This window comes from Haemaphysalis longicornis, unplaced genomic scaffold (genome assembly GCF_048455015.1).
Source record: "Haemaphysalis longicornis isolate Haplotype H1 unplaced genomic scaffold, Haemaphysalis longicornis Haplotype H1 scaffold_6, whole genome shotgun sequence".
NCBI classification, from domain to species: Eukaryota; Metazoa; Arthropoda; class Arachnida; order Ixodida; family Ixodidae; genus Haemaphysalis; species Haemaphysalis longicornis.
In genome coordinates, this window is record NW_027526407.1 from 5598012 (window position 1) to 5669908 (window position 71897).

General features: G+C 44.9%; 1 protein-coding gene across 1 annotated transcript; it reads left to right on the forward strand.

Moving 5' to 3' along the window:
• The first annotated feature begins 13595 nt into the window (after positions 1-13595).
• Positions 13596-41897, forward strand: LOC144141760 (arylsulfatase B-like). The gene is made up of 8 exons (XM_077673262.1): positions 13596-13696; positions 19374-19533; positions 23064-23176; positions 28049-28159; positions 31578-31703; positions 31994-32117; positions 40253-40546; positions 41887-41897. The coding sequence occupies exons 1-8, from the start codon at positions 13634-13636 to the stop codon at positions 41895-41897; spliced, it is 1002 nt and encodes a 333-aa protein (XP_077529388.1). The 5' UTR covers positions 13596-13633.
• The last annotated feature ends 30000 nt before the right edge of the window (positions 41898-71897 follow it).

Genomic DNA, 71897 nt, shown 5'->3' on the forward strand with positions numbered 1-71897 from the left:
ACAATTTCGCACTATTGCGAGAGCCAACCCATGACGTCATTCCGGGCATAAATGTCTTTCGTGACTCTGGTGCGACGGTCGATTGCGCTGCGGCCGAGCTTACTGTAAGCATCCTCCTCTTTTCTGCACTTGTTGAAGAGCCATAAAGCAGCGAAAACTCTCTTTGTGCATCTGAAGACATGGTCGTCCCTGCTTGGTCTTTTTCAGTTGCTCCACTAAATGCTCTGACAGTTGGCGCCCGTCCGTTTGATGCTGTGGTGAATCCAATCGCTCTAAACTGTGGCAAAAAAGACCTTTTGGTGTCACGTTCTGTTATGTCCTTGGAACGATGAAGCAGGTAGTAGTGCGCGCTCAACTTTTCATCCCAAAGGATCGGGCTACCGCAAGGAATGAAGCATACTACGTATGAAGAGACAGAGACCGGTTTAGTTGCAGCCTTAAGCCAAAACGAAGATACCTCTGCTGACGTTTGTATGCCGGACTCTAAGTTGGTTTTATGATTGACAAGTCCCGCTCATCAGTATTGATTGATGTCCTCTCAAACACGTTTATATATTTTTATTGGCACAAGATGATTCCCGAACTAGAGTTCCGCCCTCCCGCACTCGTCACAATAGAGGCACTGGACCAGCAACCCCAAGTAGACAGTAACCTTAGCGGATGGCGCCATAAAAGAACCAAGTTGCCATTAACCAGCTTAAGAGAATGTTATATAAAGGTGTAATACGGGAGTCGTTAAGCCCGTGGGCAGCGCCAGTGATTCCTGTGCAGAAGAAGGACGGCTCCTGCAGATTTTGTATCGACTACCGGCGTTTGAACTCCCTTAAAAAAAAGATGTCTAGCCGCTACCCATATTTGACGATGCGGTGGCCTGCCTTAATTCAGCATCTTCTGTCTCTTCCGTAGACAAAAATCTGGTTATTGGCAGATCTCAATAGGCCCAAAGCAAAGCGAAAAAACCGCATTTGTTACTTCGGATGGTATTTTTGAATTCAACATGATGCCTTTCAGCCTCTGCAACGCTCCAGTGTCATTTGAACGATTCTTGGACACGGTTCTGTGAGGCTTAAAGTGAAAAATTTGTCGTTTTTGCCTTGACGACATAGTGGTACTCAAAAGAACATTTCACTAGCATAATACACACCTAGTGACCTTTCTCCAATGGATAAAAACCGCTGGACGTATGCCTAATTAAAAAAAATGCCGTTGCGGTTAACGTGAGTCGCTGGTTTCGGGACACCTTGTCGGCAAGGATGGTGTCAGACCGGACAACCAAGAAATTGCAGCTGTCAGGAGGTTTAGGCAATCCAAATGTGTGTGAGAACTACGTACGTAATTGGGACTTTGCGCGTACGTCAGTCGCTAATCTGGCGTCTCGCTTTTGCCATGTCAGCGAGACGCTGACCTGGTGTCTCTTCTGACTGGCCTATTGCACAACATCGTCACCTTTACATTGACACCCCAATCCGAAGCCGTGTTCTGACAGTTGAAAATTCTTTTGACGTCGGGACCCATCCTTCGCCACTATGATCTTTGCGCTCCTTCCGAAATACATGCAGACGCTAGTGGCATATGACCTGGTGCCGTACTGATGCAGGGGCACGACAACGCAGATCATGTTATCGCTTACGCCAGCTGCTGTCTAAGCAATGCTGAGCGTAATTATACAGTAACCGCGAAAGAAAGCTTTGATGTGGTTTTGAAATAACCAAACTTCGTTTCTACTTATATGGCCACCCTTTTCGAATCGTAACCGATCATCACACGCTCTGCTGGCTGCTTGACCTCCATTACCCGAATGGTCGACTCGTAAGATGGGCGCTCAGACGTTACCCGTACGATATTATCGTAACTTACAAAAGTGGCCGTCGGCACGTGGATGCTTATTGCTTTTCGATACTTGCTGTTGCGCAAATTAACTGTGCGGCAGAAAATTGTGACGAAAATAGCAGCTGTGGTCCTGACGTTCCCAAACCCAAAGACTTCCCGTACGGAGCAGCGAAAGGACCCGAGCCATCAGCCACTTCTCGCGGCTGTTCATCACTCTGGTGGTGCACCCTTCACTACTTTTTTCACGAAGGGCTGCTTTATAAGAACAATTACAAGTCTTGGGGCGCACAATATCTTCTGGGCATACCAACGGGTGTACGGGCATCAGTATTCAGCAGCATGCATGATGAGTCTACTTCGGGTGACATGGGTGTCATACGAACTCTGCACCACGCCCATGAGCAATTCTTCTTGCCAAAATGCGCCACGAAGTCCAGCCCTACGTGTCAAGCTGTCTTCAGCAACAGAGCTACAAGCGTCCTACAAGCATTTCACTTAATCAGCTGCAGCCGATACCGCCTTCCAGATTTCCATTCGTGCAAGTCGGCATTGATCTTATCGGTCCATGTCAATGCTGCTCGACCTGCCATCGCTATGTCATCGCTTGCGTCGAGCAGCTCACGCACTACAAAAAAACGGCATGTTTAGCAGGAGCAATGGCAGTGAATGTTTCATTGTTCCTTCTTCGCGGTGTCGTCTTGGGACATCGAGCTCCCAGAGTGAATATTAGTCACCACGGTCGCTAATTCGTCACCGACGTTATGGATGAGTTGCTGCGGCTTTGTTTGTCCACTATTATTATTCGACGCCGTATCCTCCTCAAACGAATTGCTTGACAGAGTGTACGAACAGGGCTCTTAAAAATATGATCTCAATGTGCGTTGATTCTAGCCACAAAAGATGGGTTGATAATTTACCCATCATCAGGAACGCCTACAACACGGCAAAGCACGAAACCACAGGTTACAGCCACTTCCTTTTGATGTATGCGAGTATGCCTCGGAGCTTCCCGGACACAATTTTCTGCTTCTATTTTGATCACGACTCTTTTAGATGCGACTGCATCTCATTCACTCGCCTTGTCCCTGCATCCGGCGTCGGCGTTGTTGTCGGCGTCCGCCCCTCCCCCATTCTCCTCGCCGCGTGAGCTACGCTCTCCACCGCTCACCCCCTCTCCTCTCCGATAGCGAACACTCCCTCGCGAGGGGCATTGGATTAGATTCGATTGGATTGGCTTGGATTGGATTGGCTTGACTTGGCTTGGCTTGGATTGAATTGGATTGGATTTGGATTTGGATTGGATTGAAATAAAGTTGATTGTTTTGGGTTGTGTTGCGTCATGCCGCGGCAGACGCACTGGTGCCGGCGCGTCCCCTCACCGTTATGCGCGCTATAAAACGCGGTGCCTGCGCCGCTACACTCCATCGTTCCAGCTCTGTTCCTCCGCTGCCCAACGCTGTAACGTGAACCCCCTATGCGTCGCATCTACACAGGGGTTCCCGCGAGGGGAGGTGGGAGTTTTGTTGCTCGTATGCTGTGTCTGGCAGAAGAAGCCCGTCTTATTGCTCGAATAAAAACCCTGGCTTTCCAGAGGGACTCAAAACGGCTCTGCGACGGTTTGCATAGTACAGTCTCATACGCCAAATGCAAATTGGTTTTTTGTGGGCAACAGTACGCAAACCACACCTGTACAGCAAGTTTCTGTCCCATTACACGGGCCCATACGTCGTCACCGATCGCTTGAGTGACGTCACTTAAGTTATCTCTCGTGAAACGACATCTGGACGCAGGTCTTTCAAAACCGAACTCGCCTACGTCGCCTGTTTGAAGACATTTTACACACGCCCTTAACTGTGAGTCGCCCGAGTCGCTTCGTCTGCGACTAGGGGAAATGTCACGTCGGGAAGTAGTGGAACGTAATTCAGAATCAATCCCCATGAAGGGATACATGTAAAATGGTGCTAGATAGCTGATGATGAGACAGAAGTACATGCTCGCTCGCACTGCACGAACGCCAAGTGGCCGCCTGCTTCAACTGGCTAGATCTCGTCTCTTCCTTTGAATACACCCTTCCGCCCCGTAAATATATTTATATATATGCATATATATATAAATATATATATATATATATATACATATATATAATAAATATATATATATATATATATATATATATATATATATATATATATATATATATATATATATATATATATATATATATATATATATATATATATATATATATATATATATATATATATATATTTATATATAGAAATGACGGGCAGCACGTTGACGAAGTAGGGCTAGTTCTGAAGTCTGGAACGCCAAAGGAGGCGTAGGGGTGTTGTTAGGCCCTTTTTTTTGAGGTTAGTGAAGTTAACATGTTTCAACATACGCAAGAAAGAGATAAAGAAAACCAAGCGCCCAGAGTGGTGCCCGAACCCACGCGTTTCGATTTGATCTCGAATGCCTTACCAGTTCGGCTATCTGGCCGACTGTGTTCTCCATCACTTTCTGGGCTATTTATATTTACTCGAACTGTATCTGACGCTTGAGGGTGGTAGCCAGTGCCACTCTGACTACACGGGGAGAAGGGGACCATGTTTTCAACCCTTGGGGCATGACTCGAACGTCTACAGCCTGTCATGAGCGGGTAACTGGCAGGAAAACCTCCTTTGCTACCTTGGCATCAAGGCTAGCTGAAACGAGACCCTCGCTTTGCTTTCGCGGAACAATATGATTAGGAAAATGAGGGGCGGCTCGTACGACGAAATACAGAAAGATAGATTAGCAGTCTACAACGCCAAAGCAGGCATAGGGGGTTTTATGTAGAAATGCATTATAGTCGGGGGTTGTCGTGCGTCCCTTGGCCGGCGTGCGCAGCGCGTCTGATGATGATTGTGACATGATGCCCCTAGGGATTGGCCAACCAAACAATCCATCACGAGATAGCTTCGCGTTCAACCACCATCGTCATCTTCCCGTAGGGGAACCGCTGAAGAAGACGGAGAAGAAGACAAAGCTGCGAAGAGGAGGGCTGCGTGAGTTTTGGCTACCGTTATCCTTCTCGGCCGGCGCATCTTCCCGATCTGAACCCGGTCGAAGAGCGGCTCATCGCGCCTCGACTCCCTTTCATGAGCATCAGGCGGCTGACTTGAGGCAACGGCACTTTGGAATCAAGTGACAGGCGGTGAACGTGCCCATCGACGTATCGAAGCTTGTGCGGTGCTTTCCTCCCATGGTACCCGAGGACGTTGCGTTCGACGTTCGCATTTCTGCATCCTCACAATCCCCCTCGGGGAGGTGCGGGGCAATTTTTTAGGCTCTTTTTAATACATTAGTGAAGTTAACATTTTTTAAATATACGTAAGAACGAAATAAAGAAAGAAAGAAAGAAAGAAAGAAAGAAAGAAAAAAAGAAAGAAAGAGAGAAAAACACGCGCTCAGAGTGGGCATCGAACCCACGCCTTTCGATTTGATTTTGAATACCTTACCAATTCTGCTATCTGGGGTACTGAATTCTCCTTCACTTTTTGGGGTATTTATGTTTACTACAACTGTATCTCACGCTTGAGGGTAATAGCCAGCGCTACTCTGACTCCACAGGGAGAAGGGAACCTTCTTTTCAACCCCCGAGGCGGGACTCCCACGTCTACAGCCTGTCATGAGTGGGTAACTGGGTTCTTTCTTACGTGTATTTAAAAAATGGTAACTTCACTATCCGTAGCAAAAAAAGCCTCACAACTCCCCAATTCCTCCCTTAGCGTTGTAGACCTCCGTACTATCTTGTTCCATTTCGTCAGCGAGCCCCTCATTTTCCTTATATTATTCTGGGAAAGCCAAGCAAGGTTCTCGGTTCTGGCAGCCTTGATGTCAAGGTAGCACAAGAGAGTTTCCCACCAGTTACCCTGGCCATGATCCGCCGATACCGGACCAAGCTGCGAGGCGAGACCAGCCGTCAATGTAACGCCGTTCCCCCGCCCAGAACTACGTCACATCTCCGAGGCCTTCGGACGCTTCACCATGACGTCGGCGGGAACTGCTGTTCGGGGTCGGTGCTCACCACGACAATCATGATCATCCGTGGCGGGAGGCACTTTTATGATATATTCCGTATCATCTTTATTTCTCGCCACCATCTTCCATGTACTGCGTCCTCGACAGGGAGTGTCGCTTGCAAGCGGGGGCCACGTCACGAGACGACGATGAAGGCGGCAGTGGCGCGTAGGTTTGTGATCCTAGCCTCTGACGAAAACGAAGCCCAGGGAGTGGCGCATACTCTGTGATGACCGCCATTTTCATAGTGTCAATTAATTTCTCCTCATATACCATGGTTCGTCTCATATCTGTCTTGCCCCAACATACCAGAACATATATATATATAAACAGAAAATAAGGGTTGGCAGCCATGAAAACCTCGGAAAGCAAAGGGGGGAATTCGGTAGGTCTTAGAAACAGATGAAGAATTTTTTGAGTCAGAAATAAAGTGGTGAAAAAATGCCCACCGATTGGTATCCAAACCCACGCCCTCCAGAAAACCGGTCTGGTACTATGCCCACTACGCTACTGGCCGGGCCCGTGACTCGAGTCACGGCCTGGGGGTTAAAAAGAAGGTCCCCTTCAACCTGAGTAGTCCTAGTTGCGCTGGCTACCACCCCCAAGTGAAGGAAACAAAAAATACGTTAACATAAATACCGCAGAAAGTGGTGCGGACACAGCCATGCCGGTAGCGTAGTGGTCATCCTACCACACCGGTTTTCTGGAGGGCGTGGGTTCCGATCCCACCCTGCGTGCATTTTTTTCACCACTTTCTTTCTGAATCAAAAAATTCTTCATCTATTTCTATGACCTACCGCATTCCCCCCTTTGCTTTCCGAGGTTTTCTTGACTGCTAACCCTTATTCTGTCTATGCATATTTAAAAGTATTGTTATAGTGTGTTAGAAGCCAAAGAGCGAAATGATAGTACATAACCCCAAGCAATCCGCACATGTGCTAGGGCTCAGCTGAGTAGAATAAAAGTTTCGTGCTTGGTCCAACACGGTGCTCTCTTCCCTCTACAAACGTGTGGGAAATAACCTTCATTTTCACTAATTCCTCTCTGTTACATGTTGGTGGTTGTTGCCCGACATCGCTTCCCTCTCGTATTTGCTCGCCAATCCTCCAGGCTTCGTGAACCTTCATCACGTGTCTCCGTAGCGGGCGTCATATTCATCCTGCCATCATGGCTCCGCCCAGTGTGTCGGCGACTCCGCTGGTCGTCTTTACTGAGCCCCGCGAGCCTGGTTTCTTCACAGGCCCCTAAATGTCGACGTCGATGATTGGACCTGCACTACGAGCGGATCAGCACCCACCACGTTGGGACCCCACTATCATGCTCGCCCAGCTTCCTAACTGCTTTAGAGGTACGACCCTCACATGGTATGAGATCACTGAAGCCACCCTCTTAAACTAAGACGTTTGCAAAGCCAAGCTTTAGGTAGAGTTTGGCAAACCTGTCGCCCGTCAGCAACGTGCAAAAAGTGAACTTTCCTCTCCTGCTTAAACGTCGACCCAGCCGTACATCTCCTACATCGACGACGTTCTGCCTCTGTGTCGTAAGGTCGATGCCAGCATGACCGAGCAGGACAAAGTCGGGCATGTTCTCAAGAGAATGCAATACGACGCTTTTCACTTGCTGCTTTTCCAGGACTGCACCATAGCCGATGCTATCCTGAAAGAATGCCGCCGCTTCAAGAGAGCGAAGAGCCGGCGCACCACGCAGCAATTCGAACGGCTACTCACCTCCTCCACCAAGATTATGCAGAGAGGAATACGTGAAAATGAACGCTTATTTCTCAGACGTATTATCAGGAAAGCGAGCACCGTGGCAGGATGAATATGACGCATCCCCTTCTACAGGCATCTGAATCGCGTGTCTCACGCTGAACTGGACGTCATTCAACCCGAAATTGAGAGGGTACTCTCGAAGAATATTGTCGAGCCTTTGTGCATCCCCTGAGCCTCACCAATAGGGCTGGTAAAAAAGAAAGACAGCATTAGGCGATTTTTTGCTGATTACCGGCATCTGAATTATAGTACAAAAAAATCGTCTACCCCCTACCCAGTATTTACGATGCTCTCAACTCGTTACACGGGGCTAAATATTTCTCTTCTCTTGACTTTCGATCTGGCTACTGGCAGATAGCTGCTGATGAGAAGGACTGAGAGAAGACCGCTTTCTTCACACCGCACGACATTTACCAGGTCAAAGTAATGCCGTTCGGCCTATGCAGTGCTCCCGCAGTGTTCGAGCTAATGATACTCGTTTCTGCGCGGTTTCAAATGGTGAACATGCTTATGCTACCTTGGCGATGTAGTATTATGTTTACCCTCTTTTGAAACGCATCTTCAGCACCTTTGAGATATCCGCAAATTATTTCGACGTGCGGGGCTCCAGTTGAATTTAAAAAAATATCGCCTTCGCCGCCATCAGATAACCATCCTTGGCCATCTTGTTTGCAGTAATTGGGTTTAACCCGACCCTGACAAATTGCGCGCAGTCAAGTAATTCCCTGAGCCTTGCTCATCCAAGGACGCCCGCAGTTTTCTTGGCCTATGCTCTTACTTCTGGTGCTTTATATGGGATTTTTCGACATTGCAGGCCCTGTGACAGACCTTCTTAAAAATTATGCTGAGTTCAATTAGGGCGTATTTAAAGCAGAAGCGTTTGCTAAAATGATATCCACTCACCACTTCACCTATCTCGGCCCAATTCGATCCCACTGCCGCCACCGAAGTATACACTGACTCTAGCGGACATGGCATTGGCGGTATCTTCGCTCAGCGACACGATGATAGAGACCGTGTTATTGCACACCCCAGCCGCCTCTTGACATCCGCTGAACAGAACTACTCAATCATTGAGTGGGAGTGCTTGGCACTGGTGTGACCTGTAGCAAAATTTCGCCCGTATCATTATGGAGGCCCCTTTTTGTTGATAACCCACCACCACGTGCTCTGCTGGCTTTCTTCTTTGAAAGATCCAACAGGGCGCCTAGATCACTGGGCGGTGCGTCTGCAGGAGTATTCATACACAATAGTTTATAAGACCGGCCGCTAGCATCGAGACGCCGAGTGCCTGTCTCGTTACCCGGTTGACAACCGTGACCCTGCTGTTTCGAGAAACTCAAGTAGTGGGCTCGTAATAACGGATTTGTTACGCCTTCGGGACGACAAGCGCCGCAATCCATCCCCGGGCGCAATTATGAACCGTTCGAACTCTGCCTTCCATGACCCTTCACTTGGCCTTTTTAACTGACGCAATGGGGTCCTCTATCGCTACAACATCCGCCCCGAGGGTCCAGAGTTGCTTTCGGTCCTCCCTAAACATGTGCGCGTGGACGTTCTCCAGCAACTCCATGACTTGCCCACTGCAGGCCACCTCGGAATTTCTCGCACCTACGACCGTGTACGTCGTCGCTACTTCTGGTAAGGCCTTTATGGGTCTGTACGGTGTTATGTAGCATCTTGCGACCTCTGCCAACGCCGTAAAAATCGTACGACATCCCCAGCAGACCTGTTCCAGCCAGTAGATATGCCCACCGAACCATGTTTTTGATTAGGCGTCGATCTCCTACGTCCTTTCCCAATATCCGCTTCTCCCCACGTGTGGTTCGCGGTCGCCACGGATTCCGCCACACGTTACGGCAGTACACGCTCTGCCCACTAGCTGTGCTTTGACGTTGCCGGTTTTCTTCTCAAAAAACGTCATCCTTCATCATGCCACTCCTCGCCAGCTCCTTACTGATCGGGGCCACTATTTCTTGTCTCGCATTGCTGCTGATATTCTTCGTGCTTTCTCAACGCAACACAAGATCTTGACTTCTTACCATCCCCAGACGAATGATCTCACTGAGGCACTCAACACAACACTTACCAACATGCTCTCAATGTATGTCTCCGATGACCATCGTGATTGACATGTAGCATTACCGTACGTCTTATTTGCGTACAATTCGCCCCGTCACGACACTGCTGGATATTCTCCCTTTTACGTGCTCTACTGTCGCGAGCCCGCTTTCCCACTGGAAACTATCTTGCAACCTTCAGTTCCAACTTCCCAATATGCCCGAGCCGCAGTTGACCATGCCGACCATGCTCGACAAGTCGCCCGCTATCGCCTCTGCTCGTGGCACTTTTCCCAAAAGGCGCTTTTCGATTCCCGGCATCGAGACCTCCAGTTCTCACCTGCGACACTTGTTCTTCTGTGGTTGCCGCGTGGGGCTCTCTTAGAAACTGTTTTTCAGTTACTAGGGAATCTACCTTGTGATCCGTCAAGTGGCCCCAGTCACATACAAAATCTCTCCAGCCGCCCTACGTCAACTTACCACCTTGGCGCAGGCAAAACAGACATTTTCCACGTTTCTCGCCTCAAGCCATACCATCGCCTTTCGCAACATCGCCGTTGGAAGCAACGAGACGGCGCTTTTGCCGCGGGGGTTATAGTACAGTGTGTCAGCAGCTAAAGAACGAAATGTTAGTACATACCCAAAAATTGCGGACATGTTCTTGGGGCTGAGCTGAGCAGAAGAGGCTCGTGCTAGGTCCAACACGGCGCTCACTTCCTTGTACATACGTGTGTTAAATGCACCCTCATTTTCACGTATTCTTCTTCGTCACAATATATATACGTTATAAATGTAGTGCCACTTCTTCCATCCGCACCAAAAAAAAACATCTATTCCATCTTTTTCCAAATGCAAAAAAAAACCGAGCCTAACCGAGGCAACTCTACAAATACACCAGGATCTTTGTTCGTAGTGCTTCTTCATCGAAACAAATTTGATTGTACCTGAACAGTATTTATCGCACCCTGAAAAGAACTTTCAAGTCAGGAAGCCACGGCTACATGACAACCATAGTAGCGGTATAAATATGCGGAAAAAGTTGTAAAACCGGTCGCCGCCCTTATCACTGAGAAGACACTTCAGGTTGCATTCCCGCTGGGCAGGCTGTTTCCAACAAATCTTTTGCGAAACAACAAAAGGCGTTAGACTTTTTTGTTGCGAATAAAACGAAAAATTCCCTAGATGTTTTCAAACCACGATCACCTAAAGAAACATCTTCATTTGGGCAAAACACGAGTGTTGATATGAACTACACGCAGGGCTGTAGGGTCAATGTGCTGATTGTACCTTGGGTCCAGGAAACCGCGAGCGAATAAAACTTTATGGAGTTGTGGAAAATTGTTAGGCGCTGCAATAGACAGGGGGCAATCTTCAAAATGAAGCATAGAGGTACTTTGTGTCGCAGTCCTGTAGTTAGCTTAAATTTTTTTTCTGGCTGCTCAAGCTCTATTTCATGTAACTTCAATACCATTTTTTTTTTCTCTTTTAATTCCTCCTTCTTCACTTCCCTTGAGTAGGGTAGCCAATCGAACTGTAACCTGGCTAGCCTCCCTGCCTTCCATGCACTGTAATATTCTTCCTATTATGATACACACTTTTGTAATTTAAACGGCAACAGAAAATCCGAAGAATGCGACAGGGCCTTAAAGGGACACTGAAGTGATTTGTAAACATTGCGGGATTACTAGCGCAAATTGTAGTTCGGAGTCCGTAGGCATTGTTTCGACCACTCTGGCCGCGTTTACGCGAATTTATTTAGTAGAAAAATCAATTCGAAAATGCTTTCCTCCTCTCTTTACGCTCGCCCATTTTTTGTGGCGTTTTCGTGTGACGTCAGCAGGAGATGAGCTGGAAAATGGCTGCGCTATTGCACGGTTCGCCGACCAGCCGACCTACCGATCAAGTCAGTCGGCCCAGCGTTTCGTCCGCCGGCCGCCGACGGATCGTCGCTATTCGCTCGCTCAATTGAAACTAAGCCACAACACCTTTGTGAATGAAAGAATGTGCCTTTCCTTACTTTGTTAGTTTGTACACTATGTCAAACTCAGAGTCCGGGTCGCTCCAAAGAAGCGCTGCACAAGTGCACATGCGACGCTTCGCTGACTTTACGCTAGTAGGAAACTCTAAGGCCAATTGAAGGCGGGAGAAGAGTCAGCGAAGTCAATATAGGTACTAAGAAAATAAAATCACATGAAACGTTTCCCGTACAGCGCAAAACTAGGGAGCAGGAAGCACTTTTTGCGCTGGGTAAACAAGCACAGCGGTCAGCAGCACGACCGCACATCTGCGAACGCTTTTCCGTCAAAGAAATGCATTTGCTAGACGTGAGATATTGTGGAAGTTTGTGGGACACTTACTGCAGGAGTGATATACAACAAATAGTCACATAAAGTACTTAAAATGCTTACAATAATTAAAAGTGTAAACTGGTCACACATTATAAACCTTATATATCCAAACTGGCCAGCGCCGGCTCGTGGGCTAGCGGTCTAAGGCACTGGAATTAGTTTTGAAAGTCGCAAGTTCGAATCTCCGAGGGTACATGTATTTTTTTTTGTAAGTTGATTTTTTCGTATGCGGCCTATCTTTTCTGAACTGAGTTCACCATTTTTGGGCCGTAACGTTCACTGCTCCACGAGCGAGATCGCAGAACGCGCGCATACTGACAATGACGCGCTAGCGAGGTCTCGTAGGCGTGCTGTTGCCACAAGCACCGACTGCTTGCGGGCAGTGGGCCCACGCCTGAATCAGCACACCCTTGGCCTGGTGCGAACTAGCTTTTTACGAGCAGACATGAGTGAGGCAAGCTCCGAATATGCGAGAAAAGCGCATGGCATTTGAGAGTCTGCGGTGACGCGGAGGGCGTTCATCCACTGCTTAGGCCTCGTCTAGTGATTTCTACGATTCCAAGCCGCCCTGGGAGGTTTATCTTAGACATTTGACAGCCGACAACATGGCAGAAGCGCGGTACGGCGATGATTGCAAAATCGAGAATGCCCATCCAACAATGCCATCAGATGTCAAGCATGTTGTTTTACAGAACCGAAACCGAAACCGAAACTTTTGATTGCTAACCTTGGGCATCGTCCAATCACGGTGCCCCCCCGCTCCTGACGTCACTGCCTTTAGTTGGTGCGGCCGCCACCAACCGCGCATAGTAGTTTTTCTTCTTTCGCGCTTTGTAAAATAATTACCGATTTGTCAAACGGATAAACGATGAATAGTGTATTAACTTGAGCCAGTCTACACAGTGCAAGCGAAAACGGGAGCTTGACAAATTCACTTCAGTGTCCCTTTAAAAATCTATGAAGCGAATACATTTATCATTTCAGTGTAAATAAATCCAACAAACCACGATATTTTACTTTAGCCCCTGATTTGTACTATACTCTAGCTCCCTTCTGCAATTCAACACGAAGTAATTTTTGTTTTGCTGCACACTTTAGGTTTTATAATAACCTTTAAAGAAGAAACTTTTTACCACGCCTTTCAATAAAAACAGTGCAGATGAAGTGTGAAAATGATTATACTGATTCTTCGGGGAAACTTCATTTGTATTACAACTCGGCAAGACGGACCTCGCAAATTGCAAAGTGCTTCGTAGTAATTTGTCAACGGCACATGCTTGTTCACGCAATCAACTATTCACTGTGACTGATAATACAGTTTAGCACTTTCGTGCCCCAACAGATAAATTTCAGCTATAACGCCGATTACATCCCGGTGCAGAGTAATAAGTCTTTGTATGAGGACGTTCATGTTTCGACTTTGATAGGTTCGGTTTAGTCTCCCTGGGTATTCTTTCTCGTGCGTTTAATGAGTACAATCGTTCCTGTTAATTGTTTTCTTTGTGTTGTATTCGAACAGATGATACCTATATCCTTATTGCCGCTGCTTTTTGCGGCATGTATGGGGACTTCTTGGCCCAACAAGCTGCCACCTAACATAATCATCATCTTTGCGGACGACTTGGTGTGTACTGTGCATTTTTATCTCTTTTTTGTTCGGCGAGCTTCACTTATTGCAAAAACGTACTTATTGTATGAGTGAATTTGCTGAATCAGTTTTTAAAATGAAGCTCTTTTAGATTTTTTTTATTTATACCGGACCTCCAACTACTGAAGCTCAAGAAACGTCGGCTGGTTGAATCTAAAGAAATACGTTCCAAGCTGCTTTGTACAATAAGGTACTTGAATTGCAACTTGAGTTTACTTTCATTTTTTTCACAAGATACCTCACCACACGTGTATTTTCAAAACGGACAGTATTTGAATTGAAACATAACCCTCCCGGAAAGCAACATTTTCCTTATCGGTGTACCGCAGATACAACTGTATTGTGTTGTCTGTATTATAACCTGTCTTACAAGCACAAAGAGGACTATACTCGCCAAATAGTACAAAATAAAAATGGTGTCTCTGGATTTCGTTTCAGTTACACCTGTAAATCTTTCAAGACATTGCTGAGTTTTGGAGTACAATCAAAAGCCAGTTTGATGTCTCAGCAGCAATAGAATTGGGCAAAATCGTAAGAACAAAATTTCGCCTTTTTGCTATTTGGGCGTCTAAATATTTTAGCACTCTATTTCAATCGTACGCCGTGATAAGAAGAGACAGCCTAATAAATATATATCACAGCTAAGAGCAAATCCAAGTTCAGGATGAACTTGGATTTGCTCTTGGATTTGCCAATACAGGAAACGTGGTGTGAAGACTTGTTCACCCAGAAGCGCTTTAGCGGTCAGGGCGAGCAACTGGCACGCAACCTTGCGTTGACGATGCATTCCGGGTAGCGCTCGTTTGTTACTGTCGTCGTCTTGGCTCCAGCGCCTCACTACAAGCGTTCATTCACAACCAAGTCCTTGTCATAAAATTCTACCTTTGAATTTACAAGATTATTATAACGTTTGTGGAGATACACACCGTAAAATTAGGCTTGAATATCATATGTAAATATATTTTGCTTCGATTTCAGTCATTTGACCACGTGCCCTACGAAGTTTGTGTTCTAAAGTCGAAATTTATCTTTGTAGATATTTCCTTGGGTGAGAATTCAAAGCATGATTAACTCCTTGTGTTTAAATGTTGTGACACTAATTTTACATGCACCCCACCACAAGTATATTAAAAATAGCTTAAACATCCTTTAAATAATGTGTAATTTAATGAATCTAAGTAAAAACAAGTTGAATGTTTTTTCAACAGTGCAAGTAATGAACAATTCTAGAAGAAAAATATTAGCCATTGTAGATCTCCTCGCGTAAATAAAAAAACGAGCTGTAGTGAACACCTTCGTTTTGAAAAATAATACGAACATTACTTGAAATCCATGGATCTGGCATTTTGGTTGGGGGCAGAGATCATGTCTCTCATTCCTCGTGAGACTGCCAGGATTCCTTTTCCCACAATTTGGGACATCTCATAGCGAAATCATTACGCTTTCGCCAGTTGTTTTATGCAACATTTTCTGGCATAAACCTATTCAACCAAGGAGCTTGATAGTTTAATGTCCAAGAATATGTACACATGCACTTTCGCACAAATCAATTTTGTCACAAACGAATTGGTTACGGAACCCCCCCCCCCCAAGTTTTTTTTTACTTGTGGTTATTTTTATTTGTTTCGCATGCAAGCAAAACAGGCTTCGCATTTAAATGCTCTTTTAAAAAATAAACCTTCATAGAATATTGACCCGCATTTTTCGCCTTTGTCGATATTGTTCTAGAAATTTAGGCATATCTGCAAAACGCCTTTCTCGTAGTTTGAACTCTTTCAACCGAGCAGTGTAAACTGGGCTTTGATGACTCGGTCACTCAGTCGGGCGGTTGTTTGTTCGGTCAATCATCGGTCAATTTGTCAAGATGTCTAGAGCCTAAATTTTTTAACCCTATTTATGTTGGCTTGAATCGCTTGGGTGCCCCATCCCAAAAGGACAAAAGTTCTTCAACCTACGTATGGTTTTGCTTACATAAAGTAAGAGAAAATACGCGAGAAAATTATATTTCTCGTTTTTTGACTTCGTGGCTACCATTATAACATTAGCGAGTACAAAGAAAACGTTTTCACTTATCAATATTTGACCCTAACAAACCAAGTACGTTTTCTTGGCTCCTACATGGCATCAATTAAAGCGAGCGACGTTACCTGATCAGAAAATTGGAACAGAAAAACAGGCGGATGATTTTGGATTCTGTTGAAAGAGTTTTCTAAACAACTAACAACAAAACACACGTAAAAGGGCGTAAACAGCCGTAAAAAATTGATAACGCCATTGAACCACAGTAAACAAAGGAAATAGCTGAGACCCTCTAACTAATGCATTTCTGTACATAAACGTAGGGACATGATGCATGATGACAAATACGATAACATTTTAAATGCACCAAGAGCGAGCAAACATCACGCGCAAACAGTCACATGGCTGTGCTGCAAAATATGGAGGTGTAATCGTGTAATTGAATTAGTTTAAATATTAACTGTGCTACCAGAAACATATACTGGTAGTAAAACAAATCTGTATTGTCAGGTAGATGAATAGAGAGATAACCTTCAGAGTCACATAAAAAATTCAGCCGCGTTCAGGGTACAGTACAAGATGGTTAGTTTGAACTCGACGGGGACCATAAAATTGCTCGAATTAAGCCGAGTTTGAATTAGCGGGCGGGCGCTAGAATGAATGGGCATCGCACCACACTGTGCGGGCCGAACACAAAAAAGCCACCTCTGTACTCAGTATGGCGAACAGACGCTACTACACGTTTATGGAAGGTAATTTATAAATAATAATCATGAAACTCGAACAGTGAACGAAAATATTTCCTCATTCAGTTATACGTAGGAAGCAGGGACTAATATGCATTAATGTGAGCAGCGAGCCGTAATGTCACAATAATTACGCCGTTTTTTCTTGTAAACGTGATAATTGCGTGACAGGGTTTATTTTCATAAATTTGCAACACTTTGTAATCAGTCTTGGCTGACGTATTCTTCAGGGAGCGATGGAAACCAGGCGATTCTAGTTCGAGTAATTGTTCTGGAAACACGCACGTTTGAATTATCGGGAGTTTTCTCCCATTGAGGTATAAAGGATTTTAACGGGACAAAGACGTCCATTCAAATTATCTGTAATTTCCCATTACCCGACTTAGAATTAACGAGCTTTAACGTATAAGAATTCCGAAAGAGGACTGTGCATCAGAGAACCTGGAAATACATGTTGCTCGGCCGGCGTACTAAGTAGGTAGTATTTAGCGTACGAATAGGACTGTCTGCAATGAGAGGAAATAGGACAAGTTTTCTTTATGTTGATGGGCATCAGCCATTATTCGCACCATGTTGGAACCAACGAAGGATAAGACTGTAGGGCGGCAGTGCCATTAGAATTTTGAAGAGGGCGATAAATGACACAATCCTCGGCGAATAGACGAAGTTTAGAAGATATGTTATTGGGGAGGTCATTATATAGATGAAGAATAGTAGAGGGTCTAGAAGAGTGCTTTGAGGTACGCCGGAGGTAGCAGGGTGTAGGACGGAGCTATAGTTATTAGGGCAAACGAACTGCTGACGGTTTGTCAATTATTCACATATACAATAAAAACAACATCTATTTGGGGTTAAGACATGAAAGCTTCAGACATAATCTGTTATGGAAAACTTTGGGGAAATTATGGGCATCTGTGTAAGTGTTGCTGTTGGAGGGCCAATAGAAATGAAGAGAAGGAAGGCGAAGTTGGAGTTTCGGCTCGACTAGACTTGCGCCATCAGCCTTACTCTGTGCCTGTATTTACGGTGTCTCTTCTAAATATAACTTTCTTCTAACAACCTACCTCGCGGTTGCCGCGTGAAAATATCAAAGAAATGTGATTTTACTTGGTGGCGGAGCCCCAAGTGGAATGATCGCAGCTAGCATGACGCCCTTCTACGAACACCTTGCTCGGTCGCAAAGAAGCGTGTACAAGACACCTCAAAATAAATGACCAGCCGCGCGTCGTGATCACACATTTCACAGAAACGTAGGCCCCACTTTTAAAAGCTCTCGAAGATGTGCACATTCACGCAGTCCACTGACGTTGCAGCCACATACCCACTTTGGGTGTATTTCTTTTGTGCCCCTTGTACCGAAAAACAAGTGTTTTAGACAGCTTCTGGTTGCTCCAGTGATAGGAAGAATTAAAGAAGCTTAAAGCACCGGTTTCCAACTTGAAGACGGTTCGACAGCCAGCACATTTTCATTAGGGAGTCACTTCACGTGCTTCCGTTTGATGATAAAAAAAGAGTTAGATGTGATGTAAACAAAGTAAAATTTCTTTCGAAATTTCAATAGAACAACTAAGTGTTATCAATATTCATAAAAAGATAAAACACTTCTTAACGGGGCATCATCAAGGCTGGTGAAATAAAATTGTGAATAAAATTGAGATAATATTTCCAAATTTGAAGAATCATCAAAACTAAAAAGAGTTGTATTTTCTCTGATGAAGGCGAGCCCGGAATTGTGGAACGGGCCTGCTAATCAATTTAAATATTCGTAATTATATTGCCGTGTCGTTGCGAAGGAAATTCGTTGTGTAAGAAACTAAACTAATACGATTATAATGCCACTCGTCTAGTTCAGAAAAAAAAACCAAGAGACCTATTGTAGGAGACTTAACATCATACCTTCTTTTCGTGAACGCCTGAAATGACGCGGAGAGCAAAAAAATACCCCAAGTATTTTGATCGAAATCCAAAGAAATCGTACAAAGAGATTTGAGGTAGGCGTAAACGGCATATAGCATTTTTATTATCATAAACAGCTACACCTGGGAGTGTTACTTGACGTCGGTTCCTAAAAAATATTACTCTTTTTTTTTTGTCTGGATTTAGGCAACGTAATCTTTATACGAAACTGATGAATCATAACATAGGTCACGGAGCAAATTTCACATATGCAACCATAACGCCCTATCCACGCTAGAAAAGAGAGTACAAAGTTATTGGAATCAGTTGAATTTTTGTGCTCTTGGGGTTGTGTTGCATGTTATATTTCTTCTTTGGGTGCAGAAATTTCAAGTAGTGTTATCTGCAATAAATAGATAAGTTTACAGCAGTTCTGAAATTATACTTTTTGTGCATGTTTCTTTTTCGATAATGTTTAAAGTCCAGCAGGGGCAAGACAGATCAAACCAGAACTTCACCGTCATTGAGTTTTACCATTTGCTGCACGTAATCACTTCGGTCAGGTTCACTGCGTTCTGGCGATCTGAAAGGTGCAAAGAAATCACTCGTTATCCTTTATTTGAAAAAAAAACGTCAATCAAACTTTTTGCAAATTTCTACCCTAACAGTGTTTGGTTATTCTAGAGCAAATATTGTGAGTAAGAAGGCATAAATTCTGTTAAAGGCAGAAAGGAACCAAACCGGTTTGTTGCGAAAAATTATCCTGGAAATACTTGCTTCGAAGGCTGTAAATATATACAGGATGCGTGAACCGATGTTCTTCGGTATCTCCGAATCATCGCCGCTGCATAAAGTATGCCAAAATGCGCCTGTTTTCTTCACACTTTAGAGCGGGCGAATTGACAAAAAAAAAATTTCGAAAAGTGGAGGCAGCCACTAACAATGGCATTATGCATAAAAATTTAAAAAGCTTTTTTGGCGGTATCCGCTAGGGTTGGGACGATGTAAGCTTTCATGGATCAGCACAAATACCTACCTCAAACCTGGACGCCTTGGCTGCTGACGGGATCATCTTGAACAACCACTACGCACTCCCAGCTTGTACGCCATCACGCTCAGCCTTTTTGACGGGCCGGTACCCTATTCACACCGGTAAGTACTTAGGGGACTTTTACTGTTTAACAAATTTTACGTACTGCACCACTTCCCACCACCTTGCCGCATAGTTTTATTTTATGACAAGTAATCACGTGTTGTCCATGAACGATTGTTCCTGTATTATTCCGTTACTCATTGATGTGATAATTCGCAAAAAAAATTAAGATAGCCTGGGGTTCGGTGATAAAGGAACCTTAAGTTGCTGTTTAAACTTCTTACTGCGCCGTGTAGAAAAACGAAAATTTGGCAAATCCAACATATCTGTGAAGTAACACTTTCTATGTGGCAAAAACGTTTCGATGTGGCCCTGGATGCAGAAAAGTACTCATTGTAGATACTGTTGTTCAAAGTCCGTGCCTTGGTAGGAGGTGAAGATACTGCCAGGTGGGAAATTTGAAAGAAAATTGGCCAGTGGCTCCAAAGTGCGGGCGTACCTTGACGCAGCTTAGTAGGCTTTGTTGACGCCAGCTGAGAAAGTTCGGGGCAGTGGAACTACGTAACGTAATCTATACGGCCAATATAGAGCCGCCGAACTACGAAATAGTCAAATCCGAGCAGGGGTGCGTTCCTATTATTGGTGTGCGAAGAGCATGCACGCGTGCACCTTTTAAGCCCTTGTGTTTCTAATGAATACCTTCATAACAATGAATTCCTTAACAATACCTTAATTCATAATGAATACCTTCTTCTGTAAACGGGAGAGCCGGAAGCTGACGTGAAGGAGCCCGAGTGGGGACCAGAAAAATAAAATAGACTTCATTATATGCCATAACCCTGGTGTCGTTAAGGATGTGGAAGTGATCGAAAGGGTAAAGTGTAGTGACTACCGTATGGTAAGATCTCGAATTAGGCTAGCTTTGAGGAGAGACCGTAACAAGCTAGTACGAAATAAGCCGAAAAATGATTTCATTAAGACAGCACGTTGAAGAATTCAGGAATCCCGCTGCAGAAATGATATTCAGCTCTTATCGAGGAAGCCGAGCTTACGGTGCAGGAAGCCAGCGACAACCTTAGACGCATTGTCATGGAGTTTCCACTAGAATTCTGGGGCACGATGGCTACACAGGATACTGGTAACCTTTCCAAGGAGACAAAAGATCTACTTAGGAAACGGCAAACCAAGAAAATCTCCACTCCAGCCCACAGAATAAGACTAGCAGAGCTTTCCAAGTTAATCAAAAGGCGGAAGACAGCCGACATACGGCAGTTTAATATGAAGAGAATCGAATGCGCTGTAAAGAATGGAGGTAGCCTGAAAGCAGTGAAGAGGCGTATTGGCGTGGGGAATGTATGCACAAAGCGTTTACAATAACTAAACGCTTTGTGGTGTCCCACACGTGTCAGTCACAAGCATGAGCAGTTTTTTTTTGAAGAACGCAGCCTCCTTTTCTGACAAGGCTATCGATGTCACTCTGAGACATTCGAAATCTCCTAGTTGCAAAACAGCTCCCTTCAATATCTCACGGATTAGCTGATGAGAATCATGAAACCATGTGACGGGATGTTGAGACGACGCCTCACTCCCATGGTATTCACTGCCGTGAGTTCACAGGTTTTCATGAGTTCTTTTCTGTGGGCTATTCTGATGTTCACCATGCCTTGAGTTGAGGCACGGCGCCGTCTGTGCTACATATAATCGTCGACACGCCAATAGATCATGGTACACAATGCCGCCATCACTTTCGATGTACTTGTATTACCCAATTTTGCAGCAAGTCTTTTTTTCCTTAACATCTGTCTCTGCAAAGCCTCGCGAGCTTTTCTCCTGCGGACATGACAACCCGAACGTCAGGTTTCGGCAATATGTTCATTAGACTATGTGTGATGCCATGCACATACGCTATAACCACCCCCTTACGGTGCTCATTGCGGTCTTCAGCCCTGGTTTCAGGCCCCTTCAGTGCAGAGTTCTTGAAGAAGAAATACATTCAGTTGGAAGTAACGCTTGTCTTTGTCTTCTGGTTCATGTTTTCTTGCGCGCTTATGACGAACGGTGCAAGCCCCAGAATGGAAGTCCCGTTTTATGACAAGGCGCGGCTTGGTGTGCCTTTTGTCAAAGTCCTGATCATCAAAAATGTACTCATATTCAGGTTACAGATAATTGCTAACGCCAACGATTCTCCTCAATGCGAAACATGAGCGCGCCGCCTACTGAAGCCTTCTCGGCGTTGGCGCGTAGCTAGTGCGTCTCAGGTAGTGATCGTGTCACGCACCAGGGGGCGCGCAGTACTCTGGCGTTATCTCGTACCTCGTCGCCGCGGGGACCATATATTGCGTAGTTGCGGCATACCGCCCTCGCCCTCACATTCGCTAAACTTTCATTCTCCGCTGTCCACCTCGCTCTATTTCGGTGGCCTCTTTGTTCTCTAGTGTTCTAGTAACACGTCACCGGCTGAGAGCACGTCTCGCACGGACCCATTTATTCTCACCGTAAAAACAAGGCCTACGGCGGTGGACGACGTAAAAGCACAGGAGAGGGGTCTTGAGAGCTGCTCTCATAAACGCCTTTTCTGCCAGTTCGTAGGAGCTTCCCTGCCTTGTCTCATAGGGGTTGCTTTCGACGTTCTAGATACTGCTAATATACGTTCGATAAGCGCGTATTACACGTATCCGTGACAAGGAGGCCTACGACGAAAGACGACGCAAAATTTCAAGAGACAGGTCGTCAGCGCTGCGCTCATAAACACCTTTTCTGCAAAACGTTGGCAGCTTCCCTCCTCGTCCCACAGCTGTTTTATTCAACAGTTCCAATTCTGCAAAGAGACGTAATTAGGCGCATACGACATCACTCTCCCGGGTCGATTGAGCAAAAACTATAAATACATCGATTGAGAAACTGGCCTCATTAGGTCACACTGTCTAATACGGAAACGTAAAAAGAAATCTAGTGTTCTTTTTCTGGCCTGGTACTTCATGTACTGATAAGGAATGTTCTCATTTCTCCACACCTTGTACCGTTTCGTGTTCGAAAGCGTATCTGTCTCGAATACTGCATGTGAACTAATGAATGGCTTGGCAGAACCTTCAGACTTTACTGCGAGTTTGAACCTTTGCATAGAACGACTGAAATTCTTCTGCACAGTGCGCCAGATCGCTTTTAGGCTTTGGTCTCCTTCAATAGCAATACACGCGGTCTTTTAAGTGAACGCGTCCCTATACCTGTAGTTGAAGTAGCAGTGACCAGTAACCGTCACCAGTAGCAGTGACCAATGTTATTTTTTGTTCATAATTACCCTTTGGAGCCTCTTTATGTTGAAACTTTGCAAAAGGCGTTTACAGGTAAGAAGAAGTAATCACTGTAAAGCTTCTTTACCTGATATTTGGCATACTTTTGGTACAATTTTCCGTCACTTCTAATGTGTACACCATAAGTTTGTGTTGCGTCAAAATAGAGTAATGTCATTTAAAACGCTTTGCCGAATTTTAAAGAGAATATGACCGTAAAATTGCAACAATTGCAGTAATGCTACAAAAATTGTCAGTTCGTTTTTATGGCAGTATTTGTATGGCCTTTTAAATTGCAGGAATGCAGCAAGCCGTAATCCTACCGGCAGAGCCCTGGGGCTTACCTCAGGAAATGAAGATTATGCCTGAGTTCTTTAGGGACCTCGGATACGAAACACATTTGGTTGGCAAGGTGAGCAGAATTTACAACATCGAAAAGAATTTTGAAGATGTGAAAATATTTTCTATGTTCAATAAATCGTTATTTGTCAGCGATGGCTCTACTGATGCCTTTCCAAACTTGTTGTTCTGGTCTTTTTGTTTCAGTCACTTGGATATTCGGAATGTTGAATACTTCGGTGATGGTAGTTGAATTCTTCTCGAAATCGCAACGTTTAAAATCTATAAATAGTACCTTGGAAGTTTCCTAGACTTCTCTTATGACGTTTATTTTTACCTCTGCAATTATTACTAATAATTGGTTTGTTCTCTGCCACTACTACTGTAGAAAAGCATCTACGAAAGCTAATTAACACCACCAAATCTGTTAAGGCCAGCTACAAACTAATCTAGCTCGCATCGGCTCCCATAATTCCAAAGGGGTCACCTATTTATGGGTAGCGCTCCCAAATGTAAAAACTTCAGGGAATTTCAAACGCACTTCGCCAATGGCGCAAGAAACGGTTGAATATTCCCTCGGCTGTGTACTCTTTCGCGGTGATGTTTAAAGGCATCACTTGTTTCCGCAGGAAAAACCGTTTTCAGAGTATGTTAGCTAGTATAGCTTGACGTATGAACGAGTTTTAAAATGTAAAAAGCGCGCTCCTATTTTATATTTTTTTCTCCCTACCACACTCTGACCGCGCAAAAACAAATATATTTTTCTGAGGCCCCCTCACGCGTCAAAATCACCGGCGGAAAAAATGTCGATTGACACACCACATACAGAACCTTTGCTACGTGAAGGAAAAACTGAATGTCGAATAAAATAGTATAAAACAGCGTTTAATAGGATTTAAAATACAATTCTCGTAAAGGTTCATGTACTTCCACTGAGTCTCCCAAAAAATTCGAATAACGAGGCGAAGAAAATTAGCATACTTCTGGATGTCAAAAAATGGATGTACGAAAATCTAAGCCTCCACCTTGAGTCTTTAGGCGGTAACCACATGCACACGCCTGCGCGCTAGATTTTATGCGCTCGCGCGTTCACGCGCTAAGTGACACCGGCCGGAGACGGCGCGCCTGGCGAAGCGCGTCGCGTTCTCGAACATATTTCCTTTGCCAGATATTTCGCCTGCTCTACTGCACGCCCAACGGCCGGCACCAATCAGTGCTACAGCTCGACGCTCTTGCGTTTGCCGGGCCGAGCGGTCCGCGGCGGCCGAGGGTGAATCCCCTGGTGGCCGCAGTCGACAACGTCGCTGCTTCGAAGTTCCCGTCTCCTCGTTGTGATAAATCGGCGCAGCTGCTTTGTTAAAAGCAAAGGTTTACTGGGTGTATGCGCTTCCTCCGTGTCGCACCAGCAAAATACACCATCGGCGAATAACAACGCCGGCGAACAAATTTCGTCGCCCATCAGCCGTAGGCAAACATGACTTTCCGCCGTCGTGTGCGCCTGGCGACGCGGCGATGCTGTTGTGTTTAGTCCGAAGCTGGCGTTAAAGGTAATGTGCCTCTGCTGTAAGTCGAAAAGCCGACGTTTTTGCGTGTTACGATAACAGTGTAACAGAGTTGGGAGCTGTACAGTTAGGCCATATCGACAAGGCGGTCCCGTCAGGCGCGGGGCTGAGCATGATCACGCGCCTTCGTCGCCTCCATGTGGCTGTGGGCCCTCGCCCTTGTCAAGTGCTTGGGCGCGTAGACACGAGAACGCGTGTGAAATCAAGCGCGCGGCCACGTGCGTGGGGTACCGCTTTAGAGGTGATGTTTCTTACTCTGCATGGGGATCGTGGGGAAGTAAAGGACAGCCTTTTTGATAGAAACCCGTGGTTTTCGACGGACACCCAAAAGTAGACTGAAAAATAATATTAGCTATTCAAGCAATACTTCACGTGCAATAAAGGCGACGTGCATAAAAGGCCACAGGCAGACCGCAAACTGCAAAATTAGAGCAAAAGATCCGCCAAAACTATAGAAGGCATTTTAAAAATCACATGTTTTACGCAGTCTACAGTCCTGCCTATTTTCAGCATAGATGAGCCTCACTTTAACATCAACCACCGAAGAATATTTACACAAATTTAACAGCGCTCCACTAATTCCTTTCTGCAACTTTTTGGTTGAGTTTTAGGTTGCGAACAGGTGGCGAATTAAGTAAATGTTAAATCAGGCTAAAATTTAGTTTTTTGCGTCACTTAAGTCTGCTAATGCGCTTGGAGGGCAAATATTTCCATATTTGTCAGCGTACTAGTAATGCTAAATTGTGTTTGTTCTAATTTGTTGTATTTGTTTTCACGTGAAATCACGCAAATTAATTCGGCAGCTTTCGTTAGTGCTACACCATGTTTGGCGGTCGTGGTCACTTTCGTTTGTATCTTTTTGAGCTGAATATTTGAGGAGGGATACGGCGACATATGGCAAAGCTTCTCCAGGAAAATATATCTGGGCCGCTGGATTGTACCTGTCCCACTCACGTGCAGTCACTTTTTCTTGCCAGAGTGCTCCAGTAATCTACCATTTCTTCTTTTGCTGGCAACGGGGTGGAATTGTTTAGATGTAATGCCCTGGGCTGCAAATGTGGCAAGCAGGCGCCAAATCTAATGCGAGGTCAAAGCCGGTGTTATTAGCTGCTAACAGCGGCAGCATCTGTCTGTATCGGAAAACTAACACAACAACGGCAGTTTTACTTTAAGGGAGATACTTAGGTCGGTGAGTAAAGCACGTTGTTGGGCTAGTTGGTGTTCCATGATAACAATAAAACTGCGCAAAAGGACGGGACGGAAGAAGAGGACAACAAAGAGGACAACAAGAGGACAACTGCGCCTGGTTTGTTGTCCTCTTCTTCCGTCCCGTCCTTTTGCGCAGTTTTATTCTTAGGTCGGTCTTCTTAAAATTTATTTTCCGTGCACTCTTGCAGGACCGTCCATTCTCCACGACCTGCACAGACACTGCCACACGTTTTCAAGAACACTGGCGAGAAGTTTTGCTTGGGGTATTTGGTCCTGGATGAAAGAAAACAGCGCAGTTTAACTTTATAAAAAAAAAGAAAGAAGCACATTAGCTGTTCGGACGAGATTTTGTTTTGGGGCATACACTAATTTTCTAGTGATTGAAAATGTCCAGTGTCCACAACACCCTAATGGGCTCCTAGGATTGATTGGTAATTCTGGTACCAAAGTGGCCTGAACTTCATTGTGTTCTATTGGGCTGTACTTAGTACTCTAAGTTCTGCTCTCACGAAGCCTCGTGCGAATGGCCTGTTTATAAAGCAGAAAACCTGTTTACACAGAGATCTGCATGGGGTAAAGGTTGTGGTTCCCACCTCACCTCAGCATTTCGTTTGCACCTTCATTTCAGCCTAAGGTTATGAGCGATGAAAATGTACTGGCTACTCTGGCCATCAGCTGGTGATCAAATTTTTTTTTAAAAGCTAACAAAGGGATTTATTCTTTCCAAAGAATTCACGGCTTTCGAAATAGAGTCGACAAAGCTCATGACTTTTGAATATGAAATTCCGCGTAAAAAAGAAACCGGCCACTTTGTTGTGATTGCACGTCTGTGTATGCTTAATAAAGAAGTAGAACACAAAGTTGAATTTCCCAAAGGATCCCTAAACAACCATCAGTATTTGATGCTCAGTTCCAGAATTGTAATTACCCGCTGCGGTGGCCTATTGGCTCAGGTGCTGTGCTGCTGAGCTCAATGACACCGGTTAAATTCCCTGCCGTGGCGTCCGCTTCTGTGAAGGAAGCGTAAAGCGAAAACACCCGTGTGTACAAGATTTTGGCGCACAACAAAGATACCAATTAGAGGTAGAAATACATTCGGAGTCCTCCACTGCGCCGCGCCTCATCGCCTAAATAGCGTCGGCGCGTTAAACCTGATAATCAATCAATCAATGCAGGAGTGCAATTGGGTATTTGGAATTACTCCAGAGCGCCAAGCACGACATGTCATCACCATTCTAATGGGTATTCACTGGCCCGTCGTTGTGGTTTTTTAGACTTGTCCTTGCGAAGCCCCGAAAAAGTCGTAGCGCTTTAATCATATACTCCAGCCATGGTATCGCGGCTAGCGGACTACGTTCAAAACGGCTACGGAAGGCCGGCCAAATTCTGCTGTCAATCACGCCAAAAGCATCACATGCAAAGGCGGTAAACGTAGGAAAGCACAATTACATAAGGAGCGCGGTCACTGTACCGTCCACCCAAAACGACACAGTGAGCTGGAGAGGAAGCAAAAGCGATGGCAAATGGAAGCGTACTGCTTACCTACTCCCATAAACAAGTCCTTTCAGTTAAGTCTTTGCCTACGAGCAGCCACAATTTGGTTATGTGGGAACTCAGCCGCAAATACGTTTAGGTAACTCCGAATATTTCGAAACTTTCTGAAAGAATTCTACGACTTCCGTACCTGCCCTGATATAACCATGCAGGTAGAACCACTTAAATTCAATTGCTTCCTGTTGTTGTTTATTGCGTGAATGATATTAGTGTGTCTTCAGCACGTCCCATCACTATAATATTACGCTGATTCTTAATATTGCAACACGGCTGAATGTGTGATAATTTGTCGCATATTTTTTCGGAGTAGTTAAAAATACGCCGAACCACAATTGTCACCCGCACCTATTGTTCGCAGTATGGTAGATGTGAAGTCGAAAACAACGCGTCTAACATTTTAAATTCTGATGCTAGGGAATGCGGAACTCCTTGCTTTATTTCAGGTTCTACACAGTCTGTTCAAATACAACTTGTAATGGGCCGATATGACATAAAAATTCTATAAAAGCACGAAAGTAATGCGGTTTGTCGCGGTTGCATAAAAATCATTTTGCTCCTCCGTCCCTTCCTCCCCTACTGTTTACGTGAACTGCCAAACTGCAAGTTTATTTTGTTTCTAGTGGCACTTGGGAAACTTTGCGAAGGAATATACACCAACATACCGAGGGTTTGACACCTTTTATGGATTTTATGGCGCCGAGGTGGACTACCGCTCTCATACTTTCACAATGGTATGATCTTTCTTATTACTATATAAAGACGGTTGCTCTCTAACATCAAACCTAATGGCATGAATAATGCGTATAAGGTATTTTGCAAAGAGTGTTCAAATAAGATATGTAACAAACTCCCGCCGCGATGGCTCAGTAGATATGGCGTTGGGTTGTTTAACCCTAGGACGCGGGTTCGATTCCCAGCGGTGGTGGCGGCTGCTTTCCTGATTGAGGCGAAAAGCAAAAACCAGGTGCGTTAGAGATATCGGTGCATGTTAAAGATCCCCAGGTGGTCAAAATCATTCCGCAGCCTTTCAGTACGGCGCACACCATCACCTGTGTAGCGTCGGCGCGTTAAACACCTAATGAACCAATCAGTATGTAAGCAAACCCATAGACTGGTGTATTGTGTGTATTCTGTGTTGTGACGGACTAATCAGGCAATCAGAAAAACCGGTATTTGAGATGCCAACTTACACTCACTATTTGGTACGTCTTTGAGAGCTGATATATGTCTATTTTTGATAAAGTTGAAAAAGGCAGAGGCAAAAAATGGTTACAAGATATATTTTTCCAGGCGTTACGTGTGCCAGACGAGATGTGAATGGGTGTTGAAACAAAAACGTTATTTTGCAAAAAACAATATATTGCAAAATGTATTTGGTAGCAACGTTCTTGGGAGTTTATTATCCTTGATTAAGTTTGTTGCGGCTGCATTCCGGAGTTTTTTTGCTGCTTTTGAATATTTCTTTCAAATCTCATGTAAGTTTAAACAAGATTGACGCGCGCCTCTTCTCCCTGTTTACTATAAAATGTGCCACTTTTACAAAAAACAAAACACGGCCGGTGGTCGAAAACGCTCGCTGGTACCAAATACAGAATTTTTTTGCGCTTAGTGTGTTCCAGCAACGGCCGTTTTCTTGGGAAGGCATTACACGTATGCGGAAACTGCAAAACAGCGTGCATCTAGAGACTGGGCTGCCTACATCTTTTGTGGGGAGGTTAATTATTCCATGCGCTCCACTACGACAAGCACAATAGCAACGGTGTACTTCGCCACGTAAAACGCAAACACTCATTTCTATACTCACGTTGCCTTCCTTCTTCTGCTATAAGAATAACACAAGTTGAAAAAATATCTCTGAGGTTCTCCGATACTCGGGAAATAATTGTTAAGCTCAACAGTTTTCGCTAATACATTTATTTTCTCCGAAAATTGCATTCCTAATAAGCGTTTTGTTGTTTGGTGTTCTGAAACTATATAAATAAAAAGTCTGGACAAATACCTGCCAGACAGTTAACAACAAAAAGCAGTGAAAACCGTGTCGCGATTTGGCCTTTTGAATCATGTCTTCAGGAATAAAGCCTTTGTTGTCGCCAGATGCTGGTCTTTTAGCGCTTATCCTTCCGCTTTTAAAGTATTTATCCTTCGCATGATGTGCTTTCGCCGTGTGTCTTATTACAAACGTGAGTTTGCAATACCAATTGCGCTCTAGTGGCTACATAATTATAAAAAAAGAGATTAAAGAACTAATTTTAAAATGTGCACGCTTGGGTGTTGTATACTTCCCTTAGTTTAAATGTTGTTGAAAACTGCATGAAAGTACGTCTTTTCTCAAAGACTTGGAAATCTTCAATTCAACTGAGTTAATTAGGTGACAAGCAGCGTGTAGTTTTACAAGCTAAGAAGACCTTTAAAATAAAGATCGCCTTAGTTGATGGTTTCTTTAATATTTCTTCTGCACAAATATCAATCCACGTTTATTTTATTTTTTTTTACGTTTTGAGCGCGCAATATTGCCGCAAAGTTTACTTGGGTGACCACTGTGTTTTTATTTGTTTTTTTTATTTGTTCTGTTGGGAAATTTAGGATGCAAGTTTTACATTAGCGTGAACACAAAGCTACATATTTGACGCATTCTCACACTTTTTTGAAATAAAAAGTCAAGCAATAGATCGTTTTGTCACATTGCAATTGCTGCCACACAAAACCGCGTGCTTCTATAAACACCTACTTTGAGAAAAAGAATTCGCAGTTTAACAAATTGGCATAAGGCACCAAAAAAATGTGCTGTCCATAAAGGCAACAAGAAAAGTCCACCCCAAATCTCTCCATAATATATCTTGCGTATATGTGTAAACGAGCCCATGACAGTATTTCGGCGAAACATGCAATGGGCTCCACAAGAATAAAAACACTTACCTGTTGACTTAACCGGTAAGCCAGCTTGTCCATTTACGTTTGGTTAAATTTGATCATAACGGTTGATTTGAGTTTTTGGTTTGGTCCGTTTTGTTGGAACTTTCCATGGCGACGAAGACAAAACAGCTCAACAGACGCTTAGGCGAAGAAGAATAGGACGACTAGGAAAGGCTTCAAGATGGCTGCATGGAAGACGGTTCCCTGAACATAGTGCAAATATGTCTGGCTTCCCCAGACAAAGGCTTCCTCTCTTTTTTCCTTCGACATTCTCCCACTTGGTGTTCGGGATGCGACAAGACGAGGTGAACCATGCAGCGGAATTCAATTCTCCGACTGCAAAGCTTGCCCGAAAGCAAGGGGGGGTGTCTAGGCAGCGGAAACAGCTCCGGATTGTTCTGAAAAGCCTTCTTGCCTCTAATCGGACGCTCGTCACCGAAATAACACCATGTGTGGAGCAAGCCAAGGACGTCGAGGCCGCTGTTTGGTCAGCCAAAGTCCAGCACAACGAAGACCGACTTTCTAGAACCAGTGAAAAGCTGCAAGCCCTAGCTTAAGGAACCAGAATTGATGGTCATCACGTCGATCCTCTGGAGTCTGTACAGCTAGCTTACAAAATTATTGGCTCCCTACAACAAGAATTTTACGAATTAAAGCGAGACGCTCTTCAGGGGAGTCCGCGGATGAAAGAAGACCAACAGCTGCCAAAAATGAAGCCTGAGCTCATCCCGCATGGTGACCGGCGCGATATCTTATTGGTGCATCGATGACGACTATAAATGTTAAACACATTTAATTGAAATCATGGAAGTAGCTGGATAGTACCATGAGTACCGCTTGAAAGAAGCTTTTTTTGCGCACATCACGATCAACACAAATTTAGTAGTTGGGCTATAATTAAGGCAAACTAAACCAAAAACAAATACGCCCACATACAAACCACTGGGAAATAACGAAACGTCTTTGTGCTAATGATGATGACAAAAGGAGCGAATCAATATAATGGCAACAACACGTAGTCTGATAAGAAAATTATCTCCACGCCCTGTGTGGATGGGATAAGCGAGTATACACAGTACAACAGAAGTAGCGTGGTAATTTAAAACAATGTAGGCAAAACTGACGATGTCAGTTTTGGTTACAAAGGCGTTACGATGCCCATCAATTCGGTTACATTAAATACATTTAGCATTTCTGGTATAGTTCATATATTTATTGTGCTTTTGGTGTTCCCAGTACAATAAAACGGGGCTGGACTTCTGGGATGGCACAGAACCTATAAGAAATGAGACCGGGCATTATTCTACAACATTGCTCACTAATCGAGCAATTAACCTGATCGAAACTCGCAACAAAGAAAAGGTAAGCTCTGCTTTAAATCTTGAGGTGAAATGGCATGATTCACGTTGGTAAAGGGCTAATAAGATTACCGAGAACGTTTGAGGGTTTCATGCAGCAAAGGCCTGCGTTTTTTCGTGATAAATACAAAATTGATCAAAACTTTCACGTCGGGGAAACTGTATATGGTAGCCTTGTTAACTGTCTGTATATTACAGTTAGTATTTCGGCTTCTTTCAGTATTTTGCGGCGTGTCAAAAATTTCGGTTTGTTTTCGTTATTTTACAAAGTTTGCTGTTGCTTCTTTTTTTTAGCCTTTCTTCCTTTATTTGGGTCACCAAGCACCTCACGCAGGCTCCGACATTCCTCTTGACGCTCCAGCGGAGAACATTGGAAAGTTTCCGTATATTGGAGAAGAGAACCGTACGATATATGCAGGTAAAATCATAAAGCCACTGCACCGGTTGCGCTGACTTCATTGTCTGGGCGAATGAAGCACAGGGAATGCACCAACCCCTCGCTTTTACGCGTTCTTTTTTGGATACTTCTAAGATAAATAACCCCGAAAATGACCTAAAATTCGCAACAATTCTAACAAATACCCAAATTACGAGTCGAAAGATGCAAACGAAGACGGCTCAAAAGGGGTTTTCGATACGATTATATACACCATTGACATACGCGTGGCCAAGATGATTTGGGGCATGTACCTGAAAAAACGGGGTACGCGCACGTGGAAATATTTCTGGTGAAGCATAATATTTATTAGTATCTAAAGCAACCTGATAAAACGGTTCTGAATACGTCTATCTTGAATACCTCTTCATAAAATTGGATTGGTAGTAGGTGGGTGTAAGGGTGAATGGAAAATACAACAGTAACCTTAGATTTGGTGATGACGTTGCCTGGCAAGTTAACTGGTGTGGTGAATTCCAAAGCATCATTAGCACACTAGACAAGCAGAGTAGAATCGTGGGCCTGAAAGTATTATGCAACAAAATAAAGTAATGCTCAAATGACTCTGGAGAGCACGGCGGTTTGAGATCGATCGCGAGGCAGTTGAAGTGGGTAAGCGATTATGTTTACTTAGCCAAGTTGTGACATCGGATCCCAGAAATGAAGCAGAGATGTTTAGAAGAATAAAAATGGGATGGAATGCATTCGGCAAGCATTCTGAGATCGTTGTCCATGAGCGGGAAAGTGTATGAGATTGGCATCTTACCTGAACTCCCATACGGGGCGGAAACTTCGAGGCTCATTGAAAGGTCTCAACTTACATTTTTGGACTTTTCGAAGAGCAATCAAATGGAATATGATAGGTGTAGCGTTAGGGGACAAAAAAAAGCCCAGTGCTCAGGAAGCACAGACTTGTGAATGACATATTAGTAGAAATTAGAAAGAAATGAGCGTGAGCAGGGCATGTTGTGCGAAGGCCAAGTAACCGTTTGTCATAAAGGATACCAGAGTGGATTCCTAGGTAAATCGAACATGGCAGGAAGGGGCACAAAGTAGGATTGGCGGATGATATTATAACTGTGTGGAGAAAAATTTGTCGCAGTTAGCACAGGATTAGGATAAGTGTAGAATAATGCGAGAGGCATGTACCCTGCAAATAACTTAGACAGGCTGGTGATGATGAAGAATATGATAAAAAACTGTCAGCACTCATTTTATATAAAATAGCAACATAACTTAATATGGACTCGCCTCTCACCAGCAATTACAGAGTGTCTATCTTATTTTGGTAAAGCAATTGGTACTATCAAATAAATTCTCTTCAAGCTCTACCAATGCTGCCCCCTCGGGAGAAAAATAATGATTGAAACGATTTGAACTTCGCCGGGAACGCCAGCATTTAAAAAGTATAGGCCATGTATAAAATAAAATAAAGCAAGATTGCGCCTCATAGGTCACTAGTTCCACTTGAAACCACCCCAGCTTCAACAAACAGGAGTTAAACAGATGTGTCACATGTCAGCTAAAAGGGGGTTGCATATCTATTAGGATAAGGTGTATCTAAAAATGGTTATTCCTGCGACTATATTATACGATTACCAGATGATTGTAAAAAATGCCAACGTAACTCCAGTATATAAAAGCGGAGATAAAACAAAAAAGTGTAACTACAGGCCTATTTCTCTGACAAGCTTGTGCTGCAAGACATTCGAACATATCATTTACACAAACTTAATGAATCATCTGCAAAGTAACAACTTCTTTTCCCCATTGCAACACGGTTTCAGGGCGGGTTTTTTGTGCGATACACGATTGGTCGAGTTTACGCACGACATTGCAGCTTCTATTACCTCAGGCCTTCAGGTTGACTGTATATTTCTGGATTTCCAGAAGGCATTTGATTCCGTGTCACATGTGTTGTTGTTGCAAAAGCTTCGTCGTCTAGGTATACCTGATGCCCTTCTCATGTGGATCGAAGCGTACCTTTCTGAAAGACAGCAGTGCATGATTCTTGACGGTGTGTGCTCATCAAGCGTCGGTTTATTGTCAGGAGTGCCGCAAGGGTCAGTTTGGGGGCCCCTGCTTTTTCTTATTTTTATAAATGATATCTCTGACAATCTCTCTAGCCGTGTTCGATTGTACGCTGACGATTGCTGCATTTACAATAACATAACCTCTGAAGCGGACACCGTTCAATTGCAGAATGACTTGAACTCTATAGTTTCTTGCTGTGATTCATAGAGAATGACATTAAATGTGTCGAAGTGCAAATTGGTGAGGTTTACAAACAAAAAACAGCCTTGGATTTCAAATTACGTCATGGCCGGGGCTACCTTACCGGTTGCATCAGAATATAAATATCTAGGGATCACTTTTTCTTCAAACGTGTCTTGGAACGCTCATATTAATTACTTAACATTAAAGGCTAGTCGCGTGCTAAAATTTTTGAGGCACAATTTTAGACAGGCACCAACTAAGTTGAAAGAAACACTATACATATCCAATGTGCGTCCCATATTGGAATATGCTTGCAGTGTCTGGGACCCCTCAACAAAATCAAGTATAGAAGCCCTAGAGGGTGTACAGGCACGAGCAGCACGCTTTGTGGGAAGCAATTATAACTTCACCGTAAGATCAGCTGACATTCGCTGAGGATTACAATGGCCTCTGTTAACTGACCGGCGAAAATACCCACGACTGTCCCTATTTTACAGCATATTCATGAACAGAACAGGCATCGACAAGGTTCAGTATATAAGACCACCTACCTATGTGTTACCCCGTACTGACCATTCTTTAAAACTGCGTGAATACGCGTCCAGGATCAACGCATTCAAATACGCCTTTTTTCCAAGAACCACGCACGACTGTAACGGCTTGCCAGAGGAAATTGTCTCTGCGCCTACCTCATCTTTTGTTAGAAATTTGCACAATTTTTTGTTGAACTAATCCCTACTGTACATTTCTGATGCGTTCCGTACTAATTGCTTTTTATTTTATTTTATTGCCCTGTGTAACCGATAGCACTTTTCTTTTTTTGCGTTTTTGCTTTGTATTTGCAATGTGATGCCTTATTTATGACAGTGTAAGTCAACACTTTGTTGTGTCAACCATACAGCCTTTTACCCGCAACCATTTTTGTTATATTGACTGTACTGTATTCCTTTCTTGTTTTCCCCCCTACAATAATGCCCGTGAGGGCTATGTAGGTACCTGCATAAATAAATAAATAAATACATTGGAACAGATTTAAAGATTAGGGTTTGGCTAGGCATTTGCTGCTCCATATCCAAACTGTGTGGAATGTTTGCTCCCTGCAGTGATCCACTGCTTTCCATTCTACACAATACAGTTCCAAGTGATCGGAATAATAAGAGAGCAAAGTGCAGTAAGTCTACATGTTTGAAACACGATCGTAAAAATAAAAGGAGCGTGAATAACGAAGCACACGATAGAAAAATGATCAGTTGCGCTGGCTAACAACCTTATGTGTTTTCTTGTTTGGGGCACGAACGTATACAAGGTAGGCAAACCGAGACAATGAAAACGCAGCATTAACGACCACCAGCAAGAACATGTGAAACTGCCGAAAATCCCTTCCGGCAGCCATTTTACTCCCACCTTCATATATAGAGTTTCTGTCCGATATTTAGCAAAAATCAGCGGCGTAGCTCACGTGTGCCAAGTGATGCAAGGAACAGTACCCGAAGCGCAGCTTGCTAAATGAACGAAACGGTAAGTTAAATATTGATTATGGTGGACGCCCACTACTCTCGATACAGCAGTTTCCGAAGCTGTCGTTGAATGGGACGAGTCTATTCTCCCTTACAATTTTTTGACGCTGTTCTCTTTCATCATACTTCTCCCGACACCTAGGTCAGCGATGTTCTTTTTATTGACCCGTTAAAGCCTTCAGCTTTGCGCGCCCCTACTCATGTTTCGGATTTAACTCATTAGCCAGCCGAACGACATCTGCAGTTAGGTCCGACGCATTTTTCAGCTTTCGCCGCTAGCACCGCGCAGAAAACTTCCGCACAGATATACCAGCGTCCTCGCTTCGTACCTTTCTCGCAATATGGCTTAACTGAAGCACTGGGCCAGCTATTTGTGAAACTGAGAGACAACCGAGAAAGCGTGGCGGTGCCTTTTCAAACAATCAGGTATTCAAGTGGTTAGGGACGTGAAGACTGGAGGGTAGCGGGGTTGCTGCTGCGGGAATGCACCACGCGGTAACACTTCAAGATGAAATTGCCATGCTGGACAAAATTTGGTGGTCAAAGCCAGCCAGGTTTTCGCAATGGAGAACCCTAATAAATTGGCGATTTCAAGCGCGCTGTTGCCATATTAGCTGTTCTTTTCTTTCCTTATTTACATGTGAATTCCAGTTGCCATACACTGGAGCTTTGACCGAGCTTTCAGCATGTTACGTAGCATCTATGACGCTGCTGGCGCTCTAAACTACGGAGATGCTGACGGCGGAATTAATGAAATGCTGAATCCAAACAGCGTTTCCTGCTCTGGAGTAAGCTGCCGGTGGTTGCGGTGTTTCATTGTACGTCTATACGATCGACACTACGGCAAGGCTTATCCTTGTGAAGACAAGTGCTTGGCATCGTAATATGTCACACTGGCTTAGCTGAGTTTGTTTATATAACGCATAGTTTCCAAGATATGAATAACACTTGAAAGCGCAAACCGTCTGCTGAAGGCGAAAACGCTACACGCGTGACCGCTGAAAGTATCGGCCTGTAACTGCCGCCAATTAGCGCGCACATAATAGCACACATCAGAACACGTAAACGTTGTTCGCGAGCCGGAATATTGCTGAAAATCAGTTTAAAAATTCGGAAAGCGGATGATGGTGCGGTGAAAAATTGCGCTTGGGATCGTCGCAGGCGCGGATCCATAAAGCGACGACGGAAATACTACGCTACGCGGCCTCGTAGGGACGTAATCGCCGCTCCTGAGCCGCATGCAATAAACGCAAACGGATCGCTAGTTGTTGGTTGAAAACACCAAATATTGTCGTGCGCACGCTTATTCCGTTTTGGGCTCCCTGACTGGTTTCCAAACGCTTGCTTCCAGTATGCTTCAACGGACGTGCTGTCGCCAGCACTGCCGGCACGAGAAGCAGTGCCGCGCGGCTAGTAGTGCACGGAGCATGGGCGCCGGCTGTTAAATCACGCATGACGTAACGACGACCCGAGCCAATAGCCGCGTGCATCTCCGAGAGCGGAGATGAGATGCTGACAAGCCTAACTCTCTTTGCCTTATCGGAGTTTATCAGCCTGTAGCATTCGTGGCGTTATAAGGCACGAGAAAGAGCGAAACCACGGCGATATATAGCTTGAAAACCCGTTTTAGGGCTCCTTTAAAAAGCCAGGATCAAACGTCGTTCTCGAGAGCGAATGGGATCCACGTTTCCCGAGGCTTTTCTTATTACGCTCTATAGCGGTGAATGTAGCCCCGTTCCTCGCGTCACGATAAAATTATTACGTATTGTTTATTTGATTAGTGGTTTTTGTTATCTTATAATGGCGCAATTTAGTATTTTATTCCCACAGATACATTCTCCTCCTTCTCTGTCCTCGTTTTGAAAGCGTGCACTTTCTCGAACGTGTAAAACTTTGGCGCCTGGAAGGCATTTTTTTTAGTTTATGTGTATGCCCCACGTCACACTGTTTTTCTTCCTACGAGTGAGCGAACAATGGAATTCAGCAATGTCTGTAAAGATTTAACATGGCACCACACGATTAGTACCAAAGTGGCCGGCGCCCTAATAAAACAGGCAAACGTTTAAGCCTACTTAGACCTAGTGTGAAAGTAGCTAAAACAGCATAGCTGTGGTTCTCTGTACCGGCTAGAAATTCAACAGGCGCGCTCCACACAACGGCAGAGCCGCTGCAGCGCAAATTCTGCGGTTCGCTCAATGAATGACAAGCTAACCGAAAGTGACGGGAGTCTCCCTCTGCTACGGGACAGCCTGTGCGTGACCACTGCGTCCTCTATAGATGGGTGTCGACGCCGCCTCGCAGGCGGTTCCCAGACCGCCCCGTATAGGCAACCGCCGCGTCTGGGAACTTTCTCCTACCCCTGCGTGTCGCACGTCTCTGGATAGATTAAGAAAAAGGCACCACCAACAATAGTTCCGTTGTTAAAAGCTCGGTTTAGTTTATGTGGGAGTTTAAAATCTGTCTCCGGAGCAAGAGCCCGGTGCATCACCACTGCGCAAACTTGTCAAGCTGTGAGCTGTGGAAAAGAACTAACTGCATTCTTGCCGCGTGAAAGGTAGATCTGACTGCACGTGGGTAGAGAAGCGCTTAGCCTTTGGGAAGCTGCGCGGGAAATGAACCACTGTGCCTGTCGGAGTAATTTATGTCAAAAAAAGGAACGAAACGTAGAAACAGAAGCAAACACAAAGTACAAGCAAAGGAGCAGAGCCTTGGGTAATCACTCAGCTTTGCAATTGCCTATGCATAGGGAGGCGCATGTGCGCAAAGACTTTATTTCATATCACTAGATTTGGCGGCGGAATTCAAATGGGAAATAATAATTTTTATCATAATTTTAATGCAATATTCTCCGTGTCGGTGGCTGAAAGCAGAGCGTAAGATATTCGAAATACCAGAAGAATTACGTGTGTTAATGAGGAAAAGAATTGACCCGGTCTATAAACCTTTATTCCTCGACACTCTTTTAAGGCAACCAACTAATGCACGAATAAAAAATACGGGTAGTATTTTATTGAAATTGAGAACAGGAGCAAGTCCCTGGCAACGACACAACCTACAACTCCTGGTATGGCGGAATATTGTTACGAAGCCAGAGGTGACGCAGCTGGCTTGAAAGAAAAACAAGTTTACTGGAGCGAACTTGTGCTCCCCTAAAAACTCAAGAAATACACAGGCTGCGAAGCAGCCGCCAACAAAGTGACATCCGGAAGCGAGTGTCGGCGAATCAATTGCCACGACGTTTGCTCTCCTGGCATTTATTTTTCGGCACGGGTTTTTCTATAACCGTCTACTTGCATCAAGAACACTGTAGATAAAAGAAGACTATTCTAGGCTGGAGGGGTTAGGGCGATAACATGCTCTATATCAAATGAAATAAACCGTGTGGCATCAGAAAGAAGAATTTAACATAGGGTTCACTAGGGTGACAGATAAGCCAACCCGGGAAGCCAGGCGGTAAACGCAACATCATAGATAAGCACATACAATGCATGGTTTGCGGCAATATAAACTGCTTTGGTGACTGCGAGAAATGATAAGGATGAGGCGGAGTACAAAAGAGGCAGAGAAGTACAACCGTATGAGCATAAAAGAAGAAGGAAAATCAACTAAGAAGATAGCCACACTCCTAGTGATTGGGACATGAATTCTTGCACTGAACCTTTCCTTAATACTATCTTCAGCAAAAACATTAAATTAACGTCATCTCGCTTTATTCCTGAGCAACAGAACCCTCGATATGTTTGTCAACCCTAAACCTACTGTCTTCAAACTTCAAATGGTGAATGCATGCAAAAGAAGTACGGGTAATTCGTATATAATGGTATAAATAACTTGTAACTCTTCAAAGCAGTTGTTGACTCACTATTTACAAGCTTACCGTATACAACAACGTTGAATAAACGCAGATATAAATATCTTTGACTTCAATGGAATCGGCTCTTCATCAAAAAAGCAATAGTAAATAGGGCAAATGTTATGGCTCACCCTTGTGTTGTGTTCTTAGAGAGATTAAAAAAATGTTTTTCAAAGATGAATTGTATTCCGACTTGCCTACCCTCGTGTTTTCGCCTGGGTAAATGCTTTATTATAGGCATGCAGTCTGTGGCCTTTCGTAATAATATAAGCATGCAGTCTGTGACTAGGCCTTCCTGTATACTTCGAGTCAACAAATGTCGCGGGTACGTCAAGCTGTGGCGACTATTTGTAAAGCAAAATGGAACAGGGTGGTATTACATCGACAGCCCGCTTTTCTTGTAGACGGCCCCAAGTATATTTTAAGTAGATTGCAAGGGGCTTGGAGATTGTCCTTTTGTAGTGTGCATTTGAGTACTCAAAAAAGTGTTCAACCGATGTACGTTTGTTTACTCCTGTTCCACACCGCAGGCATGGTCGATGCGCTCGATGAGTCTGTGGGAGCTGTTGTGGAAGCTCTTCACAAGGAAAAAATTCTCAAAAACTCGATTATAGTTTTCTGTGGTGACAATGGCGGCCAACCCTTCGGACCTCACTCAAACCGCGGTTTCAACTGGCCACTTCGTGGTGCCAAAGGCGGCCTCTGGGAAGGATCCACTCGGGTTTCCACGTTTCTCTGGTCGCCAATGCTAGCAAAAAGGAGGAGGGTGTCTCAACAGATGATGCACGTAATTGACTGGCTTCCTACGCTTTACCATGCCGCTGGTAAGCATTGCACTTTTGGAACGGTGAATAGTTTACTTAGTCACAGCAAAATACTGGCCAATCTCAACAATTATTATTCACATGTTATGACAAATACACTGGCTAATCTGTGAAGAATGCAAATTATTTTCCGGTAAAACTTTTTTTCTGACAACGTGAATGTTGTGGTCGATTGAGGGCTTCTACTGCGTTTTTCTTACTAGATGCTGCGTCTGAAGACAAAAGGCCACGAACATTTTCGAACTTCAGAGTTTTTGTCACGCAATTTGTACATACTGGCGTCGTGTTTTAATGCTGTTTATACTGCAGAAGATGTGTTACGCCAGTTGTACATAAGATATTTTTAATTTCCAATACGGACTGGTTGACAAATGGCCTAGGTAATACCTCCCATCTAAGGTAAAGAAAAGACACAAAGCTGCTCACGCGATGTTCTTGGCGCGTAGAAAATACAAAACTCCCAGTATTCAAAAAGAAAACTCAAAAATAAAATACAAAACTCCCAACAAAACGTCAAGAATGCGCTTTTTCTTTTTTTTTTCTTTTTTCTAATCTATGTACTTTTTCTGCAGCGATACGTAGGAAGGACACAAGTATAAATGGAGACGTGGCTCCACAGCGGCTATGTGCGCCCCGTCAACGCACACCGAATGGGTGCCCACAGCTGTTAGTCACACGCGCGCCGACGCACCGGTGATGTGGGGCAAGATAAGGGTGCCGCAGAGAAACTAGCGGTACTACTTACGGTGTGGGACCCGCCGGGATGGCTAAGTGGCTAAGGCTTTGTGCTGTTGAGCACAAGAACGCGGGTTTGATTCCTGGCCATGGAGGCCGCTTTTCTGATGGTGGCGAAAAGCAAAAACGCTCCTGTACAAGAGATTTCGGCGCACTTAAAGATCCCGAGCTGATCGAAAATATTCAGGAGCCCTCCACTACAGCGCGCCTCGCCACCTGCGTTGCGTCGGCGTGTTAAACCCTACGATCAATCACTTACGGCGTGGGAGCAGAGGGGCTACACCATAGATACCTTTTCAAGTACCGACGCTCCGAAATATTCCTGTTCTTCTAAAAAAGTACACGCGCGAATATACCTCCTGGAAACTTGACTATACCAAAATTAGTTCTTGTGACCCGGAGTCTACTGCTCCGGCGATCTAAAAATGCGATTGCACAGGTATATCATAACGAGGAAACGACAATTTGCATATCGAGATTCCGAAATTGTGAAAAAAAAAGAATTTTGAAATGGGACTCTCCAAAATTTATAGAGATTGTATATAGCATTGTTCAATTATTTCCCCAGTAAAGAGTTTGCGCAACCCGTTTTTTCATCTTTGCAGAAACAAATTAGAGTGAAGAAGTAATAAAAACTCCAATAAATTCAACATAAGACGAAGAGGTTCGAGAAGCACGTCGTGGTGACGTGTCTAGAATGAGCTGCGCGAATTTTCAAAATTTTCACAAGAAATCTCCTATGTAGGTTCCAATGGTTTCGCACTCCTCTTGTATAAATTTCCAGACCCCCTTTCACCAATGTTTAACATTCTAGCCACTGTAGTTTCACAGAAATAGACGTTTTCTTTTCTTCGGCACGGGGACGGTCTCGTTGAGGCACCCCTGTTGACTAAGAAATAAAATGAACCTAGCTACATTCATGAACCTAGCTACATGGCTCTTTTAATGCCATACTCGGATTATCACGGGACGGTTCTGATAGGGTTACAACTTAAAACGCTTCAGTTGGCGCATTTTTTTGGTAAAGCTACAGGCAAGAATAACAAATGTAAAAATACAGTCACCGTAGGGCTCTTCGGCTCGTCAAAGCCGTCTGTGCGCAATCGCAGAATAACGGCGTAGTTCACCAGGCGAAGATTTTAAACAGTTTAGATAGGATAAAACATTCTTTGTGCCCAACCGCACAGGCAATTATGAGCTCGTCGAAACGTAATAATAACAACCCGCCGTAACCAGAAGCCTAACCAAGCGGGAATAACTTAAAAAAAAGCAAAATTATTCACCAAGCACGGCACAAAGATAATTTGAAAAGGAAATACGACCTTTCTCAGCATCGGGCACTAAGTTAGGACGGGAGAAAAACTATAAAAAGGTTCCGCTCTAAGTCACAAAAGGCGCGCCAATACAGAGGCTTAAAATTTGAGGAGGGCCCATGGACAGAGGTAGCATCGCTTAAGTATGAAAACCCAAGCAACCCCGGGCAGACATTAAAGTACAACCATTTGCACAGACTGCCCGAGCACGAGCTACCTAGATATGTTATTTGTTTGTATGTAGAAAATACCTAAAAAAAGGTTGCGCAATACTGTCGGCATCCCAATGTTTCCGGACTTCCGAGAGCACAGGGATGCCTAATTTTGCGAATACCTGCCGAAAGGTCTCCGTTGTTGAAGCAGCGCAAGACAAACAGTTTATCGTTTTTGAAGAAGGACTCTAATGCAATATCCGCGACATCATCGGTGACTTGAGTTTCAAACTATCTATTCTTTGTCGAAGGTATACACTTGAGGAAGGCAGTGGCTTGACTTTCCGACGGCCAGATGTCCGTGGATCTCAGCAGTCAGCCAGTGTCCAACTTCTTCCTTCAGAACCACGCGTATATATAGCAAGACCGACAATCGCTGCCTAAATAGTCCTGTAGGCTTGCGCGTAAACATCGCCCGCTGAAAGCTTTTCTCGATCTGTCAATGTTGATCATCTGGCTCTCTGTGAATAACCCATGTACGTTTGGAGCGCTTGCTGATTGTTCCTGAAGTAATGGATACCTAAGGGGCTAAACTAGAAAGGTTAAACGATGCTTAGAAGATTCTTAGGGACATGAACAGCAATCCCTTACCAGAGAAGTATCTGACCACCATGGAGTAGTAGTTGGCGGAACCCCTTTAGGACTAATCAAATCAACTCTCTAACCATAGTCACAGCAACTGTAGCTCACCCGTCCACGGCAGCGGCTAGAACAGCCATACAGAAGAGGTGGGCAAGAATTGCTTGGTCGGTACAGGCCGCCATCATAACTTCACCCTGGAAACATTCCACGCAAGCAACATGGTTAGTGAGAGCAGGCTAGCTGGAATTCTATAGGAGCTGTCAGATATTAAGTGGGGTATTATAAGGTATATGGAGTTTAGAAGGACAGTAGGCTTCCTGGAGCTCACTTGCTGGCATAATATTTGCTATAGTGAACCCAAAAAAAAAGAAAGTACATGAGAAGAAATCGTTTCCTACAAAGAAATAGCAAGAAACGTGAAGGCGTTTTTCAGCGGTACCGAGAGAGATGCAGCCATTGAGATCAAACTGGACAAGCGATACAGTCTAGTGGAGGCATAAGCACGAACGACCAGCTATGATGACAAAGCTGTAGACAGCTTCTACGAGGATGTGGAATCATAAATGAAACAGGGAACAACGGAGTCAAGGATTGTGATGAGAGACTTTAACGCAAAGGGCCGTAAGAAAGAAATGGTAACGAGGTCAGCGGAAAACTTCAAAACAGACAGTTGCAACAGTCGGGGAGATACACTGGTAGGATTTCCAGCAAGAAATAAACTGACCTTAATGAACACATTCTTCTTAAAACTAAAGATTAAAAAATGGACATGGAAAAGTCATGATGGTACAACAAAAACAAAATTGCCTTTATTTTGAGTGACAACCCAACTATTGTGCAAGACGCAGAGGTGAAAGTAAGATTCCGAGAAGTGTTCTTAGGGTGGTTAGATACAAGCTAAGGCTGAATCTAACAATAAAAAAAACTCATGAAAACTAGGAAACGTTGCATGGAGTGAGTCAAAGCCAGATCGCAGGAGTTTAATATAACTCTTCAAAACAAATTCGCGCTTCATAACGCCCAGAACGAGGTAGACAAGCTAACTCAGAACATACCTTCGGCTTTCAGTGAATCAGCGGCAGCTGTTGGAGAAACAACATGTAGGGAATTAACGGCAAACTAAGTAAACGACGAAGTTACTAATGGCCAAACGAGGACATGAAAGTTCGCGTAGTGCAGACCGCAATCCATTACCCCAGCTTTTGAAAGGAAATAACCGAAGTGAAACGCCAATTTATTGAACATAGCAGAGTAGTATAGCAAAGGGAAGCTTGAAAGCAACTGATAAAAAGCTATCCATCGGCTCAGACACAAAGTACTCATTTAGAGAAGAACAGGGTAACCTTACGCACAACTCGAACCAGATAATAAAGATAGCAGAACGACTCTACACCAGGCTGTATGACAGCGACGTTAGACAAGGGGAAACTATTGTGAGTTTAAGGTCAATTTGCGATGTTGAACTAATAACTAAAGAAGATGGTAATACTTTCACAGCCATGTAAATAGCAAAAGCTGCAGGTGACAACGGCATGTGGAGCTCTTCAAGGAGAGAGGAGCTATTCTAGTGGGAAAGCTCGCTGTAATATTTTTGAAATGCGCGAAGACAGAAAAAGTGGCCATAGCCAGAAAAAAGCCTAACAATATTCTGATTCTTTAACAAGGAAGATTCCAAAGACCTCAAGAATTACGGATCCATCAGCCTACTCTCAGTTGTTTACAAGATTTTTGCCAAAGTACAGTTAACCGCATATGTAACAGCCTGAATTCCGTACACCCCAGAGAAGGCAGAGTTTAGATAAGGGTACTCCAACAAGGACCACATTCATGTCCGCAATGAATTGGTAGGAAAAAACATGCAATATACACAAAAACCCTTTACCTGGCATTTATGAATTACGAGAAAGCGTTTGATTCCGCAATCAGCGCAGCCATGCTACAAGCACTAAAAAACCAGAGAATAGAGTAAACCTTCATATATAAAGAATGCACGAACAGGATATCCCTCCACAAGCAAAGCGATAAATTTCCCATCCGAAAGGGGTTGAAGCAATGATATGCCATCTCGCCAAAACTATTAACATCGTGTCTGGAGGGGGTACTTCGAAAGCTTGACTGAGAAATTATAGCCTCAAGAATGAACGTAGAATAATTGAGCCATTTGACGTTTGCGGACGATATAGCCTTGATGAGTGACGCTGCAGAACACATGCATACACTGCTTAGGCAACTGAAATCATGAAGCACGGTGGAGAGGCAAAGAATAAGCATCAATCAATTTGAAGTAATAAGGAATAGGCCATCCAAAAATGTCTTCTTCAATAAAACGAACCGCTACAAGAAGTAAAAGAATATAGCTACCTCGGACAGATGGTTAGGACCGACCGCAACCGTAAAATATAAATTTGGCGCAGAATCGGTATGGGTTAAGGGGCACTCGGTAAGCACTTCCAAATAACCAAAAGTAAGCTACCTGTGTCACTCAAAAGAACAATCGACAACCAGCGCCTAGTGCTCGTAATGACATATGGAGCTGAAACTTGGCACTTTACTAATCAACTAGGAATTAAAAAAAAAAAAGATGCGGCGAACTCGAAACTAAAGCGTGGCCAACTGTTCGCATGGAGACGCAGTGAAACATCCCCCTCACGAGGGGCACGATGAAATGCAGAGCATTTCCGGGGGCGCACGACGTTAAGTAGTTTGCGTTACGTTAATGTTGTTGCACTTGCAAATGCTGACGAGAGAGCGCTCGTCAGCAGTAAAATTGGTAGCCTCGGCGCACGTTCAGTCCGAGAGAGGGGAGAGAGTGTCCTTGAAACGTGCGTGGGCGCGCTATCGAATGTTGATCGCGCCGATAGCGAAACGTCCGAGCCGGGCATGTCGAGGCGAGCGATGCGGACTACTACGGACGCCACGAACGGGTGACATCGTGAGTTTAAGAAATGCTCTGCATTTAAATTAGGTCGGCCGAACTGGCCATGTAACGAATATTGTTAGGTATAACACTTAGGGACAGGAAACGAACTAACTGAATTACAGGAAAAACTACAGTAGATGATATTGCAGGTTAACTAAATAAAAAGATGTAGACCTGAGCTGTTTATGTAGTGAGACGAACCGACAGCCGGTGGACAATTACGGTAACAGGGTGAATACCAAGAGATGGGTCGGGAAGAAGGGGAAGGCCATTACCCCATAAACGGATAAAATAGAAAAATGCGGTAGTAAACTGGGGACTCAAGCAGCGCGGAACCGGAGCTTTTTGAGGTCAATGGGAGAGAAATGAATGGTGATGATGATGACGAAGGTTTAACAGATATGGAATGGAGTTCCGCTGCAACATTGGTTAGCGAACGAGTGAACTATTGTGACAATCGTTGTGAAATTACAATTGGTGATCTGAATGTTAGAATGTGGCCACAGGATTAGTGCTTGTGGAGCTGCAGATGTATAGTTTTTTTCAAAATTGTCGGCCGTAAGATACTTTTTTGAGTAAAAGGGCGGATATAAAAACATTGTGTAGTTCCACTGTTTGACATATGAAGCGAGAATGGTGGTGTTACTACGCACTTTGTCACAAAACTTAGATGAGCCTAAGAAGCAATGGAGAGAGACTTGCTAGGTGCACCCATCATAAACACAAAAAAGCAGTGTGCATAGGAACACAAAGTTGTGCATAAGATATTCTTTACATTTAAGAGAAAATCTACGGTTAAGCATGTCCCCATTGAGTTTCAAGCAATGAAGGTGAACCACCCGTTTTACCGAATGGTTGCCTAGAGATGATCAACGAATTACTGAAAAACCAAGGCTTCGATGAAAGGGTGAGCTCTGAAAACTTGTGGGAAAGAATGAACTCTGCAAAATCTAGATACAAGTAATGCCAATATTTGGAAGAGCCTTTTGTACCCCAGTGGACCCAAATTGTATGATAGCTGTGACCGGGATAATAATGGCGAAGATTCACTCACAATAGTGACCATGATGGTGAGCAAAGTTTGCGAAGCGTACAGCCACATGAAATAAAAAGTTATAAAATCAACCGCTTGCTGCAATAATATGAAAACGAGGCAAGTGTAAATTTTGTAATATTCCAAAAACAGCTCGTCATGGCTAGGGATTGAAATCAGGTGGCATGCATACCATGGATGTGCCTTACAAAACGATCGCGTCCAGGCAATGTGGCTTTTCTGTGCTTTTAGAAGTCGTCAGGCGTCAGTTAGAATACCTGGGATAGTAATGTAATTGAATAGTCACCCATGTCAGTGATGTATTTCCACACGTTGTTTTTATTACCATCTTTGACAGGAACAAAGGTTTGTAAATTTCTCAAATATACTACATTTTCTTATATGGCAAAAACATTCAACGTTACTAAGGAATATTTACAGTACTATAAATACTCTATGAAGGTGGAGGTACACTGTGATGAAGACATTATAGGCGAATATATTATAGCTATATTTACAATTTGCGTTTTTTAAGCCTTGCTGTTACCAACTTCCTAAAAAAATGTATGGTTCCCTGAAGGTAACAGAAACAAACCTTCAATTATTGAAGCTGAGAACGTTCCCATGATGTTACTTGTTCTCCGCTAAAACTGAAAGAACGATCATTCTGCTATACGTTAGGCGGCACCGTGAAGTGTTAGGGTGAAACTCCTTCTAGTAAAAAACACTGATTGCTAAAAGCGAAATTTCCCAATAAGTGGCCACACTTGCTATCAGCGAAAGTATTCGCCTTTTTCCCCTAGAGTTTACCAGTAAAACCGGAGAATAACTCTGTTAAAGAATCAAGAAACATTTCTGTTGACTTGGGACGTTTCCTTGACATCTCATAAGCAGCTCAAATCTTATAGCAAAGATCGTGACGCTTTATTTATACTTGTTTTAAATTGTGAGGGGCTGGGAAAGAAATTGGACATAGTTGAGGCCCGATATTTATATCGAAGGAAGTTTTCTCTATAGCATCTTTACTTAACTCCAATATTGCTAAGCAATATCGAATGAGCTGATCAAAGAGGATAAAAATTTACGTTGTCTCGTGGTGCAAGACAATCTAGGGATGTAATATATAATTGACGCTATTGCGCACAATGCCTCGAGATCTTTATCAACACATGCATGCTTTGCATACAGGTGGAGACACAACACGGCTTGGGAGCCAGATTGACGGGAAGAATATGTGGCCCCATCTCTCGCGTAATTTACCGTCGCCACGGACCGAGCTTTTGTACAACATTGAGCCAGCTCTGCAAATTGCTGCTCTTCGCTACCGCGATTACAAGCTCGTGCTAGGGGTATTACATGGCGGCGAGTTTGATGGGCGCTATCGCACGACTGGAGGATCACGTCCAAGCGCTGACCTGGACACCCTCATGGCGAACTCCAAAGTGGCAAAAGTGCTCAGGTAGGTATCAAAAGTAGTAGCCTAAAACAACTAAAAATATATACATGCTTCGTAACTTCCGCCTCTTTTGTGCTATTAGATTGACTGGGAATTAATTTGACCTCCTGGGCCTAGTGTTTTAGTGCGCTGGCCTCTTATTGGCAGGACTAAGTCTTCCGGACTAGGAAACGGCACCAAGTAGAATTATGTTTTTTAACAAAAGAGGTATGTTTGTTACTCTTAGTCGTGCTTTTATGTCGACTGTGAGAATAGGTTTAACAGCATTGAATTGACCCCAATTTTTACTTAACACGAACGAAACGTGAGCATGCCAGTGCGGACACTACAATGCAGGACCTCATGCGAGGTGTTATTCAGTAATGTTGACGCCATTAGATTTTAATGACGTAGTTACTGCGTTGGGGAACGTGGCCGATTTTCTATTGTACTTTTTCTTCTGTGGTAACCAACACTTGTATCAGAATATTTTACACCAATCTTGTTTTCATTAGCATTGTGGTAGCGCGCCATTTACCGAAATCCCGGTTTGTTGCTGCCCCTCAGGAGTCTCTACAACATTACCAACATCAAACTTCCATCTAATTGGCGGCAGCAGGCCACGCTCAAATGCGACCGCTATGGTAAGGAGCTGTCAAATTTTGTCAGCGGAAAACCACCCTACTTGTTCAACCTGGCAAAGGATCCCTGCGAGCTGATCAACTTGGCATCCACAAATAGAAAGGTACACAACATTTTTAGCGACAATGCTTGTTTTTTCGTGTGCTTGTAACGTGAATAGGAAGTTGTCGCCATTCAGGGCTGGTTGACTTTATAGACAGCAGGTATGTTTTGTTGCAATATATCGGTTAGCCCTAATAAGTAACTGAGTTGCAGCAGTTTTAACACTGCTATTTGCCTGCCAACAACTGCAAACAATACTCTCAATACACCGGATATATTTGAAAAAGTTTGTATACACGCTCCCCTTCGTTACTTATATCGCTGTTATTTTCTTGTGCTGAGTGCTCTGTAAAAATACTAACTACCAGCACATGTTGCGCGAAGTTTGCTAGGAATATAACAGGGCACAAACAAAACGCCTTATTATACAGAACACTCCCGACGAAAAATTGAATACAGGATGTAACATTTTATTTTTTACTAAACACCGCAAACATAAATCCTGCCCTCATAGTTGTCGAATTCAGAGCTATGGTGTGTTTCTGGCAACGTTTATAGCCTCACAAGCAAAACCAAATGGTAATGAATGCGCATTAGTGTATATACGACACCACCTCTAATCTTGAACCCAAAGCACCACGAACAGGGGTAATGTTTTCTGAACTGGCATAGGGTTGGTGACTAAGACACGAGCCTAGGACACGTCACTGGGGCTTGGGGAACAAAATGTTATACGGGCAATAAATTTATTCTGTGAAGCAGGCACAGTTATTTACTACAAATGACGGCTCGTGCTAATCTCTTCTCTTTTGATGCTTGCTGGAAAATTGGGACATTACGCATAACAGAAAGCACATCATCTTAGACGTTCACAGACGCCCCTCTACACAGCCATTTTGAGTGGCGTCTTTCTTTAAAAATCAGATAGCTTCCAGTATCTGCCACTTGAATTGTAAACCTCAAGTCAGGCCGCCATTCAGTGTTTTCAGATGATAGACTAGAGAGATGTGCATTTTTAGCAGCTACAAATGAAAACACACTTAGCGAGAATAAATCTGCTTTGAAAAAGGTCATAGCCAAAAAATCGCACAAATACGTTGCTTGCATTTCCCACTAATATATTTTGGTGCCACTGACAAACAGATGGTGGATTCTCTGCAAAGAAGATTGAAACAGTATTATGCTTCAGCTATACCATCAAGAAACCGGCCTGTTGATCCAAGGGGCTTCCCTGAGAACCTCAACGGCACCTGGGGATCGTGGTTGTAGTAAATATCAGTCGCTGATCGCAGCAAAACCCGTAGTTGTAATTGGAATAAAATGTATACGACTGCTTCATGAGTGCAGAAATTTTCTTTTCCCTAGCTGCAAAATATATTTCATTATGTGGCATGGGTAAAGATAAAAAGAAGTCACAAATATATTTTCTTGAAGAAAACACCAGAAACGCCACAAGGCGAGAACCAAATCACACCACCTCCCCAAAGGGAACTACGTGGTGATGCAAAGCAGAATTGTTGGCGTCCATTCAGCTCACCGGATGGTGCAGCGTGTCTCAACCGAAGCAGCAACTGAGGAAGCCGCGCAAGGACCGGGTTTATTATATAGAGAAGTTGGTGTGGAGAGGAGGAGATGAGAGAGGAGACGCACATGCGCGCTTATCGCGCAGCTGGCGTGTTGCCGTTATGTTGAGTTATGTGGTGTTTGGTAGCACCAGTGGGAATTCCAAGTCCGGGGCTACACCGGTGGCAAAGGCACGCAAGTACTGTTGTGTCACGGTAAATAGGCGGTATTGCTCGAGCCACCGAAACTCGTCCATCATGTTCTTGTCGATGTTGTCGTCACCTGTGGTAGAATCGGTAGTCTCCGTCAGCGTCGGTGAGGTAAAGGTTGTTTACATTGGTGCACCGACTGAGAGCAACGTACACGCCCCCGTCTTCGCATCTTTGTCTTCTTCTCCTTCTTCTTCTTCAGCGGTTCCCCTACGGGAAGATGACTACGGTGGTTCAACGCGAAGCTATCTCGTGATGGATTCTTTGGTTGGCCAATCCCTAGGGGCATCCTGCCAAAATCATCATCAGAGGCGCTGCGGACGGGGCACGGACGCGGGACATTCCCCCGAGCAAGAGACGCTAATATCCTCCTCTAAAGTCTTCAGTTCGTCGTTTCCCTTGACGATCAGCTTCGCGTGCCTTCGTTGTATCAGTAGGTTCTTGACGTAGTTTGAATGAGTCAAAGACATAAGGCGCGTTCGTAGCCCTTGCTCCTGTCTCGGTTTCGTAAAGCAGTAGGAAGAGCGCAGCGTACCTCCCGTTGCGGCCACACAGTCGTGGGATCAAAACGGGACGCCGCTAACTATTTCTTTTTCTATAGTGTAGAGGGATAGGTGCGGAGAACGGACGGACGCCGGACAGAGCCCGAGCAAGAGATGCTTTGCATCTAATTATATGAGTCCTTAGAAGGCCTAACTTGTAGTGGATCCCTAAATATTACGCACTAATGGAGGAGTCAAAAAGGTATTACAGGTGAAAAAACAAGCCGATATATACATATATATATATATATATATATATATATATATATATATGTATGTAGGAACAAAAAAGAGAGATCAATGGCACGGGATCCAAGCTCAAGAGGGAATCCAATCTGTAGCAGGACAACCCCAAAGACAATCCCCACGCCTCATTCCCGCAGCCATGCCCACGCGATCGAGTTCTGTTCTGGCTTCACTCGCTTCTTCTGCTGCTCGAGATTCTTCGGTCTCCGTGTCACGCTTGTCACCTCTTGTCACTCACGGGTGACAAGGACCCATCCTGGCGACTTAATGGCGAAGGCGAGACGATAGGCTCATGGTAGGGGTTCAAACGGCTGGCATGGCCGGTCTCGCAGCCACGGCGACGAAGATCGTCAGACGGTGTGAGCGGCTCGATGACGTAGTTCGCAGGTGATGCGCGCTGTATGGTTCGATATGGGCCATGATATTTGGCTAGGAACTTAGAAGGCAGCCCAGGCGTTGTAAGCGGTATCCAGAACCAAAAAAGAGAGCCAGAGAAGAAAGATTGCGGAGAAGACCCCCCAAGGTCATGTTGAAGCTTTTGGCGACTTTGTTCACTGGACGTGCAGCAACGAGCTAACTGGGGACATTCTTCAGCTTGTGGCGCTATCTCGGAGACGGGCTTGCTTTCCGAGGCATCGGGGCTGTACGGGAGGATGGCGTTCATGGTACATGAGGGCTCGCGTCCGTAAAGAAGGAAAAAAAGAGAAAACCTGGTGGTGGTTTTTGTTGCGGTAATATAAGCTAAAGTGAGGAACGGAAGCACCACGTCCCAGTTAGAGTGGTCGGAAGCTATGTACATGGCAAGCATGTCACCAAGCGTGCGTTTGCATGGTTTTGTCAAACCATTTGTCTGCGGCTGGTAGGCAGTACACGTCGGGTGCACACAGTTGCATTTACTGAGAAGAGCTTCCAGAACTTCGGAAAGAAAGACTCGTCCTCTGTCGTTGAGAAGCTCCTTAGGGGAAACATGACGTAGGATGAAGTTATGAAGAGGGAACAGGGCGACGTCGCGTGCCGTAGCGCTGGGAAGCGCGGCTGTTTCTGCGTAGCGCGTAAGATGGTCCACGTCGACGATAATCCACCTGTTCCTAGAAGGCGTGAATGGTGAGGGTCCGTAAAGGTCTATTGCAACTCGATCAACTGGGCGCGAAGGCCAAAATAAAGGTTGCAATTCTGCTTTAGGCTATGGATGGGGTAGATTGCGTCGTTGGCAGACCTCAGAAACACGGATGTACTTGCGTGAAAAACTGTACATTCCTTTCAGCGATAGCTCTGACGAAGCCTTGTGTAGGTTTTCAAGACGCCAGCATGGTCGGATTGGCGTCAGCGTAGAAATCTGCTCATATTTTGGCTCGGAGATTGCGTGGTATCACGAGCAGCCATTTCCTTCCGTCGGACATATATTTGACACGGTATATATGCTCCTCCCACACCGCGAAAAGAGCTGCTTGCCGTAGTAGCGCTCGAGGTTTGGAGATGGCCCTCGGGGCGGTAAGTTGTGTTATAAGGGAGGAGACCCTTGGGTCTTGTTGCTGGTGAAGGGTCAGGTCAATAAGCGTAAGCGCAGAGACGAAGGACTCCGGTGAATCGGGCCCCGCCGTCGAAGCCGGCAGAGGCTAGCGAGAGAGGGCATCGGCGTCCGAGTGTTTGGGCCCTGATTTGTACACAACGCGAATCTCGTATTCTTGAATACGGAGTGCGCAACGTGCAAGCCCTCCCGCAGCGTCTTTGACGGACGACAAGCAACATAGGGCCTTGTGGTCGGTGCAACGTCGAATGTGCGGCCGTATAAATAAGGCCGGAAGTTGCCCAAGGCCCACACAATGGCCAAGCACTCTTTTTCCGGTACGGAATAATTAGACTCGGCTTTTGTGAGGGTCTGGCAGGCATAGGAAACGATGTATTCCGGATAACCATACTTTCGTTGTGCGAGAACGGCACCGAGGCCGACAGCACTGGCGTCCATGTGCACTTCGGTAGGGGCGCTGGAGTCGTAGTGGCGCAAAATAGGTGGTGATGTCAACAACCGCCGTAAAGTAGGAAAAGGAGTCGTCACATTGTGGCGACCACGAAGATATCCTCTTGTCGGTGCCGCGTAGTCTTGTTAGCGGCGTTCTATTGGAAGTAAAATTTCGTACAAAGCGGCAGAAACACGAACAGAGGCCAATGAAGCTGCGGAGGGCCTTGAGTGACGGTGGCTTGGGAAACTCCGCGACTGCTGGCAGCTTGTTCGGTTCATGTAGAACGCCCTCCTTGGACACCACATGGCCTAAGATGGACAATTTGCGGGCCCCAAAGAGACACTTTTTCAAGTCTAGCTGAAGTCCAGCGGCCGTTAGGCATGCCAGAACTTGTTTGAGAAGGATGAGGTGCATCTCGAAATTTGAAGAAAACACGACAACATCGTCTAAATATCAGCGACGCGGGTTCCTCCTGAGACCTCTTAAGTTATTGTCTATCCTTCGTTCAAACGTCGCAGGCGCGTTGCAAAGGCCAAATGGCCTTACATTAAACTCATATAAGCCGTCGGCAGTCACAAAGGCTGTTTTCTGTCGGTCAGTTACGGCCATCGGAACCTGCCAACAGCCGAATCACAAGTCTAATGAAGAGAAAAACTCCCCAACGTGCATACAGTCAAGGGCATTGTCAAAGCGGGGCAATGGGTAGACGTCTTTGCGCATCTTAAGCCTCCGATAGTCAACCGGCGATGACCACGGGCTTTGGGACGGTCAGGTGACACCTCACCGGAGCATGTCTTCCACTTGCTCACCAATTACACGGCGTTCAGATGGTGATGCCCGATATGGACGTTGGCGCAATGGTGGCTGTGCGCCAGTGTCAATGTGATGTACACGAGTTTACGTACGGCCCAAGGCAGTTTCGTTCAAATCAAAGGAAGAATGGAAGGCGCTTAAGTACGAGATATTGTGTGCGCTGCGTTAAAGTCAATCTGCTGTTCAATGAAGAAGCGGAAGCGTCAGCCGGTAGTGAAGGGGCATGGTAGGAGGGAGTAGGGAGAGCGTTGATGTCCACGGCAGATGTACCTCCATCATCGTCGAAGTAGAGAATGGAGGCCATGGGTTCAATATTGCCGTGTTATTCGCCGCTCACCAAACTGAAAGGACAGTGGCTTGGAGTCGTAATCTACATCGATGTGCAGCCAGAGTGGAGCTAGAAAACAGCAAATGGAAGATGTAGCTTTTCCGACTGAGGAATACTTCAGAAGGAGTGAACAGAACCTGTGTCATCAGGGGTAGAGTAGAAAGACAGAGGTACAATAATAGAGCTGTACAGCGGGTTATGAGCGTCTTCGGAGATGATGATTTTGTCAAGGCAAGAGGACGAACCGGAAAAATCGCAAAAATTCTGATCATATTGACCATATAACTCGACCTCGCACGGGCAAAATCGATGATCGCGTGATGGCGAAACAGGAACTCCAAGCCGCGGATAATGTCGTGTGAACACAAGGCCAGGAAGACTAGCTGAATGAGGTAAATAGCATCTTTTATAACTACACGCGCTGTACACGTCGCGAAAGCTTTAACTTGTTCGGTGCTTGCGGTTCGAAGCGAAAGGCCTGTGAGGGGTGTTGCAACTTTTTTCAATGAGCCACAAAGTTTGTTCCTTATAACAAACACCATCATCATCATCACCACCAGCCTAGCTACGCCCACTTCAGGGCAAAGGCCTCTGGATTATTCTCCAATTACTACGATCCTGTGCTAACTGCGACCAATTTATTCCCGGAAACTTCTTGATCTCATCTGCGTATCTAACTCTGCCCCTACCACGATTGCCTTCTCTAGGGATCCACTCTGTTACCCTTAATGATCAACGGCTATCCTGCCTTCGCAATACATGTCCCGCCCACGTCCATTCCTTATTCTTAATTTCTACTAATATGAACCTAACACGAGATTGTTCCCTGGCCTACTCCGCCCTCTTCTTGTCCCTTAATGTCACTCCTATCATGTTTTCCTCCATTGCCCGCTGAGTCGCTCTCAAGTTAAGTTGAACTCTCTTAGTGTGCCTCCAAGTTTCTGCGCTGTAGGTGAGTACTGGTGAGTATCACAGAAATAGCGTCTCCTCTATCCACGAGGGCGACTTTGCGTATACCGTCAATTGTTATGTCGTTCACATTTCTGGGGGTGGTCGAAGAATTGTGCATTTCGCCGGGTGCGCAGTTCATGCCTCGTAAACTGCGCACGTTAGTTTCGCTCTTGGACATCTTCGGGGTGGCGACGCACGGGTGACATCGAGCGGCGGCGCAGTAACTGTGAACGGCGGCTGGCGTCAACCACACGGGTGGACGAAAACCATAATGTGCGTCACGACGAAGAGGCGGCGGCTCATAGATCGACATGGGATGGGGTGGATAAGCAGCGGCACGAAGTGCATCGGGACGAGGTGGCGGCATACGGAGACAATAACGTGCAGCATGGCCCAGTAGGCGGCAGGCAAGGCTGAGAGGCCAGTTGTCAGGTGTTCGCCAAGGATTGCCGACTGGCGGCATCACCTACGGAGCGCCGATAACGTTGGTACCACACGAAAAATTGTGGAGAGCTGGCATGGAGATCGGGCAGCTAATTGAGCGCAAGTGAGTGGTGCGGCGACTTTAGCAGAAATTTAAGCTGTAGGAAGCGCTTCGGCGATTTGCTGCTTAATGGCAGTTTGAAGAGCACGAGCTAGAGCTGATGACGTCTCCTGAACGTGGCGCACGCAAGACATTTGGCGCGCCACGTCTTCGCGCACAAAATCTTGTATATTTGCCCAAATGGAAGGGCTTTCTGAAGAGAGAGCGAGGCCCGACACGGTATTTACTGGTCGCAAAGATTGATGGGCCACGACCCGGCGCCTGCGCAGTTCGTCGTAGCTCTTGCATAAACTTATACCTTTACTCACAGTGGTAGGATCTTAATTAATGAGCATCTGAAACACACCGTCGTCGATGCCTTTCACGATGTGCCGGATCTTCTCAGCGTCAGTCATTGCGGAGTCGGCTCACCTACACAAGTCCACGACGTCTTCGACGTAGCTGTTGAAATTTTCTCCCAGCTGCTGCGCTCGTCCGCGAAGGCGCTGTTAGGCGAAACTTTTACTCACGGCAGGGCGACCAAAAGCTTCTAAAAAGCGCATTTTGAAGTCCGTCTTGGTATGAATGTCTGTCTTGTTGTAGCACAGCTCTGCGACCTCCTTGAGGGAAAAACTCGCGTTGTTGAGTTTCATCAGGTCGTCCTATCTGTTCTAGTTGCTGAGGCGCTTGTACGACCAAAGCCAATTGTCAGCATCATTGTCGCCGGTGCCACTGAATTTGCAGGACCCCACTCCCGAAGCGCACTAGAGCAGATCACATCCGCTAGCTTCGGCTGGGGTTGACTAGCGTTGTCCACAGGGAATGCTTGGTGTTGGAAGGCACCTGTTGCGAAGTTCCAGGCTGATGGCCGCTGAGCTCGAGCCCACACACTTCACCAAAATGTAGTGAGGTTTATTCAGAGAGCCAAGCAACGAAGAGGATCAAGCACGGAAGCCGAAGATGCTCGAGCAGCCGAAGATGATGATGATGATGATGATGATGATGTCCTCAAATTTTTTGGCACGTACCCACAAGAGGGGATTGGCCAGGGCTAAACCGGTTAAAAACGTGGGGACTTCAAAATTTCCGGAAAGAGGCTGTAAAAGGAAACACAGTTGCGAATGAAACCCGAATTACCCATTAATCAGCACCGCTTAGCAATTCAAACGATCTGAGGCAGAGACAAAATTTTGAATGCAATTATATATATCCCTTTTTGCAAACCCCAGCTTTGATGCGCCAATAGATAATAAAAGTGTTATCGATAAAGTCAACCCCAACCGCTCAATCGGCTCCTTCAAAAACAGTTGTCTAGCTGTTGAGAAACGGCGACAGTCGAGGAAAAAATGTTTGATTGTTTCGGCTACCTGGCACCACACACATAGTTCTGTAGGTGAAAGTTCCGATCTGAACAGATAGAAATTAAGCCTTGGAACCCTGCAGCGCAGCTCGGTGAAGGTCACCTCGAATTGCCGAGAGCCACAAAAATGAACATTCCACCCGTACTTACAATGTTGGAACTCTTGAAATGATAAGAGTGAATCGGAACGGGTGGCGTCTAAATGCCAATACCGTCTTAGTCTCGCTGATGCAAATAGAGCCAGATTAGCAATTCTAAATTGAATGGGAGCTGTTACGGCGAGATTAGCTAAATGGTCCGCTTGCTCGTTGCCCCTGATGTCCGTATGGCCAGGGACCCAAGACAAGCGTACCTCCTTCATGTGCCTGGGAACAAAAAATAATAGTGTGCGGTACAATGGAGAGTCCGAAGAGGAAGTTAACGCCGATATAACTGCCATCAAATCAGATAATATGAGGATTTTTGATACATGCTGCGGTACTTTGCATAGAGCGAGAGCTATTGCTAAAAATTCGGCCATAAAAATGGGTGTGTAATCTGAGATTCGCAGCGAATAACTCCAGTTTAAAGATTGCGAAGAAATGCCAATTCCAGCTTTCTCGCCATTTTGAGATGCATCAGTATAAATCACAGAAGAAGCAGGATACTGGGATAAATATTCATTTAAAATAGCGGCTAATAGCGAGCGTGGTAGAAGTTTTGCAGCGGATGGGAAGGGGTTTTGAAAGTAAAACTCAGTTTCTCGCTCGATTGTGGATATCGGAATGACGTCATATAACTTAACAGAAACACAATCCAGGCATGACTGAACGAATAGCACTTGGGGAGAGATACGTTTAGGCCACGGAGATGTAAAAAATATACTCTGCTCACAAACAAATACAGGCTTGGCAGCCTCAGAGGGGGCTTCGTATATGCGGAGGTAAGTTTGCACCGTCAGCAAGAGAAAACGGACCCTAAGTTCAGGAACGCGTGCCTCTAAGTACAGAACTCGGTTTGAAACGAAGCGGGGAAGGCCAAGACAAAATCGAAGAATGCGCCTCTCCAACAGGTATAACGGACGCAGTTTGTAGATAGGACAACTGCAAAACAAGACGCACCCAAACTCCATGACTGGCCGGACGTAGGCTCGGTACAACAGCAAAAGTGTGTCCCGGCGCATTCTTGCTCGCTTCCCACATAGTCTTTTCATGCAACCGATGCGTTAATATGTGCCTGCCAATCAAGAGCAGACGTGTATGTAACACCAAGATATTTCAGCGAATCCACCTGCGGAATGACTTGATTTTTGTAAGCGAGAGAAATTGAAATTGTTCCTGCAACCGGGAAGACAAGTAAAGCACTCTTCGGCACATTTAACGTTAAATAAATGCTGTGAAGCCATGTCTCCAAGACAGATAAATAGGCCTGCAAACGGTCATATAGCGAATGAATGTCGACTGCGGCCGCAAAAAAGGCTATATCATCCGCATAAACGTAGGTTGTTACATCTGGGAATATAGGAATGTCACTCATGAGGATGTTAAAAAGTAAAGGCGATAAAACCGATCCTTGAGGCACTCCTCTAGTTTGTGGAAATCTTCCTGAAGATCGCTTTCCGTTTGCACAAAAAAATTCCCGATCAGCCAAAAACTCCCTGAAGTTGGCGAACCCAGAACAGAACTCGATCGCGCTGGGCATGCGGCCCGTATGATCCATGGGGATTGTCGGAGGAGATTAGCCTGGTTCAGCTTAGATTCCGGCTTGAGCTTGAATTCCGTGACCTTTATCTCTCTTCTTCCTTACAATATATACAGGGTGATCTAAGTTAGGTCGACAGGTTTTTTTTTTAATTGGCGCTTAGATTTACGCGAAGACCACCTCTACAGAAAGGTTGTGCGCCCAGGGGGACACATAAAAAGGATGTAATTATTACTTTCGGATAATATAGCTAAAATTGATTATAACCCATTTTAATGGCTACAGTAAGCACGCATATTGGTATTGGAAATCTCGGACTCCGGATGCACCAGAAGAATTCTGCCAATTGAAACTGCTTCGAGACATGATTGCGCCTAAGTTTCCAATCCAAACATGCCTCGTTACTGTAGCCACTAAAAAGTTTATTAATCAATTGCAGGTGAACTTCTCCGAAATCAATAATTACTTCCTATCTATGTGTCCCCCTATGCGCATAAACTCACTGTACAGGTAGTCTTCGCCAAAATATAAGCGCCTGTTTTAAAACACAACTGTTGCCTGAACTTTTATCACCCCGTATATATATATATATATATATATATATATATATATATATATATATATATATATAGTCTGAAAAGATAAAAACTCACACAGAGCGGGAAAAAATAAGGTTAGTAGAGACAGACAAACGAGAAAGACGTAGAAAATAGAAATAGGCTTACTGACGTGTCAGGGTGAGTGCTCCAGAGAGGAACTCTGAAGAAAGGGAGTCCTCTCCCGGAAACGTCAATAAACTTATTTCTATTTTCCACGTTTTTGTCGTTTGTCTCTGTCTCTACTAACCTTATACATACACACACATATATATATATATATATATATATATATATATATATATATATATATATATATATATATATACATATATAAGACCGAAATAAGAGTTGGCAGTCACGAAAACCTCGGAAAGCAAAGGGGACGGTGTGGTAGGGCATTGAAACAGATAGAGAATTTGGAAAGAAAGAAAGTGGATAAAAAATGCCCGCCAGGTGGGATCCGAACCCACGACTACCAGAATACTGGTTTGGTGCGATGACCACACGGCTACCGGCGGGGAGATTTCCCCCCCCCCCACTTTCTGGGGTATTTATGTTAAGACAATTTTATTTCCAGGACTACTCTGTGTAAAGGGAACCTTCTTTCTAATCCTCAGGCCGTAACTCGAGCGTATACGACATGTCAAGAGTGGTCGACCAGCGTTGAACCCTCTTAAGCTTCCTGTGGCAACTTAAATTGAATCGCATAGCTGCCCCATGCGATGGCGCCATGTACTAGGCAAATAAAAACACCTTTAGGAAACCTCCATATAAGGTGGCGCCGCAGAATACACCTGTATATTTTTTGCATAGTTTGACACTAATGCTGTAGCGTTCACACATATTTTGGACTGTTTTTGTGTAACAGATTTGTTAAAGCGAAGCAGTTTAGTATGCGTCCGTGGCACCAGAAACCCCGAAGTAGGAGGTAAAATACGCGGAGGCAAGCAGCCCACGAGAGAGTTCACCCCCCAAGAAAAAATGTGGTGAGGGAGGTTCCGGCAGTTGAACATGGACCTATACGCCATGGAAGCGGAAACCCACCCAATGGGGCACACCAAAGTCCTGGGGGAAGTGGGTAAGAGGGTGGGGGGGTAAACAATAGGATGTGGAGCCAATGTGAAGGAACAATAAAATAAACTTGTATTCTGTCTGCATGGCACCTTTAAGTAGGAAACTGTACAAATCCGCTCGATTCTTTTGCTCTGTTCAACGAGAGGCTTCCCAACCACGCGTAAAAGCATTTCAATCGCGTATTACCGGTCCTGTTCCTATTTAACGCGATATTTTATTTTTATGCGATCATAAGTATAACTTTATAAACTCAATAGCCCCGGGATAAAACGTACGCCGGTGAAGAACGCTTGACATCTGAGTTTTTAGCTTTCAATCAACTATTCGCGCGCGACACTTGTCGACCCGAGGTGTTGGCTGAGTGGGTAACGCTTTGCGCTGCTGAGCCCAAGGAAGCGAGTCTAACCCCGTCCGCGGGGTCCGTTTTTCCGATAAAGGCGGAAAATAAAAAATCTGTTCGCGAAATGACTGACTGACTGCAACGGTTTACTTGTACGAATGCTTTGCTCTGCGGACAGCCAATGCACTCGCCATTTGTACAAGTCCGGCACGCACACACACAGCTGGCTGGCGGCGCATCTTTTCAAAGTGCTACGAGTTGTTCCGCACCTCCGCCAGATGGCACCACAGGTCCCGCGACCGAGAGAAGACGCAGTGAAACATCCCCCTAGCGAGGGGCACTATCAAATGCAGAGCATTTCCGGGGGCGCACCACGTTGAGTAGTTTGCGTTACGTTAATGTTGTTGCACTTGTGGCAACTGCTGAGGAGGGAGCGCTCGTCAGCAGTTTTTTCAATGAGTCAACGTTATAAGGCGCGTTGGTAGCGTCCCATTCTGTGTCGGCTTTGTGGCGCAGTGGGTAGAGCACTATGTACATTGCGTTTCGCCCGCAGGGTCGAGGGATCGAAACCGGGCGCCGGACAGTATTTTTTTTATATACTAGGGAGGGGTGTGGTGCGGACTGCGGACGTCAACGCGGGTGACACCGTTAGTTACTGAAATGCTCTGCAATTAAAAAAATACACCATTTTCCCATGTGGAACCCTGATGAGGATGACAAGCATCGTGGCGGTTCCGTGTCGTTCCATTGTGTTGCCGTTATGTTGAGTGATGTGGTGTTTACTAGCACCAGAGGGAATTCTGCGTCCGGGTCCACACTGGTGGCAAAGGCATGCAAGTACTGTTGCGTTGCGGTGAGTAGGCGGTGGTTCTCGAGGCGCCGAAATTCGTCCATCATGTTCTTGTCCATGTTGTCGTCTCTGTGGTAGAATCGGTAGTCTCCGTAAGCGTTGGTGAGGTATAGGTTTTTGACATTGGTGGACCGGCTGAGAGCAATGTGCACGCCCTCCTCTTCGCAGCTTTGTCTTCTCGTTCTTCTTCTTCGGGGGTTCCCTTACGGGATGATGACGACGGTGGTTGAAGGCGAAGCTATCTCGGGATGGATTCTTTGGTTGGTCAATCCCGAGGGGCATTCTGCCACAATCATTATCAGAGGGGCTCCGGACGTGGAAAAAGCAACGTTGGTTGGTTGGTTGGATCCGCAACGAGAATGGCGCGTACCAACTCTGGGGGATTGGCCAAGTCTTATTGTGATTTCACTGCTAAAGAAGCTTAGTAATTAGTTTCAAACGAAGGGAAAATAGGGTACAGTGATGCTAACAATTTTGGAACCAAAAGAAATTCAATACTACTGTACCAACAGGTATTTCAATAAACGATTAAAAATGGGTTGAAGCTATTGATTAACAAGGCAAGCGACCTGTTTCGGCAATAAATGAGTGAAGAGCGCGAAAAACATCCCCGTTGCACCGACCAAGCCCGACTGCCCCAAATGACAATAAATTAGGCACCGACAAGGCGAGACCCAGGCGCCGGAGGGGAGCCTCCAGGTAACGATTTCGGAGGGAAGAGAACCGCCGGCAAGACAACAGGAAGTGGTCAAGTGTTTCCTCCTCTTGACAGAAGCGGCAGGTGGCCGATGGCGCTATGCGTGCACGGTGCAGGTAAAAATTCAAATTAGGTGTTCGACATCGCAAGCTAGTCAGTGTGACCTCGCACAGCCGAGACTGCGCAAAGTCACACTTCCAAGAGTACCGGAGATGCTCAATGTCTGGGCAGCCAGCGATGCTGTCTGGTGGGAAGCTGTCCAGTGAACTGTACCTTCGAAACCTAGTTCCAACAACATAGGCTACCGGGGGCACAGTATCAACGAGAGGACCATTCAGTGCTACTCCTGCCAGGTTATCACCAGTTTCGTTAAGTTCAACTCCTCTGTGCCCTGGGACCCAGACCAGCCGGATTACACACCGTCTTCTTCGCAGCTTCGTATTCTTCTCCTTCTTCATTGGTTCTCCTGCGGGAAGATGACGACGGTGGTTGAACGCGAAGCTATCTTGTGATGAATTCTTTGGTTGGCCAATCCATAGGGGCATCCTGCAACATTCAGCATCATAGGCGCTGCGGACGGGGCTGGTTTAGCTGCAAGGCGCGTGGGGCTTCTGCCACAGCTTTCGCACGGGAAGTGCAACATCCTCCGCTAAAGTCTTCAGTTCGTCGTTTCCGTTGACGTTCAGCTTCGCGTGCCTTCGCTGTATTAGTAGCTTCTTGACGTAGTTTGAAGGAGTCAAGGACATAAGGCGCGTTCGTAGCACTTGCTCCTCTCCCGGTTTTGTAGCTGATTATTGCAGGGATACTGAACCATACTGGCGAAGCCAGACGCAGTCGTTGATGGAGAAGGCCGAGAAATGGAAGGGGGCAAGGTTGTCAATTTTTGGAAGGGCCACGGCATGTAACTTATTCTTTGTAACGAAGATCTGGTAGATATTGCAGGTACTGCATTGTTCGCGAATCAACGTCCAAAAGCTTCACTGGGTATTTGCGGTGTTCGTTTGGGGTTCAACATGGGAGAGGTGAAGCAGAACAAACCTGTTTCGGAGAGTCCGAGATGGTGGCTTGGGGCTGGCACACGTGTATGTGCGACAGCTGGTAAACCGGTTTTTGTTTTGGCGAGATGTTCGTGACCCGTTCTTGCAGAGTGTCATGCAAGTACGGCTGGCGCGTGCTATGCCGGAATATGTAGCATCAACATGGTACCTGCCAGGTGGCGTGTATGGATATTTTAATGAAATAGTTATGACGGGCCGTTTTCTGTTCGCACGGTTTTCTGGCGGGTACCTGTCCTCTGTGACAAAAACTGTATAACAATATTTGCGATGTTGCTTTCCTCGTCCCTATATATAGATATAATTACCATGCTGGGCCAGGCCAAAATGTGCTAAGGCGCGTCAAAAGAATGGAGGTTCACCATGGAGTGAAAATCTTTTTCTTCAAATTAAACACAGGCACCTTGTCTTTTGGAACCTGGATGCAGGATAGAAGAATACCTGTGCCATGGGGAACTCAGTGTTCAATTTGTAAACAACCAGAAACGATAGAGCACGTTTTTCTGCATTCTTGGGCTGCAGTATTTTTGTGGGATGTCCTCCAGAAAACCCTTCATAAAGATTTTCCGCTGAGACCCTATGGCATACGCTATCTAGCGGTAGAAAACAAGGAGGGGCACCCTTGGATATCGTTATGTTGGTGGCCTTTCATAGCATATGGCGCTCGCGCATGGCCCGCCCTACGCCGCAGTGGTTTCGTGAGTCCATATCCCAGTACGTGGATGTCCATGCGCTCCTGAGTGGCTTTCAAGGATAGAACCCTTTAATACGCTTAGGCAATTTTAAAGAGGCATCAGCCTTCATAGGTTGCTGGCTTGTCTGTCGAGTTGCTCATGTGAATAAGTTTGTTTTGTGTTTCTGTGTTCTGTCGAAGATCGGAATTAAAAAAAACGTTTTGTAGCGTAGTGGGAAGAGCACCGCGTACCTGCCGTTGCGCCCAGAGAGTCGTGGGATCGAAACCGGGTGCCGCTGACTATTTCTTTTTTTTATAGTGTAGGGGGAGAGGTGCGGACAACGGACGGGTGCCGGACATAACCCCAAGCAACACAAGATTTGCATCTAAAACGCTTCCTGTGTCGGAATAGAATATTGATTGATTGATTGATTGATTGTAGGGTTTAACGCGCCGACGCAGCGCAGGCGATGAGGCGCGCCATAGTGGAGGGCTCCGGATTAATTTAGACCACCTTGGGATCTTTAACGTGCGGCGAAATCTCGTACACACGGGCGTTTTTGCTTTTCGCCTCCATCAGAAAAGCGGCCGCCACGGCCGGGAATCGAACCCGCGACCTTGTGCTCAGCAGCGCAACGCCTTAGCCACTGAGCCACCGCGGCGGGTGGAATAGAATATCGGTCCCCCACGTAATGAATCCGCCATGTATATGATTGAGCTATATTCGGATTCTCGGCGCACAGCATTTCCTTTGGATTTGTAGCATGAGCGTTGCTTTTGGAATTGGCCGCCGGTTCAGGCCCATGCTAACGCTGTCCACTTTGGGAGATATGTGAAAGCATGCGGGCGAAGCTGACCGTGCCTGCTCGTCATGGAGAATTTTCAGAGGCAAGTTCGGTAATTCAAGTGGGGTGCAAACACCGGGCCTCAGACGAAGGGAGCTGGTCCGCCAACTCTGCTGTTTCTGTAGCCTTGCTCCACTATAGCAACATGCGACAATTTTTGTTGAGCCTCTTCAAGCCCAGAGCCAAGCCTTTAGCACCAACGCTTTTTATTTTGAATACACCATGTATTTTATTAAATAACTTATTCGTTTATTTCAAGCAACCTTCAGTAGCTGCGTTATCGGGAAAGCTTTCTTAGTGGGAGCCATGGCGTACAGTGAAAAAACCTATGCATTTTCTCATATAGAACTTGAGCGAAAGAACACCTCTGAAAATATCTCTTCGCAGACTTACGGTGCCTCGGTGAAACCGAGCTTCCATTGTGAAAAACGATAACTCGAAAATCGTGAAAACGTAATGCTTCAAGATAATAAAATACCCGCATCGATCATAAAGAAGGCCACAATAGTGTACCTTTCTTGCATGGTTCACGTTTCGGTAAACATTCAGTTCTTTCGCAGATGCATTTACTTGGTGCTAAAAAGAAGCGTCGTTTAGTTCGTCCTTCCCTGCGTTTGGGTCTTTCATGACGACTGATTCCACTCACTTTACGCGAGTGTTGGACGCACTTTTATCTTCAGCACGTCTCAAAGGTTCTTTATTAAGGAACGGCATATTTTTTGGTTGCAATTGCTGTTACAGTGTGTATGTAAACATAAAATCTGTGCCCTGGTATAGGCGCAAAAGCTTTGTTTGCGATCCTACTTCATTAGCAGCTAAGGCTGTATTGCCACTCGCTCTACCGCATCACCTTACCTTGTTTCCCAGTCAACACACGATAGCTATTGCACTTTCATTTCCTGAAACACCGTTTCGCCATAGAACTACCCACACAACAGAAGCAGCAAATCATCGCCCGTGGACGACGATGATGTTATGTTTGTGTACAGGTGATTCTGACTAAACCACAAGTTATTATACATGGAGTTGATATTTCTGCTAATTCTCTGATGACGTCTCTGAGAAGCGAAAATCTGCTCGTAATTGACAGTAATAGGTGCTCTCTTTTTCCACCCATAAAATGGCATGTGTATTCAACCCTACTATATATAGCATAAACTTCCAGTTTACAATGTGCGTCAGGCATCGCAACTGCATCATTCACCTAAATAATGCGAAAACGGCAGCGTTCAAACAAGCCCCCTGAAAAATCCTAATTGAAAAACTTTTAAGCGTTGCTTTGAGATATCACTAAGAGTCCAAACAATCCTCGTTATTTACAACACTTTATGGTTCGTTTGGGATTTCTAACGCCTAAAAACACCGCTAAGCGCTTGCTCGAGTTTTCCGTGCCGTGTAATGGGCTGCGAATCTGCTGCAGGGTAACTAGGGTGTCTAGAGAACAAAGCCAAATTTGGAGCGCATTTGCATTACCGACGATATACATGATTCAGGAGGCATAACGGTATCGTTCGTCCTGTCATGAATAACGTCCTCCGCAATGCGACAGCACAGAGCACGGTATTAACCGCACTGTAGCCAAAGCAAGTTTGCTGAGCAGCATTCTTTCCACAGATAGAGAGGAAATGTGCTGCAAGCTTCTCCGTCGCATTTCGCATAGAGGGATTTTTTTGTTGGTTCACGCCTTATACAGCTGTGCTACAAAAATCAGTGCCACTTCACCTCAGCAGACCCAGGATGCCGATTGATGGTTTTCGCGCGAGGAGCACTTCGTGCATTTCTTCCACAATAAAATTCACTAGTTCTTGCTACTCTGATACACGGACTGATTTCTAAAACAATGAAGCTGCAACAGCCTTGTTTTCCCTCGCCTGCGTCATTTAAAATGCACAAGTTGAAGGCCAGCATTTGAATGCCACGAGTTGAAACACAGCATGTGTTGAATGCCAGCAGTGGAAAATGCACGAATTGAAGGCCAGCATAAAATGGTCAAGAGTAACACTGTACGGCTCACAAAACGTTGCGGCTGACGAAAACTGAAGTGAATGTTTTCTACTCCCCTGCAAATATGAGGGATCGAGGTGAAAAACAACCCAGCTGGCGCTCTAATGTAGTGTCACTACTGATCCTGGAAAATACCGTTGAATTGATACAGGGAAAAGCAGAAAGGAAACAGATGGTAAGGTTGATCAAAGACTACTGTTTTCAAACGGATGGAGGCTCGTAGGACTCTTTTGATGTTTTTGCACAGGTGTAGTGCAGTTGCACGTCGAAAATACTACGTTCAGTCACGCCATACGCACGTGTGCATCTCGAAGCACATTGTCCTTTTTTTGCGCTGACATTCAGCCAATTGGATGGGGAACGGATGTGCATCCGGCATGTCTCTTGGAATTTTCTTTTCCGCCGTGTTTCAGCAAATAAGGCGCTGCCGCGACGCTTGAACACCTGGTTTGCAAAGCTGATTATACTGTTCCAGTGACCTTCGGCAACTTTGCTGATGAACAGAAATGGATTCAGCCTGCATTTCTTGTCGTCCCCTAGGTGACAAAAAATCGGGCAACATGTTAGTCAGAAGTTGCTTCACACTCAACGTTAAAATTAGGCTTAAGAGCATAGATTGTATTTAATAATTGAGCGCAGTATCTCATACGTGACGGTAGATAGAAAGAGAGATATGGTACGGAAACACCGCAAACCGTCTACACGGGTGCACTTCAGAAAAGCGATTGCAGAATCACAACCTTTGTAGATGTACCTAATTAGGACTTGGGTTTGGGCTAGTTGGCTATACCTCATTGGAACAAACAGCGCAAGGACCCGGACGAATGAACTGAAAAAATACAGTACAAGCGCGTGTACCGTCTTTTTTTTCGTTCTTTCGTTCGCATCTTTGCGCTGTTTGTTCAAAAAATGTACATAGTGATAAAAAAATCGTAATCTTCACCGGATCAATCACCGCAAAAAATGCGAAGCTTTCACATACTACTTTGAGAGCACGCATATCGCCAACATTCCACTCTATTTATTGTCGTCTACGACATCAAAGTGTATGCCCCCTGACCAGACAAAAAGCAGGTCCTCAAGTCAATTTTGAAAGGTTATGTAGAGCGGCGGCCCACATGTCCAGCTTAACGCGTGGAAAAAGAATGCATGTTTTGCAAGTAACTTTCTGCGAGGACTGTTCTCAATGGCAAGCTGGAATGGCCGCTTACAAACTCCGCGTCAGTATGAGTGGAACTTGCTATTTTACTTTTTCTGGTTGCATGCGAAAAATTCAATCTCAAATACAGATAGCGCAACGTGGAATTGACGGTCCACAGTTAACGCTTACGTCCAGCTATGTGGACTAATGTGGCGGAGCGTATCTCACATACAAAGCTAAATTTATCTAGAGAGAATGAAAATGCTTCTGCTTCTTATTGTGCAGGTACTGGATCTAGGTGTCTTTAGAATGAAGTGTTCGCTCTACTTGCGTCAAATTTGTATTGTTGTACAAATTTTGTATTGTATTTGTACTGTTGTACCCAAACGCAAAAATAACACGGAGACTAGAAACGAGTTACTGCTACATACAAGAAAATTTGTAAGAGCACACAACTGAAGCCCGCTATTATTCCGCACTTTTGTGAACGCCCCAAATATAATGCAAAATAGTTTCATAAATCGTCCACGCGGTTTTGCATATCTGTTCTCGAGGTTCGTGCTTGCGGAGTCATTTTACCGACTGTGTATTTTGAAGCACACAAAACATCCATTTTCAGATTTTCGACAGGTGCTCGCGACGGCTTTCACATTTCTTGGTTTTCGCCGAGGACAACTGCACGGTCTTAGCAAGAAATGCGGGAGTTGATGTGTGTCTCCGCTTTGTGCTGTATGCAGCGCATAACGCACTCTGCAAGCAATGCAATGAAAAAAAGCAACCTCCCCTTTATCAGGTAATCTGCTCTATGTAATACAAATTATCACTCCAGGCACTCTCATGAAAGTATTTTTTGTTGCGTGTCGTGGTCACTGTCGGACAGGGCATAATAAATTTTCAAAAGAAACAGGGCAATATATTTTGGAATACACAACTATACTGCGTAAGCGTTATTTGTGCTGGCTTGCGAGTGAGGTTTTTTAAACATACATACTGGCGAAGATAGGTGCAAATTACATAGTCAGACCACTGTACCGCTGCTTCAAAAGAAACTCGACTACAGGGATTGCAGATGCGAAATCCTACAGTATCGTACATGTGTTTCCTATTGCGTACTCTACATTCTGTCCTAATACCATGTTTTTACTTTTTTTGGTGCTTTTGTTTTTTAAACTCAGTTCTGTAACGTCATTCGTGTTGTTGTATACAGTTCGCACTACAACAAGGTACTCACAGTTGTTATTCCGCGCCCGTACATTTTTGTCTTGTTCGATTTTGTCCCCATCCCTGTGGTGTGTTCACCAAAAGGTTCTGCTACCTAGGAATCTTTTCTTGAAGCCATTTCTATTACCTGGGAGGAATCCTAATTTTTTGTATATATGCCAGTTCTTCATTCGTGCAACTCTACTTAATGCCAAGGAGAGCCAAAAAGCATTGGCGTATTGTTTAGTGGCTTATGTTACATTGGCTGATGTTTGTCATAAGCCAATCCAAATTCAAATTTATATTACGAAATTGATTGCCTGAAATAAGGTAAAATTGTGTGCATAAGACATTTATCGCGTTTAGACGGGCCCCCAAATAATAGTTGTCGGATGAATATTAGGTGCCAGAAAATTGGTAATATATTGCTGCAAAGTGCGTTATTGTAAAACTAGAAGGTTGCCTTCTTTGTAAGTGAAAACTACACAGTTAAGCCACAAAGAACGCCAGAAGATTCAGAAACATGCCCCATTATCTACCAATGTTATTGGAGCTTGCGGCAGATGCGAGAAAACCGCGCTCATAAAATTTTACTGTTTCTTAGAGAGCAGTGAGATCTCACTTTGTTCTCTAGAATAATTCAGCTAGGGTTCCGCCAATTGTTTAGTCTTTGCTAGTTTGATATTGCCCTTTCTATAAATGCCCGAGAGACCATGCTTGTGTGAACCCAGGATTAATGTGAACATTAGAAACCAAACTTTCAAAACAAATAGTTTCTGAACATGGCCCTTGGAAGCAGCTCAGTGGGGTTTATAAATGCTCAGTACACATAAGGAATATACGTGTTTCAATGGGAAAGCCTTCAAGCACTGGCAATTTCTTTATCTGCAGTGAACCTCTGAAGGCACATCTTCCTTCCCAAGGCCACTCTCTTTAATATGTATGCAGAATTTGTAAATATAATAACGTCATAGCAAAATGAGAATTGCTGATTTGGCGACACGTTTTTGACGGCTTCTTTATTCGTCTTGGGCAAATTATCTTGAATGGCTTTGTGCCCAGATGAAATACCCTTCAGAAGTTTCTGCTAACAGGTTGGGGATGTATACAGCGGTGGCTGTAATAAACCAAGGTTAAACGCACGGCGAATGCTTCTGTACATAGAAATAAAGAAAATTAAGAACAACAGAAAACAAAGTAACCGGAAGACCATAGCAACATGTTCCCATTAGAGAAACAGCGTGCAAGGAGGAGGTAAATTTGAGTTATAGCATCAGAGCTGACTGAAGTTCCAGATTATTGTTTTTCCAGTAAACAGCCCGCTTCTGATTAGGTGATTGCGTGGCAGAGAAAACGGCAGTGCTGGAACCATAGAAACGATGTTAGGCAAAATGTCCCGGTTTCATGTCAATCGTCCTTAATAGGTACGCATTGCGTAAAGTAGTCATTGTACTCCCTGTAAAAACACTAAGGCTTGCGTTTGACTTTTTAAAACCTGCTTAATATTACTTAGACTCCACACCTACGTCGCAACGTCTTACGTCAAAGGGTCTTATAAAAAGAGAGTAGCACATACCTACAATCGTAGATTTGACAATGTTTATAAAAATCAGCGAAGGACAGAGTTTTTTTTTTCCAGCCTGAGCTATTGTTTTGTGTTCCGTCGTAAGGGGGGCTTCTTGTTTGATATTTTCACAGTTCTTTGTCCGAACCAGATTGAACGGCTTCCGCAGCGACTATTTCCTGGCTGTCTCGCCTCACTTGCAAATCCGTTATTGCCAGC

Coding starts and splice junctions, on each gene's coding strand:
- LOC144141760 (XM_077673262.1), top strand. CDS start 13,634: ATGGGGACTTCTTGGCCCAACAAGCTGCCACCTAACATAATCATCATC. Junction 31,704..31,993: donor AAACTCGCAACAAAGAAAAG/GTAAGCTCTGCT, acceptor TCTTTTTTTTAG/CCTTTCTTCCTTTATTTGGG. Junction 32,118..40,252: donor GAACCGTACGATATATGCAG/GTAAAATCATAA, acceptor TCCACACCGCAG/GCATGGTCGATGCGCTCGAT.